The sequence below is a fragment of the Anopheles ziemanni genome, chromosome 2 (assembly GCF_943734765.1).
Source record: "Anopheles ziemanni chromosome 2, idAnoZiCoDA_A2_x.2, whole genome shotgun sequence".
NCBI lineage: Eukaryota > Metazoa > Arthropoda > Insecta > Diptera > Culicidae > Anopheles > Anopheles ziemanni.
Genome location: NC_080705.1, coordinates 76,354,509 through 76,425,425, shown reverse-complemented (window position 1 = coordinate 76,425,425; position 70,917 = coordinate 76,354,509). Strand labels below are relative to the sequence as shown.

Here is a 70,917-nt window from a genome sequence, read left to right as displayed (position 1 = left end):
TAATTTGGGTGGATCAGTTTTTGAAGGGTTGATCATCTGCCTCACATTCCACGCGCTCCGTTGGGAGGTGCCCGGGAATGTCGAGGGTCATCCCGCTACCACCGAAACGTTGTCGCAATGAATTCCACTTCGATCGGTGAAGAAAATGGCACGATAATATCTTAATGATGATTATCGCTTCTGCCTGCGTCCCACACTTAACCCAGTTTGTCCGAACGCCAGACGCCGACGTGTGACGTAAGCGGCGAACCCGCTAAATGAGACCCCTGCCCAACCCGCACCCGGGGGACGAGAAAAGGTGTGCCGATACATCGATTCCCCTGCGACAACAGGTTTGAGTGTCAGTCATCGGTGATAAGTCAGCAATCAATTAAGGGAGCTAGCTGAAGTGTTGTTATTAAAACGTATAATAATTCATTTCCCGCAGTGCCCGAGTGCCTGCTCCGGTGAGGTGTTGACGCGGGAAATGGTTGTGATGGTTTTCTAACTGGCTCACAACGACAACGAAACGAAGCCACGCACGGCCGCTCCGGATTGAGTGGTCCAGTCATCATGATGTCTGGTGGACTCCGGGTTGCAGACTGGAATAAGGAGGAAGTATGAGCCTGCATCCAGAGGTCGGTCAGTGGACTCGAGTGCAGCCGAGTTTTATCAATAGGCGGCGTAACGCCCATATTTAATGCCGGCATTGCGCAAGGGCGACCAGACGCCGCTTTGCTTGCCAGACCGAACCGTACACATTACATGATAACGTGCGCCTAATGATACGTCATTGAGAAGGCATTTAAATCCAGTTATAATCTGCTCGCAGTTAGTCGCAACTTAAGAAATGCCACATCAATTATGCGTGCTGAAGATTGTGTCACTCAAACATCTTGGTTTCAGATGAGAGCTTAAGGAGAGAAATAAGTAGTTGAAGTATTTAACATGTTTGCCATTTTAATCAAAGGAAAAACATTTATATACAACGATAAGAAACGTCCGGAATGGTGCAAATATTGATTTATTTCGAGCCAGTTTTAATTAACTGTCCAAATTAATTTAATACCAGCATATGAACAGCATATACCTTACACAATGTCTTGAGCGGCTTCATTCCTCTTTGCCACACATAAGCCGGCCGACTCAAAATTCCTCCCCTTCGTTGCGCTACATACGATTTCGCCCGGCATTTCCCGGCATTGCATTGGCCATTTGGTTTGCTTTTCCCTTTTTTCGGCATGCGGCAGTTCCATCCATCCGGCCACGCCGGGAAAACCAGCCCGCAAAAGGTGCTTGAAACTTAGTGGAATGCATTACATTACCGCACGCTCCCGCATACGTTGGCCATTAACTCTGGCATCGCATGGAAAAGGGCATATTTAGCTAACCTTTAGGGTAGCTGAAGCAAGCACCGAAAAATCCTAAATTATTTTCCTTCGCGTTTCGATGCATTTGTTGTGCAGCGTGTTTTCGTCTGCATCGACGGAGGTAACACTTTTATTGGTGGTGTATAAAACCGACCGGGTGCCAAAGGAAAGCAGACAGTTGTGAAGACGCAGCCAGTGTAGAGTGTAGTGCATCCAAGACAGGCGAAAACAAAGTGCATCAAAATGAACCAAGTGTGTGGAAATGGTGGTTGAAGTGTACATAAACCCAGTGTTGAATGATCTTGTGTCTCTTGTTCGGTTTCCAGTTCTTGCTGATCTCAAGTCTGCTGGTTGTCACTGTGTTGGCTACCGAGGAGCACGTCGAAGTAGCGGAAGCGTCCGTCGAACATGAACACGTCGTCCCGGAGGTGGCGCAGGACATCGAACATCACGGATACGTGGACGACTACTATGCGTACCCGAAGTACAAGTTCGAGTACGGCGTAAAGGACCCGCACACTGGTGACCAGAAGAGCCACTGGGAGGAACGCGACGGTGACGTCGTCAAGGGTGTCTACTCGCTGCACGAACCGGACGGCACCGAGCGGGTGGTGGTCTACCGGGCCGATAAGCACAACGGCTTCGAGGCCCATGTGAAGCACGTCTCGCACGAAGTCCATCATCCTGCGCCGCTGCACGCCCATCAGGAGTATTCGTATCTGGGCGAACATCACGGCGAGCACGGGTACAGTTACAGCAATCAGCATATCGAGTAGCCGCCGGGGGGACCAGGTTGATGCCAGATCATCGGGAACCTTCCCACAGGCCAGCGTGATCTTCTGATGCGATCTCAAACGAGTGTTTCGTTGTGCTTTATTCTCAATAAATGTTTTCCCCCCGCGGAGCGATTATGCAACGTCTACTGTTCCACTTATGGTCTTGGATGCAAAACATTAGTGAGAGGCGATCTTTACAAAAAACCCAACCACTTCTGATCCTGCACATTGAGGATAGCTAATCTAATTTTAGGGTAACAAACAAAATAAAAGAATACATAATCGCACATCATTAATCGCATGCACGAATATGCAATAACTTTAAAAGAGGGCATGTCAGTGGGCTCGCCTCTGGGGAATTTCACTTTCAACCGAAAATGGCAACGACGCTCACATCTGACCAGCGAAACATGAGCGCCATCAAAACATGGTGTTCTCCCACGCGCTTTAATGTTTGGGAGTGAATTCGAGCTCGCTGGACATTTGGTTCGGTACAACCCGGTCATCTCGACCCCAACATAACTCCCTTGTTTTACATAAGCCTAACCGTGACTGCGTGTCTGCGTGTTTTGCCCACCAAACCCAGACGTCCAGCCCGGGCGTTGGGGCGTGCATGATTGATCCGAGAAAAAGACGATGACACGAAAAGTAATTCTTCAGTGTCTCGAAAGGAATCCGAACCGAGTGAAACTAATAACATAAGTCGCTTACTCGAACGCGGTTCGATATCTGTTTCGGCCGGGAGGAGCCGGGTACGCAGTCCCAAAGCTTCCATGGGAACACGACATGAAGAAATGAGATCTCCCTTTCGGGTGGAAATTGAATGGATTGATTAGTGGATCTTTGATTACGCCGGCCGGGGCGATGCAGGGAGGCCTGTCTGGCTTGCTATTCTCTGTGTTAATAATTCGTATGCAATAGTTCGATGGTCTGGCGAAGGAAAAACGGCAAGACTTCATTTGTCCCACGAGTGGATTAGTTTTCCATCGGTATGCCCGGTACTCGGACGCACAGGTCCTGGAACTGGGTCGCAATAGAAAAGGCAATAAACGGGACAGCTGGAAAGAAAGGTTGATTTTTATCAGCGTACCACAACCTCCGATGGTAATGCGATACACTCGTTGCGTAGGGTCAGCGTGGACGAGCGAAACGCATGCCGGTCGGCGGTCGAAGGAAACAGCATAATATGCGACACGGGCGGTTGCATAAGGGATCAATTAATTTTCCCCGAACGTTGGGAGGCTGAGAAATTGATTTTTGGAAGGTACTGAAGGGACGCGAGAGTGGTTGTGGTGTCGCTCGTGAAAATTAAGGAAACATGCCGATCGGGATGAGGATTTTGACGATAATGATGATGTCTTGCGACGTCGCAAGCTCGGTGAGACTCGATCGGTAGTCGTGCCGGCTTACCGGAGAAAAGCTTTCAAGTAGAACCATGTGCCAATCAACGGACCTACCCCAATGGTTGATAGAAATGGCTTTGTGAAAGTACACACGATCAAATGAAATTCCGTTTTCGATTGGCCTGTTTGATTGGTCTTGGTTGCGTTTTCTTTTTTGTGGGATAATCGGTTCTGCCACCAGGATGGCGATGTGAAAGAAATTGACAGCCTTATTATCTGATGTCCAAAACGCCAACCAACCCAATTGCCTACCACGGGTAAGTGCTCTCGAACGCTATCCACTGGATAATGTGAGGTATGTTGTTTCGTTTACTTTTCGTTAACAACCCCTCATATGGGGTGTTGTTCAAGAGGTTGGCCCAAGAATTCCACCCGTTCCATGGCTGATCCGCTTTTTTTTACAGAAAAGCTTTTCTTGTTAATCTTAAGTGACCGACTTGGAGATTGATGTAAAACGTGTTTCTTACCCGAGTGCAGATTTATCTTTAGCACTTTACTCTTATGAACCGGCACCGCCCTAAATACTTGCTGAAAGGTTAAAGGTACAACACCCGACAGCAATTTTAAGAAGCGGTTCTTTTGACAATTTCCCCAATTTTATTCATTCGATTTAATTGAATTTTAAATGCCCCTGTTTAGTTTTAACAAGACCCATGAAGAAATCACCATTTAAGGCCTACGAAGCATGTAATTGCGATGGGGGTTCAATTTAGCACGTAAGCACGGTCAGTAAATGGGATAATTATTTCATAAGTATGGCGAATGACTTGCCTCCGGGGTTCGGTTTTTCAATTAGCCAATTTACCATTCATTTATACAAACAGCCGGTAAGAGGTCCAGTCCGGTCCGTTTACCCGCACCCTAACTTCTCTCAAACGCGTCTTGCAGAATCTCGATTATTGTTTGCCGGCGTTTACATTGTTGCGCCCGAGTGTCACGTGGTGAAATGCGGTAAATTGTGCACTGACCAACCCTCGGAACAAACACATTCCGCAGCGGTTTGGTGACCGCGTTGTGCCAATTTCTGTCACCTTTCGTTTGACTTAAACCGATCAGCGGAGCAAGGGTGGCATTCGATCAACGCGGATCAACTGGCAATCCAAACACACTACACACACACATGTCAAGTTCAGCAAGGTCCAATAATGGCACTCGAGGACCGTGGAGGTAGAAAAGGGTTGCCTGCTATTTTGCGATGCCGTCATTGGAGATCCTTTTTCAGCCCAATTATGGAGGGGGTTCTCCTCTTTATAAGACGCAACGAGCATCACATAGAAGAATTGAGATTGATTGCAAATTAGAACTACATGGAGTACGAGTTAGGGCTCCACAATCAAGCACCAGTCTGTGTGCACACCATGAGGGATATATTGTTCATTTCGTGTGCAATTAATTAATGCGGCAGTTGGCGTGAGGTCAGCATATTTCGCGAAATAGACAAGGATTGGCTTCTATTAGATTCCGGTGGGACAAGTTTCAATTAACCTACAGATGGCGATGATGTAACAGCTTCTCCAGGTCAGAAAGGTCTTAAATTTAATAAACTCTACTATTTTTCGCAATAACAGCATGAGTATTCACGAGTATAAAATACGTTGAAATATTTTTCCTTTATTTTTCCTACATCTGTAATCGACTTTGGTAATGTCAAGTTGGATCCCATCAAATATTCTTAATACCCTGTGCAAAGTAAAAAGGATCATGACCGGAACACCTACCAGAGCATTCCGCAATGTGCTCCTGTGATCCGCTTTTAGCTCGAAGCGATTGTCATTTTCCGGTCATCGATCATCATGGGGAGGGTCGTGGGGCCAATAAAGCGGTCTCTTTCTCTCGGTCTTATTTTCAACGGGCTCACATTGGGTGGAATGGCCTTAAATAAGCTGCACACATTCACACGCCCTACCGGCTACCGTGGTGCTGTTTTTTTTTATAAAGTGATGTGATTATTGCTTCGTTTGCAGCATAAATCTAAGAGGAGTGCCCTCAAGGGGTGGGATTTGCGGCCGCTACCGCAGCATGAAAGGGGCCGGCAACGAAAACCGCCCAAAGGTCTCCGGACATGATGAATTGGAAGGAACTCGAGGAGAGCTCGGCGTGCGAGTGGCACGCGAGCGCGATCGGTATCGGGAACTTATGTTCAGCATGCCGATAATTGTGACACTGGCAAAATTATAGGTTTTTGCAAACCTTTCAACTGCTTTGCAAGAGTTTGTTCAATAAAAATAAATGTCTTAGGCAGGTGTAGTTTAAAATCGTTTTGTTACCGTTAAAAATCAAACCAGATCAGCTTGATCATTCCCATGGTTGTGTAACAAAATAATCAAAAAGAGTGTCAATCCATGTTTCAGTGGAGGTTTTGTTAAATTAAATTTACTCATAATGTGCGAATACCACTCCACCCATTGAGCCCAACGGCAAGTTATTACATCATCTCTTGCACAGGAGATTATCAATATTTATATGACCTTTCTTGCTGTAAATTCACAACTTGATGGCACGACACACACACACCCACCATATTTTAAAACGTCCTTCCCTGCCTCTATTTCTTGTTCTTTTCACTTGCCTCGAGCGCCTCTATTTCTGCGATCTACCAATCAATCAAATGCCGCCCGTTCGTCGAACGTAGAATCATTACCATAATGAAGCAAACAATTCGTGTCAAACTCACACCTCCCGGTGCATTTAGCCGGAGCGACCAAAACCTCCTTGGTCCTTGCAAACCGGTCGGTCGTAGGGAGCGATACAAGAGTTCAGTCAACCGTACTTAAGTCGATTTAAAGCCTGCTTAATGAAAAAAGCGGCTCTGCAAGGGTATAAATTCTAGCGGTAGCCATTAGAGGCCGCAAAAAAAGGCGATTGGAGTTGGTGCGAGCAACTTTGTTGCACTTATTACTTAATTCTGTTTTCGCTGGCCATCAACAAGTCTTTAAGATTTTTACGATAAGAGCAATAGAAATGCTAATGTAATGGTGCTTTTTGCTATCCACTTTTTTCGTACTTGTGAGTTATGGTTCTAGCTAATGCTCTCGAACGGATAGCAAGATAGACGTTTTTCTGCAAGTGATCACCAATAACGATTGTTATTTCATTATCGACTTCTCGTATACCGTCCAATTATTCTCATGTCATCGGGTGAGCTCGTGCGGCGAGCAACAACATTATTGGAATTGCTCGAACCGCAGAGACGAGTCTTTGTCGAGCGTCAGCTTCACCAGTACGTCACGAGCATCGCGATCGGATCGCGAACATCGTGTTCGCCAGAGTCGCAGTTCATGATCAAGGCCTGCCAAGGTTTCGGCGAGCGCGTGCGCTTTAAATAAATGCTCTTTAAACGATCCGTAAACGTCCGAACGTGGGCTCAATTAGTGCGAACTTCGTCCGGTTGGTGTGTTTTGCTTCTTTTGCCGTTTTTTTCCCTATTTATTTCCTCTTAACTTTACCGGTCTTTTGATTCACCGGCCACACATTTGCCAACTGCTGTGTCGGGTAGTTTCCGGCCAGTTTTCCGGTCCCCGCGTAGAAGATGCGCCGAACGATGCGGAAGAAGAACGAATGATTTATACGAGGACAGAGGTGACGAACCCGTTTGCCGGAGGCTATAGTGGGCAACATCGTAAGCATATTTGACTAGCCGAATGGTGAGATGATACTTTTATGAGTTTGGATAAATACAACCCTAGCACACATGGGGTTTCATTTTTTTCTGATTTATGATTCACCGGGAGGTCAAAACCGGTACCCTTCACCGTAACTATCCGGTTGAGTCGGTCGAGACGGATGCCCGACGCTTTTTGACGCATTCGCAAATGCGGCCGTTAATGAAACAATCGACGCCTAGGTAATCATAGGTGAGAACTTTCAGCGTAGCTTCGTGAAATCGTCGCTTGCAGGCAAACGTAGCGCCTTGTGTGGAATCAATAGAAGCCCATTGGAGCAAAGCCCCGCGGTGTTCGGTTCCGGAATGCTTGACGGTGGGTGGTGATTACGTCGCTGTGCGAATTCGTGTGCGTGCGGATGGGTTGTATGCAGTTCGGTAGCATTACATGACGGCATGACGAACAATTACGTCCCAGGATGGAATTGGATGAATCGATTGGAAGCATTCCGTTAGCAGAGTGCTTTAACATGCAAATCAAACACTTGCGGTTAATTTAGATGAATTGTATAGCTGTGTTCATATAAACACATATTTGTTCTAGGTTTTTTAGTTTCATGTTTGAATCCCAGTAGCATTCATAACTAATTATGTTTTATTAAATTACAACAAAACTTACCAGCCAGACTTTATCGTTCCGCCGCATTTTGACGAACCTAAATTGTTGTTTTAAAATCACTGTTTTGTTTTGATGTTTATTCGATCGGGGAATGATTTACTGTATGAAATCTGTAGTTAAAAATGCTTTTAATATGAGGCACTGATAAATCGTTTCTTCACGTATTTTTCAATTTCTATCAACCGTTCACATTTGATGCTTTGTCAATGGTTCAAAGATTTGTCCATCACTTCGTTCTTCTCTATTCTTGTTTTCATTCACGAACGTTTTGTTCAGTATTGCATAACTTGATCACTGCGTTTTCTCTTCTATCTTCAACTGAAGTTAAGTCTCTCACAGCATGATCACGAAAGAGCAATTTCCCCTCGACGACCGATACCACATCAATCATATTATGAAAGATTGCTATTTTCTTTTCTAGGCGAAATGTTTTCTTTACCCATGTACTTAACCATAACCACTTCAAGCTCACCTTCGATCGTTGACGAACGCTTTCGTGCGAGACATTTTAAAGGCGTTATTTTTGCCAAAAACCGAAGTCAATGGTTTGCAGTTTTGCATGCGTGTTGGATGGAAAGTGGCGCAGCACTGATAGCATAAAAGGAGATTTCGTGCGCGGCCAAATGCGTACCAAACAATTGACGACCCCCAAATGCGGGGATGACAATAACGAACGACCTGGTAGGGCCGTATCCGTGGGCTTGTGGCAAGGTTGGTGTCCGAAATGTGTTGCGTGGATAAACCAACCCGAAGCGGGTGGTTGCGGATACCACTTTTCTGGTGCGGTTAAATGCACGTAATAAATTATGCATGGAAATGGAAAGAAATGGCGCCCGTCCTATGCACGCTTTCTTTCCTTTGCTCCCCCCAAAACCCGCCCTATCAATGCGTTCCTTTGTGTGTTCTTTCCCTTTTGGACCCGGTAAGGAGTGGTTTCACGTAACACAAACATATTCGCACACTCTTCTCATGTGTGACGATCGGTGAATGCTGCTGCCGTTAATGCCGATGGAGCAGAATGCTTTCTTTCACGCCACCCTTTCCTCCTCTGGGGGTCAACGCGGTGTCGGATTGATTCCCTTACAGGCCTATCGCATTGCTCGTACAATTCCGTTGAAGCCTAATACCGGTTTCATTGAAATCGAAAGTCATCTGGGCTAGACGACGCAATATGGTGAAGTAGCTGCGTTAATCCTCCAGCCTTTTAGTCTGCAAGAAGTCTGTTATCTACAGAAAATTATCATAGGCCATGTAATTGGATAGATGTAGACAAGTGTGAAACAAGACTTCAATTTGGTGTTGATAGATAATATTTTAAGTCAACTTTAACTTGTTAGGTGGAGAATAAAACTGCTCATACCACTTTAAACATTTTTCAAATGACACAAACAATTGCGTACATTTAATTCAAACATGCAAGATCTTATCAATCGATTACACCTCAGCCGAAGAAATTCCAGAATCAACCCCATTGCACATGGAAGGTGACGAAGCGACTCGGTGCAACATAAATTGAAAACCCTCCCCGCTTGTGGGGTGGGGTGCATACTTGTGCAATCTACCGCTCGGCTCGACGCCTTGGTTCGGCCACACGGGACCTGCCGCAATGTTTGCTTTTCATTCCGGACAAGTACGGCCCTGGGTTGCCGACCGCCGGCGGAGGACGCGGCTTGTTTGACTGCCCCAACATTGGCCCCGACCCGAACCGACTCAAACCGCCGGAGCCGAAGCGTCAACCTCAAACGAACCGACGATAAAAGTGGTTCCACCCCTTCGGCGTCCGCCCTTTGGGTGGGAAGCGGGAGGCATGCGAAGAAATGGTCCGGTTAACGCAATAAATAGTGAGAAAATCGTTACACACTCGTAAATTATTGACAACGTGAATTCGGTGGTCTGGCGGTAACCCAAGCCAGGGTTTCGGGCGGCTCGCGCATGTTAATTCGATAGCGCGGGCTGCAAATTTGCATTAACGAGAGCCACCTTCGTCGCCATCGGAAAAGTGCGACTGGCGAATCGAAGTATCCTACGCGCATCGCTTGCGTCAGTTAAAAAAGGGGTTACCTCCCAAGGGGTAGAGTAAACTTCACTTGCTTCCCCACCCGAGGGGGATGTGTCGATTTGTAGGGAAAAATCGAGCGACAACGCAAGCGTGCACACGCGCAATTTTTTTACTTCTTTTGCACTGTGCTGCGTAAACGCATGCCGGTTTAGATGAACTTTGGATGGGTCGGGTAGGCGCTACGGGGGCGCCGCCAGTGCAATATTCACCCGTTGCCTACCCGTATGCGCCTTTGTCGGCCCCGTGGGATGTTGTGAAACCAAAAACCGGGGAGGCGAAAACGATCGCCGGGACAACGATAGTGCTGCCAGTCGTTTGAATGATAAACACCCTGGCCCCGAGTCGCCAGTGGAAGCTCACGCTGCAAACCCAGGTCAGTTGGTCAGTTGGCTGATGGGGCTTAAATATGTTCTCTCTCCCTGCAAAATTTTAACCAAAACGTTATTTTTCTAGTTCCAGTTTGATTTCATTTTAGTCTCTTTGCATTTGGAATTTTAGTTTCCGGAAAAAAATCTATCGATTAGATGGAATTCGATACAGTGTGTTCATTTCCACACTGTGCTGGTTACGATCTGTATCAATATTTGGTCATGGTTTATATCAACCCGCTCACATAATTCACGCTTGTATTGAAATTGGCATGAAATCGAATTTCCAACGTAAGGGGAAGATTTACTGGCTGGAATTATTCGCAAATGTTGCATAAGCGATTTTTGGCGAAAACTTTTGCAAGGTAACATTGGGAATTTAAATCGATAAATTTTCAAGCTACCGCGTTTTCATTCTATTAGATTGAAACCATCCAAGATCAAAATAAAGTGTTTTAGAAAAAGTTTCAAACAATGAACCCTAGTTCGATTAAAAAGCATTTAAATTTAAAGGTATTCACTCAAAATAAAAAGTATTTTAGAAAATGTTTCAAAAAACAAATAATAAAATCTAGTTCAAATCGAAAGTATGCAAATTGAAATGAAAAATATTTTGGGAAAAATTTCAATAAAAAAATACAACAAACAAACAAATAAATCCTAATTCGAATAAAAACCATTCATATTTAAACTTATTCATTTTACACTGACCATTGCTTATTGAAATGTAACAACAATCCAGAACACGGCGGTTTTTTTCTATGGCTTTGCATCTGTGCGCTGGGGAGCTTTCAATTTCACGGCATATGCTTTACCCCCCCCCCCCCCACCCCCCCCCCGGTCCGTTTACCCGCACCCTAACTTCTCTCAAACGCGTCTTGCAGAATCTCGATTATTGTTTGCCGGCGTTTACATTGTTGCGCCCGAGTGTCACGTGGTGAAATGCGGTAAATTGTGCACTGACCAACCCTCGGAACAAACACATTCCGCAGCGGTTTGGTGACCGCGTTGTGCCAATTTCTGTCACCTTTCGTTTGACTTAAACCGATCAGCGGAGCAAGGGTGGCATTCGATCAACGCGGATCAACTGGCAATCCAAACACACTACACACACACATGTCAAGTTCAGCAAGGTCCAATAATGGCACTCGAGGACCGTGGAGGTAGAAAAGGGTTGCCTGCTATTTTGCGATGCCGTCATTGGAGATCCTTTTTCAGCCCAATTATGGAGGGGGTTCTCCTCTTTATAAGACGCAACGAGCATCACATAGAAGAATTGAGATTGATTGCAAATTAGAACTACATGGAGTACGAGTTAGGGCTCCACAATCAAGCACCAGTCTGTGTGCACACCATGAGGGATATATTGTTCATTTCGTGTGCAATTAATTAATGCGGCAGTTGGCGTGAGGTCAGCATATTTCGCGAAATAGACAAGGATTGGCTTCTATTAGATTCCGGTGGGACAAGTTTCAATTAACCTACAGATGGCGATGATGTAACAGCTTCTCCAGGTCAGAAAGGTCTTAAATTTAATAAACTCTACTATTTTTCGCAATAACAGCATGAGTATTCACGAGTATAAAATACGTTGAAATATTTTTCCTTTATTTTTCCTACATCTGTAATCGACTTTGGTAATGTCAAGTTGGATCCCATCAAATATTCTTAATACCCTGTGCAAAGTAAAAAGGATCATGACCGGAACACCTACCAGAGCATTCCGCAATGTGCTCCTGTGATCCGCTTTTAGCTCGAAGCGATTGTCATTTTCCGGTCATCGATCATCATGGGGAGGGTCGTGGGGCCAATAAAGCGGTCTCTTTCTCTCGGTCTTATTTTCAACGGGCTCACATTGGGTGGAATGGCCTTAAATAAGCTGCACACATTCACACGCCCTACCGGCTACCGTGGTGCTGTTTTTTTTTATAAAGTGATGTGATTATTGCTTCGTTTGCAGCATAAATCTAAGAGGAGTGCCCTCAAGGGGTGGGATTTGCGGCCGCTACCGCAGCATGAAAGGGGCCGGCAACGAAAACCGCCCAAAGGTCTCCGGACATGATGAATTGGAAGGAACTCGAGGAGAGCTCGGCGTGCGAGTGGCACGCGAGCGCGATCGGTATCGGGAACTTATGTTCAGCATGCCGATAATTGTGACACTGGCAAAATTATAGGTTTTTGCAAACCTTTCAACTGCTTTGCAAGAGTTTGTTCAATAAAAATAAATGTCTTAGGCAGGTGTAGTTTAAAATCGTTTTGTTACCGTTAAAAATCAAACCAGATCAGCTTGATCATTCCCATGGTTGTGTAACAAAATAATCAAAAAGAGTGTCAATCCATGTTTCAGTGGAGGTTTTGTTAAATTAAATTTACTCATAATGTGCGAATACCACTCCACCCATTGAGCCCAACGGCAAGTTATTACATCATCTCTTGCACAGGAGATTATCAATATTTATATGACCTTTCTTGCTGTAAATTCACAACTTGATGGCACGACACACACACACCCACCATATTTTAAAACGTCCTTCCCTGCCTCTATTTCTTGTTCTTTTCACTTGCCTCGAGCGCCTCTATTTCTGCGATCTACCAATCAATCAAATGCCGCCCGTTCGTCGAACGTAGAATCATTACCATAATGAAGCAAACAATTCGTGTCAAACTCACACCTCCCGGTGCATTTAGCCGGAGCGACCAAAACCTCCTTGGTCCTTGCAAACCGGTCGGTCGTAGGGAGCGATACAAGAGTTCAGTCAACCGTACTTAAGTCGATTTAAAGCCTGCTTAATGAAAAAAGCGGCTCTGCAAGGGTATAAATTCTAGCGGTAGCCATTAGAGGCCGCAAAAAAAGGCGATTGGAGTTGGTGCGAGCAACTTTGTTGCACTTATTACTTAATTCTGTTTTCGCTGGCCATCAACAAGTCTTTAAGATTTTTACGATAAGAGCAATAGAAATGCTAATGTAATGGTGCTTTTTGCTATCCACTTTTTTCGTACTTGTGAGTTATGGTTCTAGCTAATGCTCTCGAACGGATAGCAAGATAGACGTTTTTCTGCAAGTGATCACCAATAACGATTGTTATTTCATTATCGACTTCTCGTATACCGTCCAATTATTCTCATGTCATCGGGTGAGCTCGTGCGGCGAGCAACAACATTATTGGAATTGCTCGAACCGCAGAGACGAGTCTTTGTCGAGCGTCAGCTTCACCAGTACGTCACGAGCATCGCGATCGGATCGCGAACATCGTGTTCGCCAGAGTCGCAGTTCATGATCAAGGCCTGCCAAGGTTTCGGCGAGCGCGTGCGCTTTAAATAAATGCTCTTTAAACGATCCGTAAACGTCCGAACGTGGGCTCAATTAGTGCGAACTTCGTCCGGTTGGTGTGTTTTGCTTCTTTTGCCGTTTTTTTCCCTATTTATTTCCTCTTAACTTTACCGGTCTTTTGATTCACCGGCCACACATTTGCCAACTGCTGTGTCGGGTAGTTTCCGGCCAGTTTTCCGGTCCCCGCGTAGAAGATGCGCCGAACGATGCGGAAGAAGAACGAATGATTTATACGAGGACAGAGGTGACGAACCCGTTTGCCGGAGGCTATAGTGGGCAACATCGTAAGCATATTTGACTAGCCGAATGGTGAGATGATACTTTTATGAGTTTGGATAAATACAACCCTAGCACACATGGGGTTTCATTTTTTTCTGATTTATGATTCACCGGGAGGTCAAAACCGGTACCCTTCACCGTAACTATCCGGTTGAGTCGGTCGAGACGGATGCCCGACGCTTTTTGACGCATTCGCAAATGCGGCCGTTAATGAAACAATCGACGCCTAGGTAATCATAGGTGAGAACTTTCAGCGTAGCTTCGTGAAATCGTCGCTTGCAGGCAAACGTAGCGCCTTGTGTGGAATCAATAGAAGCCCATTGGAGCAAAGCCCCGCGGTGTTCGGTTCCGGAATGCTTGACGGTGGGTGGTGATTACGTCGCTGTGCGAATTCGTGTGCGTGCGGATGGGTTGTATGCAGTTCGGTAGCATTACATGACGGCATGACGAACAATTACGTCCCAGGATGGAATTGGATGAATCGATTGGAAGCATTCCGTTAGCAGAGTGCTTTAACATGCAAATCAAACACTTGCGGTTAATTTAGATGAATTGTATAGCTGTGTTCATATAAACACATATTTGTTCTAGGTTTTTTAGTTTCATGTTTGAATCCCAGTAGCATTCATAACTAATTATGTTTTATTAAATTACAACAAAACTTACCAGCCAGACTTTATCGTTCCGCCGCATTTTGACGAACCTAAATTGTTGTTTTAAAATCACTGTTTTGTTTTGATGTTTATTCGATCGGGGAATGATTTACTGTATGAAATCTGTAGTTAAAAATGCTTTTAATATGAGGCACTGATAAATCGTTTCTTCACGTATTTTTCAATTTCTATCAACCGTTCACATTTGATGCTTTGTCAATGGTTCAAAGATTTGTCCATCACTTCGTTCTTCTCTATTCTTGTTTTCATTCACGAACGTTTTGTTCAGTATTGCATAACTTGATCACTGCGTTTTCTCTTCTATCTTCAACTGAAGTTAAGTCTCTCACAGCATGATCACGAAAGAGCAATTTCCCCTCGACGACCGATACCACATCAATCATATTATGAAAGATTGCTATTTTCTTTTCTAGGCGAAATGTTTTCTTTACCCATGTACTTAACCATAACCACTTCAAGCTCACCTTCGATCGTTGACGAACGCTTTCGTGCGAGACATTTTAAAGGCGTTATTTTTGCCAAAAACCGAAGTCAATGGTTTGCAGTTTTGCATGCGTGTTGGATGGAAAGTGGCGCAGCACTGATAGCATAAAAGGAGATTTCGTGCGCGGCCAAATGCGTACCAAACAATTGACGACCCCCAAATGCGGGGATGACAATAACGAACGACCTGGTAGGGCCGTATCCGTGGGCTTGTGGCAAGGTTGGTGTCCGAAATGTGTTGCGTGGATAAACCAACCCGAAGCGGGTGGTTGCGGATACCACTTTTCTGGTGCGGTTAAATGCACGTAATAAATTATGCATGGAAATGGAAAGAAATGGCGCCCGTCCTATGCACGCTTTCTTTCCTTTGCTCCCCCCAAAACCCGCCCTATCAATGCGTTCCTTTGTGTGTTCTTTCCCTTTTGGACCCGGTAAGGAGTGGTTTCACGTAACACAAACATATTCGCACACTCTTCTCATGTGTGACGATCGGTGAATGCTGCTGCCGTTAATGCCGATGGAGCAGAATGCTTTCTTTCACGCCACCCTTTCCTCCTCTGGGGGTCAACGCGGTGTCGGATTGATTCCCTTACAGGCCTATCGCATTGCTCGTACAATTCCGTTGAAGCCTAATACCGGTTTCATTGAAATCGAAAGTCATCTGGGCTAGACGACGCAATATGGTGAAGTAGCTGCGTTAATCCTCCAGCCTTTTAGTCTGCAAGAAGTCTGTTATCTACAGAAAATTATCATAGGCCATGTAATTGGATAGATGTAGACAAGTGTGAAACAAGACTTCAATTTGGTGTTGATAGATAATATTTTAAGTCAACTTTAACTTGTTAGGTGGAGAATAAAACTGCTCATACCACTTTAAACATTTTTCAAATGACACAAACAATTGCGTACATTTAATTCAAACATGCAAGATCTTATCAATCGATTACACCTCAGCCGAAGAAATTCCAGAATCAACCCCATTGCACATGGAAGGTGACGAAGCGACTCGGTGCAACATAAATTGAAAACCCTCCCCGCTTGTGGGGTGGGGTGCATACTTGTGCAATCTACCGCTCGGCTCGACGCCTTGGTTCGGCCACACGGGACCTGCCGCAATGTTTGCTTTTCATTCCGGACAAGTACGGCCCTGGGTTGCCGACCGCCGGCGGAGGACGCGGCTTGTTTGACTGCCCCAACATTGGCCCCGACCCGAACCGACTCAAACCGCCGGAGCCGAAGCGTCAACCTCAAACGAACCGACGATAAAAGTGGTTCCACCCCTTCGGCGTCCGCCCTTTGGGTGGGAAGCGGGAGGCATGCGAAGAAATGGTCCGGTTAACGCAATAAATAGTGAGAAAATCGTTACACACTCGTAAATTATTGACAACGTGAATTCGGTGGTCTGGCGGTAACCCAAGCCAGGGTTTCGGGCGGCTCGCGCATGTTAATTCGATAGCGCGGGCTGCAAATTTGCATTAACGAGAGCCACCTTCGTCGCCATCGGAAAAGTGCGACTGGCGAATCGAAGTATCCTACGCGCATCGCTTGCGTCAGTTAAAAAAGGGGTTACCTCCCAAGGGGTAGAGTAAACTTCACTTGCTTCCCCACCCGAGGGGGATGTGTCGATTTGTAGGGAAAAATCGAGCGACAACGCAAGCGTGCACACGCGCAATTTTTTTACTTCTTTTGCACTGTGCTGCGTAAACGCATGCCGGTTTAGATGAACTTTGGATGGGTCGGGTAGGCGCTACGGGGGCGCCGCCAGTGCAATATTCACCCGTTGCCTACCCGTATGCGCCTTTGTCGGCCCCGTGGGATGTTGTGAAACCAAAAACCGGGGAGGCGAAAACGATCGCCGGGACAACGATAGTGCTGCCAGTCGTTTGAATGATAAACACCCTGGCCCCGAGTCGCCAGTGGAAGCTCACGCTGCAAACCCAGGTCAGTTGGTCAGTTGGCTGATGGGGCTTAAATATGTTCTCTCTCCCTGCAAAATTTTAACCAAAACGTTATTTTTCTAGTTCCAGTTTGATTTCATTTTAGTCTCTTTGCATTTGGAATTTTAGTTTCCGGAAAAAATCTATCGATTAGATGGGATTCGATACAGTGTGTTCATTTCCACACTGTGCTGGTTACGATCTGTATCAATATTTGGTCATGGTTTATATCAACCCGCTCACATAATTCACGCTTGTATTGAAATTGGCATGAAATCGAATTTCCAACGTAAGGGGAAGATTTACTGGCTGGAATTATTCGCAAATGTTGCATAAGCGATTTTTGGCGAAAACTTTTGCAAGGTAACATTGGGAATTTAAATCGATAAATTTTCAAGCTACCGCGTTTTCATTCTATTAGATTGAAACCATCCAAGATCAAAATAAAGTGTTTTAGAAAAAGTTTCAAACAATGAACCCTAGTTCGATTAAAAAGCATTTAAATTTAAAGGTATTCACTCAAAATAAAAAGTATTTTAGAAAATGTTTCAAAAAACAAATAATAAAACCTAGTTCGAATCGAAAGTATGCAAATTGAAATGAAAAATATTTTGGGAAAAATTTCAATAAAAAAATACAACAAACAAACAAATAAATCCTAATTCGAATAAAAAGCATTCATATTTAAACTTATTCATTTTACACTGACCATTGCTTATTGAAATGTAACAACAATCCAGAACACGGCGGTTTTTTTCTATGGCTTTGCATCTGTGCGCTGGGGAGCTTTCAATTTCACGGCATATGCTTCACCCCCCCTCACAATTTACGTAATCGGAGCCTGTGGGGCAAACTCATTTCCATTTCACAAGCCGATATTATTATCGAAGCGGCCGGTTTGAGAAAAACTGACCAGAAGCTTGCAAAAGCAACGCACGATCAGCTAGAACCGGCTCCGGGAGATCTTCCGCATCGATCGCATCATCGCGGTGTTCTAGATTCCTTTGTCCGAGCGCTTCACTTTTCAACTCTCGCTGTCGGTTTCTGTGTTGGACGAGTTTCAAACCGAACCCCAACCGGGGAAGAAAAAGGGGAACGAAGATCGGGGATGGTCACAGGCACGTTTCTCGTCTCGGTCATTATTTCGTTTCAAGGCCAGTCCGGGCCCGCGTTTCGCAAAACATGCTGCACATCCTCGGGCTCGAAAGGAGCGTTTCCGTATAAGAAGTCGGGAAAGGCGGGCGAGCCGTCTGATCGGACGAGACGTCGTCCATGGACTTCGAATGTCGCCGTAGGATTCTCCGCCAACGATTAGGCCCCGACCGGGTAACCGGTTTCAGGCCGAACCGGGAAGATCATCGCAGAGTGGGAAAAGGGGGAGGAGGAGGAGAATGTATAATTTATCGCAATCACCTCGACCGCCACATCTTCCTGGTTCTTAGTGGCCGTCCTCGAATACTAGAGCAACTGGGTGCGCAATTGTCGGGGGCAGTTTATTATCATGCTTATAGATTGGATTTCACGAAACGACTCTTCAGCATGAGTTTGTTTTTTTAAGGAGACTTGTTTATTTGTTTGACCCTTGTCAGTCAGCCCACCGCAAATGTCGCCATCGTATATGGAAGTTATGATGTCTTATTGAGTAGTGAACTTTGTAACGCGGTGGGAATTGTCGGAAGCTGTTGATACTCATCCACACAATCACGAAGCACACACACACACACGCACGCGTTGAGTTCGAGCGAACCATTGTCATTTTTATGATTTTTCCACCTAACGTACAGAACAACACCAGGCATTGTTTCACGTTATCCCGCATGTCTCGCTCAACCACACGAACCGATGATAAATGATATGCTCTTGACTTCCGCTGCTTTGCCTACAATCGTCATCGCCATTTTGTTCTTGATCACTTCACGCGTCGCCGGATGCACAACGACGGATAGTGGAGAGGTTTCTTGCGAAACGCTACAATCGTTCTGAATGCCGTGTATATTTTGCACACACATGCTATTATCGCACGCTTCGAGACGGTATTGTACAGCCGGTTTGTCACTGCACAGATGTATGCACGATCATCAAAGGTGGCCGACCATTAGGCACATGGTCACAAATATACGCATTATACATCTCGTGAAAAGTCGTGGCACACTTTGCACAATTCGCACATTAGAGGACAAAAAGTGATGCTTGCTTTGTTGGTGATTAAATTTGTTTATCCGATTCACTTGGCTTTGCTCGCAAACGAAAACATTTTCCTATGCACCAAACGGTTGACAAATAAATAGCTGCACTTATTTCCAACACCGATCGAACAACCGTTGACAATACAGGCAGAATCCGCAGCACTTACAAACTCTGGCGCCCGCTTCGCAGAGGCGCGCGCACGTTCCGAGGAGGACGCCGGAATTCCGAATGCGCGTGATAAACCCGGTGACGACGAAAATCGTACTAAAAGTTTCAAAAGCAAGCGAAAACGTATTAAAGTTTTGTTGTCGCCGAGCCGTTCATTCACTCTCGGACGCGATCCCCCCCACCGCTCACTGGAAAAGCTCACCGGGGCGCGCGCGCGCGTGAGATGAGATCGCGGATCGCGTGAGCCGTCGGAGAGCTTTCGCGAGATTGAGCTGCTGCGAGCCGGTGGAGGAGAGCTTTTCGTTGTCTTTCTCTTTCTTGCTCTCTCGCGGTTGTTCGATCGTTTGTTGCAGTCGCTTTGCATTGCATAAAATATAAATTTAATACATTTTCATCTCTTCTTTTGCGTTCTATTAGACATATATTTGGATAAGGTACAGCCAAAAACTAAACAAGGTTTAATAGTACCAACTAACTTAAATTTTAGCTTTTTCTAGATGAAGTACATCTTTGGCTGATATTGTTGTTGCAATAAACGGACAAACCACAAGTGATCATGAACAACCCCTATCGTTCTGAAAACTAGCTCATGGTCTCTAACGTTATTAAAAGAGTTAGACATTTGAATAACAGTGACACAAAGGTTATCATTCACCGAAGGTTGGTAGTTTGTTTATTTAAATAGGTTCTCTCCATGCAGGCAGCAGCATTGAAAATAAAAACAATTTTAAGGGTATTTGATTGTTATAATTCAACCCTCGAGAGGATTTGGAACTGTTTTTAAAGCCGGGGTTTCCCAATATATTGTTGGTGACATGTCTATTTCTATTTCAAACGCGCGATAAACAGCGGGTGACACTTTTTTTCAAAATGGTCCGAAATAGGAATGACGTTCTTCTTTGATTGCCCAAAAACAAGCTGAACGCAAGGGTAATGGATGATATATGCAAAACATAATTGCATCCACTATATCTTCAGTTCTGCAAAATGTTGGCGCCTCAATTTAAGAACGTTCCGCCAAAAGTGCCAATGGTCCGATCACGTACCGCCATCTTGCTGGGCAGGAAACCTGCACGATGCTGTCGCAATCGGAGTGTTCTTCCACACGCGACTCACGCGGCTCTTCTTCAGCCGTTGTAAAATCAGCTGTTCAAACACTTGACGAATGTCAAGAGGCCCTCGCCGGAACGCCTCGCTTGACGATGGCGATTGATCTATGAAGTCTCCAACACCTTTTCAGCGGGTAATCTTCCACGCGGAGATGGGAAAATGAATGGGCGAGTGTGTGAGTGTGAGTGTATGAGGTTATGATAGTACTCGCCGCTGGTTGGTGGCGGCATTTGAAAGCCGTTTTGGTGCGATCCATACGGCCACATTCGGACGGTGGTAGCTCTGAAACCGGTATCGGTAGGTAAGACTAAAGAGTTAGTTATGCCACAATGCTTGGAGGCACAATTTCTGGGTCAACGGCAGAGACCTTCCGATCGGTACGGGTTGAGGACGTTTTTCCAAGCTCCGAATTGGCCAATCTTTGGCTTCTGGGGATACGAGAACTTAAAGAGTCCCCGCCAGCGAGGACTGCGCTCCCGGACTTTAGAAAACTCTAACTACGCAAAGCTCGACAATGAAAGCCAAACGTGGTCAGCCGCTTAAACAATCCTGTCCCGAGGGCTCGGCAGGCTACGTCCGACCAGCTGTCCGGTTTCATTAATCAGCCTAATTGCATGCCGATACCTTGGGCCGTCGTTCTAGTCACACTGTCATCGCACCCGACGGCATCATATTTTGCGGTCAGGCGTCGCATTGCGCCGTCCTCCCGGGCACAATGAGTGCATGGTTCTGGCGATCGATGCTGGCTGGAGCTTGTCGGATTAGCTCCGATGTGGCTGGCTTCAAAACGAAGACGCCGGTCGCCGTCATGACGAGTGGTAGTGCTAATTATATGCCGCACTCTCCACGCTAGCGCTACATGGCCATCGTCCCCGGGTGAGCCTTGATCGAACCATCGACATCGTTAGCATCGTCGTTGTCGTCGGCGTCGTCGTTACTGGCGTCAAGTTCGTGGCCAAATGCTTTGTAACTGCACCAACAAAGACTCGCGGAATGGAGCCTGTCCTGCCAAATGGTTTCCAACACATCGTGCTAAATCGATCGATGCGACGCGACAAGTTGCTTCTCTGATCACTGCCGAACCATCCTCGGAACCCCGGTGACACTGAGGATTGACCTGGAAAAACAATCATTCATTTTCTCCAGCACTTAAACAAACACACATACGGAACTCCAGTTTCCTTGACACGGTAGGGCACTAACGATGGGCTTTGAAGGAGGAAGAGGAGCTCGCTCCGGTTTCAAGGGTAGAACGGCTGACACTGGCTAGGTTACGCGCATCCAAACACAATCCAGTTAAGGGCCAACCTCGGTTCAGGTTGATCGGCGATACCGGTTGGTTCATGTCAAGTGGTTGGCCGATGCTGAGTCAGGCAAGTCGACGCTTGGTGCGGAGTTTCCAAGTCGATTTATTCATCCCGCAGGCCCATGCTGCCATTCCATCTTGCTTGATTTACTTGTTCGTGAGCGATGGATTACGGAGGCATTTGCTTAATTTTGTTCGATGTTTGACAGCATGATGAATTCCGGAATCTACGTAAACATCTCGTTAAAGGTCATGGTGACAATCTGAAGGAGTTCGTGGAAACAAACAATAAATGTTATTCATTCATTCGAACATTTGAGTCAATTTCCGTTATCTACCTTCTCCTACTTTAAAATGTTCTAAAATTTGTCCCCCATTTTCCTAGGTGCCACTGCTGAGTGAGCTGGCAAACGAATTTTCTACCATTAACACCACTCGGTATTTGCGTCCACCAAATTGGATGAACCAAGTGCGTCTAGACGTCACGGATGGACGGACGTTAATGTTTTTGAACACCTTCCCTTGTCTATCATCGGTACCACACCGAAAAGGAACGCCAGGTAGTGGCCACTACAGTGTATGCAGTTAGTTGAAGTAATCACGCAACATATTACTCCATGCACACACAAACCTGGGGGGATCTGAAGACATTACCCAGCTCTAGACGTTTTTCCTAGGGGGTGGAAAGAAAAGTGCTGAATAGTGAAGGAACTACAAAGCCTATGTTAGCTTGTAACCTATCCAACGCACAGTAGGAGTTAGATGATCAAAAGTTAGAAATCTGGTATACTTCAATGTTCAATTTATGTGATCTTTATTCTCCTCAACTATTCCAATCTTTAGTGTACCAGCATCTGCATGATTCTGTTTCGACTTCCTTAATTTATCTTTTAAAATGGGAAAAGCTGCTCTATTATTGATTTGATCTATACAATCCAAAGTACAAATATTAATTAATAGATTGTTTATGTGCGCTACATTTACATATTTCTCTGTATGATAAGCTATTCTTGATACGATCCAGCAGGACATTAATTGAAGACATATAAAAAAAGATATTTGAAGAAAGTCGCTAATATTCATAGGAATATTGATACATCCAATCCCTACTGTGCAGGGCTTGTTGATATTGCCAGCTACATTCGTCGACGGTGGAAAGAATTAAACTCTGTTTATGTTTCTATGTGTTGCTGCCAATCACCCACCGAGCCTTCTGCTACCGAAGCTTCATAAGTCGAGGTGAATGAAAGTAGTAATAAAAAAATCCAACTCGAGCCTGTTTGGTGTAGTGCATATTTCCTGCTTGCTGTACAATTCGATTACGCACCGGTTCGATGCGTCACCGGGCTCGATTCGCCGTGCAACCCTTTTGATTGTGCAGAACGCATAATGCACATGCATAAGGCGCACCCCTACCCGGTCCCCGGGGGTGGCTGAAACCAAAATTTGAAGCTTATAAAAAGCTCCTGCAAGGGCGAAGAAAGTGGTCAGTCCACTGATAGCCACTTAACGCCGCAGTAGTCGCAGTTTTGAGGGGGAAAGCGGGCGCGTAGTTAGCTTTGTGTGTTTGGGGTTTGGCCACCCAGGCAAAAGACAGAGACGACAGTGACCCAGTGCCTCTTTTCGTGTTGAGACCCGCTCGCAATGTTTAAGGTGAGTTTCAGTGGCTTGCGAGAGCGCGACGTCGTCAGTGATCTGAAGAAATCTCTTTTCTGTATCTGGTTCCAGCTGGTGGTGATCATACTGTGCTTCGCCACGCTGCTGGTTTCCACCGGGAGTGCACTGAAGAAAGACGAGTATGAGATCAGTATCAAGCACGGTTCGTTCGCCGTCCACCAGCGGCACGTGAACGCGGACCAGGGGACGGCGGTGGGCACGTCGCCCTCGGTGCCACAAGCGCCCACGGTTGCCCCCGCGCCAGGAAGTGCGAGAAGTGGTGACGAGAATGGCCAACGAAACGAACAGTTCTTTGGTGATGGTGAAAACGGAAACGGTGAGAGGATTTCCACCACGCTAGCAGTTCCGAGGCCAACCACTCAAAGTGCGGCCGATGTAGTGTCATCGGGTGCGGATCGTAAGACATCACAGACAGCCGGATCCAGCATAAATAGTATCGAATTCGGTGCCGTGTCGCCGGGACTCGAGGAAGTCCCGCTGCAGGAGACCGTATTCCAAAGCGGTAAAGGCTCCAGCTCGTCCTATCAGTCGTTGGAGCAAGACTTCCGCCGCAATCCTGCGCCAGAGCGGAATGCGATCGTGAAGTCGATCAGTGCGCAGGATTTCTACAACACGCCACAACTTCGTGATCGTGGTCCAGTGTTGTTCGCGACCGAACCTACGACCACCACGTCAACGAGCACCACAACAGCAAAACCTCCCGGTAAGCGGTTGAAGTCGATCCCCAAAAGTGCCGTCGACGAAAACGAAGAGATCTACCTTCTGTTGAAATATGAAAATCCGCGCAAAAACTCAGAAGATAGTGAACAGCCGTCGGGAGTAGAACGAAGTGCATCGAAAGACAATACCAAGGGTAACATTCCGCGTGAACGCCAAGGAGTTTCTGAGACAGGACGAAAGGAAACCAAAAACGATCGAGCTCGTGCTTCTGGAACGCGAGGCCGTCCTCAGGCAGAGGTGACAACGAATGACGACTTCCTGCAGGAAGGAATCCGAGCCGGTGGAAGCTTCACAACCGTGGGATACTTCGTGAATGACGTCCAAACGACAACGCCTATGACTCCTGTGTCTACTTCCACTAAAACACCCGTCGCATCGACGAACAAACTTCGCAACAGTTACGGAGACTTTCTGAGTGAAGATTTCAAAGACTTTGAAGACTCCATTCGCCCGATCGAGGAAAATGTCGATGAGAACGTCGAGGATTCGGATGACGTGGAAGAGGCTGCTGGTGATGGTAGTGAAGACGCCGACGGTAGCCCTCCGGAAGACATCGACGCCAATCTGGATATCATCGAGATGACACGAATCCTTGCTGGACGCCAGGGTGGTCTCACAATTGCTGAGTTCAATCGGCTGTTCAAGGACTACCTCAAGAAGGAGATAACCGCGGACGACCTGGAGGAGTTCACCAAGCTCGAGGGAGTCACGGACAATGAGGCTCCAAAGGCGGCCGCCTCGACCGACACGGATCCCACAAAGTCGTTCGATATTCGGGCGGAGAATGGGAAAAAGTCCCAGAAAACGGGAACTTTGGCTGGACCGACCGCAGCTCAGAAGCAGCAGCTCGAGAAGCTGAAGGTGTTGATCAACAAACCACCGGGCAAGGCTGGCGGACGCAAGGAGAAGCTGGTCAAGATCGGCTACGGTGGCTCGAAGTCGTTCCAAGGGGTGTACAAGTCGCAAAAGTTCCTAGAGAAGGTCAAATCGGAGCGGACTCCGCTGCCGTCCGATGGACCGTGGAGTGGACTAGGCTATAGGCAACAACTACCGGCGCGCGAGATAGGACCGATGGCGTACGTGGACAATCCCGTGTTTGGCTTTGTGCCGGGAGCGGCGAGACCTCGCGTTGGAAGCAGCGGTGCCGAGTCAAACGTGGCTACCAATGGCGGTCAGAGCTATGTTAAGTTCCAGAAAATCAGCTAAACACGGTATGACTAGAACCACCGTGAAAAATCAGACTGAAAAGGCTGAATCGTTTATCGGATTCCTAAGAGCACATGTTGTTGTTACCTCTGTTTAAGTGTAGCGTATAGCGATACAATAAATAGTAACCGTTGTTGTTGATATACAGGAGAACTTTTACGCCATTGTTTTATAGTTGACCATTGATGACACAACTAGAATTATTTTGAAAAATGATGACAGGCTGAGGCTTTTCAATGGAAAAGTGGGGAAAACGGCATATTTGATGTTTCATTAACTGTGCAAGCGATTGAGGCGTATGTTAGAGCAAGGTTACACGTGAGGAAGACTATCGCACCAGTATAATTTCGTCAGGATCCATATCACACGATATCCCATACCGAAAAGGAATTTCAACTACTGCAATATCCGCTTAGTCCTGGATCACAACTAGAACACATAAACTTCTAACCTAACCTTGTTAACCGATCTTGCTCTTAAGCTTTCAACTTGCGTTCAAGAAGTGCATCAACTTACCAGGAATATTTCTTCGATCTACAAATATCAATTGTCCACTATCTTTGTTAATTTCTTTTTCGACGCTTGTTTCTTTCTTTGCGAACACTAAAGAAGAACATTTTGTGAATTTAAGGAAAACCATTTTGCACTATTCAAAAAGTCAAATCATTGATTATAATGGTTCGAAATAAATGGTCCACTCGCCATTGACCGTGAAAAGGACTGGCTCATTGGAGATACTAGCAGTAACTGTGCCGAACAATTCTAGTTCTTGCTTACACTTGAACTACTTGTTCTGATCGGTGCGAAAGCCAGAGCCTACTCCGTTCGGATACGTTTACCGCGCACAAAGCACTACATTTCGAAGGCTGACCGAGGGATGTCTGCGGCGGCATTCTTGGCCAGGAAACATCCTCTAGTCACGCATATGCATTGGCAGTATAAAAGACTAAGAATGCACCACGAACGGTATCATTCGACAGCCACATTTTCAGCTAACTTCAGCTTAAGCAGCAACACAACACAAACCAATGGCTAAGGTAGTTTTCGAACTAATACGTGATTTAGATAAACATTGCTACTGAACGTTGATTGCCTTTTGAAATGGTTTTCCAGCAGGGATTTGTGATCTTATCCGCACTGCTCGTGCTGGCAGCGGCGGCCCCTCAGAACCGTCCACCGAGTGCTGGATCGCAACTGACTTCGAAGGAATGGGAGCAGCTGGGAAACGCGATCTCGGACATTTTCGGAGTCGATCCAGATGGAGTTCCAATCGAACAGGGCGAACAGCAGGAGGATGGTAGCACGGAGCAGGACTCCGGTCGCTCGGAAAGGATGCGGGAGTTTATGGAACGTCAGCGAACCAACCCGTCCGAAGCCGGCCGGTTGGAAAATAGTGAGGAACGGGAGCGTGAGGCGATCGGCCGGGCTGAGGGTCGTCTTCCGGAGCGAGAGGCTCGCCGACAGATGAACCGTGGGGCTCGCCGCGGAGGTCGACAGAACGATCGCCAGCAGCTGGAAGAGCTCAGCCAGCAGAAGGATTGCCAGTGGACGAAGGAAAATGGGCAGAAAAAAGCGAAGGGAGAGTCGAAGGATAAGAACTACAATAATTTCCCACTGTACGAGTTCTCCTACGGAGTGCACGATCCGGAGACGGGTGACAAGAAGGAGCAGTGGGAAAAGCGAGTCGGTGATCACGTGAAGGGAAAGTACTCGTTGGACCAGCCGGATGGGAAAACACGGATCGTGGAGTACGTCGCCGACGATAAGAATGGGTTCGAGGCGGTGGTGAAGCAGGTGGATCAAAGCAAGCGAGGAAACGTGAAGTGGGGACACTCCGAGCTTAATGTTGCCCAAAGTTATAGTAAATTGAAGAAGGTAGACTAAAGGAAACAGGATAATGTAGCAATGGATCTCAAGTTCCAGTGTGTCACTTATACTCGCCATTTATGCAAACCATCTTCTTGAGCTGTCTCTATCTTCTAATCATCTTCTCATCTTCCAAAATTCATTGACTGAAAGTTTTCATATAAATCACATATTCTTCATATTTCTTTCATGTTCTTTCTTGTGTAATTCATACCAAGTACACATTCAGCTAATCTATATATTAACAATACATTTACTAATAAATGATGAAGAGCTTAGTTGAAAAAAAGTTTAAAAAATTGCTTGGTTTATTGTTCACACCTGCAAATCAAATGAAATTTTGGCTAACGGTTTCGAAAACGTATATGATGATAATGTACCAAATTTAATTATAAATAACACCGAAAAATCGTGCAACAGTTATTAACTTCTCATTCAATTACGATCCACGGTCAATGATCCTCAAAAATAAATTCACGATCGCCACAACATTGTGTTTGTACTCATTCGAAACTAATCGTTATAAACCACCAGAAGCAATGATTATGGAGCCGGTCAGCATTTGAGATAATAGGGTTAATAGAAAATTATACCTTCACAACTCACGATCCTTCTAGTGGTCATAATAAACTTGAGGAGTAGCTGTTGATTTGGTTTATTTCGATTGTTTTTATGTTGGCCAATTTCTTCATCAAAATCGCCGAGTTGTTCTTGAAGCACTCCACTAAGCCATCGTTCAACAATTCGATACTGAGTGTTAGTGGCCTGTTCTCTTGAGGTAACTGTAACTATGCGCCACCTTGCCCTTCTTGAAACCGCCCGATTTTTCCTCCGTCACCACTGCCTCCTCCTCTGTTTCCTCTTGCTCTTCTTTCTTCTCCTCCTTGAGTTCTAAGTTCTTCACCGTCGCCTCGAAGCCACGCTTACCGTCCGCTTTGTACTCAACCACCCGCTGCGTTCCATCAGACTCGTGGAACCGGTAGCCACCCTTTACCCGATCTCCGTGCCGTTTCTCCCACTGATCCTTGTGATCCCCGCTGATCGGATCCTTCACACCGTATCCGAACTCGTAGCTGGGATGCGATGACTTTTCCTCGCCCTTTTCTTCTCGCTTTTCCTCAATTTTTTCTTCGATCTTTTCCTCGGTCTTTTCATCCATCTGTTCCTCGATCTTTTCCTCAGCCACCTCCTCCGCCTTCTCATCCACCTTCTCCTCCAACTTCTCCTCAGCCTTTGTCTCGAGAATGATGGTTGTCTTTCGTCCGCTCAATTTCTCTTCGTAGATAGTGTATTCGGGAATTTTGTGGAATATTTCCGTGTCGTACGCAATCAAGCGCCGTTTTTCTTCTTTTGCCAACTTGTGTCCATGGCCCAGGCGTATGGATTCAAGCAGCACTAAGAGCAGAATGATCTATAAGAAGAAACAAATTGATAAACTGGCCCATTGTCAAGAAACGTTTGAAGAAAATAAACTTACTTTCATTATTAAGAGGATAAACCTTTGCTGTGTGTTGTGATAAGGTGCGAGAACGAAGTGAAACTGTTGGGAAGAAGGGAGTTCGTACGGGGTTTATATACCTAGAACCTCAGCCATCGAAGAATCTGCCGTGTCGATAATGAATTATGATAGAATTTCGGTGTAACAACCCATCTAGTGGAAAATAAAATGGTACTAACTTTATCCCACGGTACTCATCTGCGTTGGAAACATTCATCAACAACATGCAACAGAGCCGGCGCCCTACTTTTCTTGCCTCTCCGATCGGCACTTCAACTTCAAACCAAGGCTGAACATCGTTGCTATTTTCTTCGCGCTGTTTACAAAGACGCCGTGGTTGTGGAAACAAGCGAACAATGTATTCCATACTCTTTAATGCTCCCCACACTGGAGATCAGCTAACGGTTGGTTATTAGACGAAAGGTTTTCCACTTTTGTAGACATTTGTTACCAAACAAGAAAGAAACAACGTCCAAATGATTTGGTTCCGATCGGAAAATCGAAACGGAAACGATCATTTTCGATGTGCTCCGGTGGAGGAACACGCTCTGTCTGCTCAATATTGACCGGAAGCCCCGACGAAAGGGAAACTTTTCTTGGGCAAGCTTCAAACCGAACCAACCGATCGGCTACTTGTAAACCGACCCATGGGGGTGATGGTGCGCGGGGGAAGGAGGCTCACTGGTGGATCGCAATATGGCTCGAACAATGGCGCCAAACACCGAATGGGTGTTTGGTGAACCGATCGCGGTGCTCCAGTTTGTAGGTCAGTGTCGAAATTTGCACCTCAAAGAGCTTTGCCTACAATGCAAGGTAACGGTAGTGCGGGCGGGGGAGGTGGTCTTTACTACCGATTTTGGAAGCATGAGAAAAGTGAACCTTCAAAATTCCCTTTTCAGGGCATAATTTTCCTACGGAGGTTTCAATGTTGAAGGTCGAACCCCACTTTTTTGGAATCGGATGAAAGCAACAATAAAATGTCAATGTTGTTTTGGGAGTAAAGATACTGTTTAGCATTTGAATGAATTGAGAGCCAGTTCTAAAGTTGTATTAAGTAGTATACCATTTATTACTTTTTTTATGTTTCAACTGATCAAGTAGGAGATAATTGGTTTTGTCTGAAAATTATCAAAAATTAGCTACCTATCTAAAACAACTCATCAAAAACAAGGAGGAAATAGAAAAACTGTTAGAAACAAGGTACATAGTGAACTTCGAGATGCAAATTATTGATGAAAAATCCACTTGTAATCTCCTCTGTTCTCTGAAGTCTGTGTTCTGAACTTGTATTAAGTAGTATACCATTTATTAATTTGTTTATGTTTCAACTCATAAAGTAGTTGATAATTGCTTTTGCCAGAAAATTATCAAAAAATTAGCTACCTATCTAAAGAAACTCATCGAAAACAAGGAGGAAATAGGAAAACTGTTAGAAACAAGGTACTCGGGGAACTTCGAGATGCAAATCATTGATGAAAAATCCACTTGTAATCTTCTCCTCTGTTCTCTCGTTGCATCTGCCCGCTTGTTGATATGTTCGATCTTCATCTAAATCTGCCCGATCTTGAGCTTCCGCTTGCCCTCTTCAACCTTCTCCACCACACTTTGGCTGGCCTCAGCGACCGCATCGAGCTGCCCACTTTCGAGCACGAACTGCTGGCCTTCTTCGGTGTCTAAATCGATCAGTCTCAGATTGCCGTTCGCTTCCTCGATCAGCAGCAGATTGCGCACGCGCTGTATCGCCTCGGAGTCAACGGCACGGGTCAGCTCTTCCTCTCCGACAGCGGACGTGTCCCCGATTTCGTTCTCCTCCTGAGGCGTCTCCTCGGCCAGCTGCTCCAGCCGAGCGCGGTTGTATCGCTCCCGTTCGCGCACCGGAAGTCGACCGACGCGTCGGGCCTCCATTTCCTGCCGACGTGCTTCACGCAGGGCTTCGGCGTCCTTCAGCGCCTCCTGACGCCGAAGTTCGTACTCCCTTTTGCGATCACTGAGTGATTCCAGGGATTGGAGGATTTGCTCCCGTCGTTCCTGAAGTCGCTGCTGTTGCTGCTGTTGCCGTTCAGTTCGACGCCGAGCGAGTTCCGCCCGCAGTGCGTCCAGAACACGGGTTGCGTTGGCACGCTCTGTCACTTCTTCCGACGGGGGGATTACCGTCGTTTGCTGCTCGTTGAGTGGCGTTTCTTTCGACGAATCGTTTGTTTCGTTGGACTGACCCGAGGCACCGTTAAGTCCGACCAGCATCAGCAGGGCAACACACAGAATCACCTAGAACAAATCACGCGTCGTTAGAAACCGAACAGACGCTAGACAAGCGTAGGCGTGGGTGATGTCCACTTGTACAATCATTTATTTCACTTACCTTTCCTCCGGCCATCTTGTTTCCTCCGGGGCAATCCACAAAAAAATACAACTGGACACGTCCAACGGCTCGTGAGGATTAATTAATCTTCTTAAAGCTCACTCACACCGCTGACTCAACCCGAAGCAACCACAACACGGCAACGCGATTCAGACAGTACGAACAACGACGGGGAACTGATGCAGCAGTCGGGGGTTGCGCAAACTTATATATACAGACATGAACGAATTATTCAAATTTCCAACTAAGCCGGGTCTCGAAACAAACACCTTCGACCGGCTGGTAAGCTCGCCGGATGAGCTGTTGATGTTTTCGTACCGGGCCGGCCGCTCTCCAATTCGATCACTCTTTTTTCTCGGCCTAGATTCACTTCCGATCCGGTGCGCTCGGCGGCCGGCACTGTTCCGGCCGGGCACGGACACGTTTGCGCACAGCGAACGCACTTTTTGGCCACCTTTCCACCAGCGGATCTCCCGACCGCCGGGCCGACGTTCTAGGCTGCATCGAAAGGAAAAATCTAATGCTATACCGGCAAGGCTTGTTGTACACGGATATGCTCGATCGAGCGCCGATGCGGTACGGTTCGGAAACGGGGCCGGCTGTGGGTCCGTGGTGAGGCGAAGGATTAATCGACTGTGCTAGACAACGTTGATGTTTCGTTTGCGGCTCTCTGCGTATAGCCTCGCGAGTGCTCGATCATTGGCGAAAACCGCAACCTGGGTCAATCGAATCGGTTTTCGCACTCAATCGACCGTTGTTCAGGGTGTAAAGTGTAGTTTGTTATTGTAAAGGTTCTCGAAAGAAACAAATTCTATATAGAGTGACTTTTTAATGTAAATTTTTGGCAGTGTATGAATATATTTTCAGTAAAAAATGTATATTACTTAAACATTAGGTATCATTTCATAAGGCAGTGTTGACGGAACGTGTTGAAGGGTTTTATTGGTTGTTTTTATTGGTCAGTTTCTAACACTTTTGTATTGTTTATGTTTCGTGTTTTCTTCCAACTGTTTTGGTCAAGCAAATAAATAAATAGCACCATTCTATGGTTGAACGTTTAATTTCTGAAACCGATTTTAGAAAGGCAACAGGAATACGTTCAACCACACTTTCAAGGCCTTTAAAAAGTTTTGAAGTCCCATTTTTTTAACAACAAGCACAACAATACTGCTTGAAAACATTTTCGCATGATTAGCTGAAAAACTACATATTGGTTCTTAAAATTGCTTGCTGTATGAAGTACGGTGCTGGAGAATGAACAGGACAACAATTGGTAGAATATTTTAAATATTTTGCGATGCTTCACTATTTCAATCAGCGCTGTTTATGATTTTTAGATATTCTTCGTTTTCTTATAGACTTGAGGATAATTAAAGAAACAATTCTTTTTAAAAGCGGATCAATCCTCGCTTTACTGAAAATTAAAAATAAACCTTTTGTTTGGTTATGTTTCATACCAGAGCTGGTAACTTAAATAGATTAAATTAGTTATCCAATGGTAAGATTGAACATAGTTCAATAGAACATAGTTCAATTTTTCAATAGTTGAAAAAGTCAAGCGGAGCTGAAACAATACCATACTTAAATAGTTTTACGTAAGAGAGCAATTTGAAACCAGACCTCCATAAAATGCCCCGAAGCGTGGATCGGAATTTCCACAACTTTGTAGCACTAACCGCCATCCTTCAATAATTACCGCCTCACCGAGATGTTCTAAATAGTTCTCCTTTATGTATTTAGTCATCACCACCAACACCTCCTAGTTAATTATTCGATCCATCGACTAGCACCGGTAGCGACCACCGTTTAGAAACTACTTTGCGAACCAAATCCACCGACGAACAGATGTGGCGAGATGAAATGTGGCCTTTACCATCTTGAGGGAAAACCCTTTTCGAGCTCACACATTCCCTCACACAGGGGCATTTGCTGGGGGTAGGATAGCTTTCTTTCGGCCGTTGGGAAATGGTTTTTGCCACCGCAGTGACGTATTAGGGGTAATTAAGTAAACATGACGATTGATGCCGGTTCGAGCCGATTGAGGGAAGGGTTGCGGTCCAGCAACGGGTATGGGAACAACTTCAAGAGTGACGCGAACCTTTGCCATTTCATGGTGTGATGTCCGACTCCACATGTGACACTCCGTTCGTTGGTGGTCGACTTTGAAGCCGCGCAAGCACTTGCTACTGTAACGAAACGGATTTCGAAAAGGCCTTTTCTAAGCCATACCCGATCGGGGTTGGTCCGCATTCGGGTGGACTTGGGGGACGTGAATGAGGTCAGCATTTTCCTGTCGCATTGGGAGGCTCGTTTTGGATTAGTTAAAGAAAAGGTTAGTATCGACAAGGGCATGAAATGTGAACCAGGTTGATTTGAAGACGAATGCTTCGCTAATGATGCGGTGCGAAGAGTATTGCCTACTTTACGGGGCTTCAATGAGGAGAATGTTGTTTTGGTTGTGGGGTTCTTATTGAGGATAAATTTGATTTGTTTGGTGGAAATGAAGCATCACGCACCGGGATACTAATTGAATCGCACCGTGAGTGCGATCGAAAGCCATTTATTCGCCTCTAATTGCACCAGTAATGAAGGAGGAAATTAGTTGATTTCAATTTGCTTCGCCAGAACGAGGGACGATCGATTCGGTTTGGTAGCATGGTCGTTTTCTAAGGTTACTCCCGGGGTGTAGCCTCAGGAACTCGCTGCTCGCAGCATGTTGTAGCTGTGCGCGGCCATGTCGGGCTGTCCATCACGCTGTGGCGAGCCTTTCCGCAACTTCACATTCGTAACGACCGCCCGGAAGCCTCGCTCACCGTCTGCCTCGTACTCGACGATGCGCTGCGTTCCGTCGGCCTCCTCGAGCATGTACACACCCTTCACAACGTCTCCGGTGCGCCGCTCCCACTGGTCTTTGTGGTCACCGGTCACCGGATCCCGCACGCCGTACGCAAACTCGTACTCCGGCCCGTGACCGGATGGTTCCTCCTGCGCGCTTCCCAGTTTGGCAGCCTGCGGCGAACGTTGATCGATGTCGTTGAGTGAGGTGGACTCCCGCACACCGATCGATGGAAGGGCCGCCACGATCGATAGAACCACCAGCATCGGGATCAATTGCTGCAGAACACTTTGCTGGAAGTGGGCTGGCATTTTTTCGTTCTAAAGTTTCACAGCTCGAAATGGAATGTAGCAACGACTCCGCCGCACCACGATTGGCCGCAACTAAGCTGCCGAACAAGTCCGAGCCCCGTTTATAAGTATCCTTAGGTGGCGGAACCTTCGCGAGAACTTCCTTAGCCTACTTCCAAGCTTCGTGCTCCAGCTCGGGGGCACCGCGATGTTATAATTATCGAATCGATCGACGGTAAATCATATGCAAATGGTGCGCACGTCCATTATGCATCGGGCCGGCGAGCTTCGGATGCACTGGATGGTGCCAAATGCACCAAAGCCCATCGTTAAGCGTGGGCCGTTGGGTTTGATTGCAGACGATCGAATGCAGTCGCGTGTGCAAGGCGAAGACGCGCTATCGAACGCAATGCGGTACAAGGCATGAACATTCAATTTTGATTGCGCGTTCTCATTTTTGGCCGTTGTAAACATCGGTTCCACCTTGTAGAACAATTCATTTCCTCAAAGAACAGTTTACTTTACATGTTGGAATTTCCTGCCGAATTGGTTGCGGTGGAGAAACGCACGAACACAGACTGCTTTGATAACGATTTGAATAAAACAATTTAATAAAAAGTGGATTGTTTTTCATTAAAATCAAAGTCAATCAACAGACAGGTCGCAGCATACCATGTAACGAGCCGAAAACCGTGGGAAAATTGTTGACAGTTGGTTAAAATTTTTTTTACCTCTCACGAACAGCGAAGAAAGTGGGGTAAAACTGCAAATTTGGTATGTTTCATCAACAGAACAAAGAGTTGAGGCGTTCGAAATATGTTCTAGAGGAAGGCTCCGTATAAGGCAGACCAACACACTTAATTTCGGCAATCACGGCGAGCAAAAGGATCCATATCCCATGATTTCACACAGAAGAGCAGTTTCTATTAGCAAGACCATGGATACTGTGATCTAGAATTACCAACTACCTATTTCGCGAAGATTTTAGTGGAGAATCTCCCACAAGTATGCTGGAAATTTTTGTAAACACTTTTTTAACCAACTGTCACAACAATGGCGGAGCAAAAAAAAGCTTTGACCCGACCTGTCTGTTGATTGTCTTTGATTAAAATGAAGATTTTAAAATCAACATCAATCAACATTTGGGGGTTGGTTTAAAACAGCGCATCCCTATTTTACAACTTTCATATTTTTATTTTAGTCTTCATAATGATTTGATAATCTGTACATTTACTTTTTCTCTCTGTTTACTTCTTTTTGATACCAATGGGTTTACAGTATTTTTCTAAAACTTATGTCCAATCGTAAAAATTCAGCTTCTTTGCTGTGTTATTTCATTTAGCACTTTCGCCGCTTAAGGATCATAATCAGCATTATTTTGGCAGATGGGTCTCTTTATAACTGCCAACTCGTTAAAGTGCGGCCCCGTTTTGTTCGACTGTGTAAGCGGTGCATTAGAGAGACAATTTCCCACGATCATTTTCTCCATTCAATCATTTTATGTTACTGTTCACAAGCTTCACCCGCGGCCCATCAAGATCAATTTGGCAACACGAACCACAACATTGCAAAAAAACCCGACGCCTCCACGTGCGATCACGATCCGCGGGATGTAATTATCGGGCGCCCAAAAAACAAAAAAATGCATTTACCGCGGGGGGTTTTCAGCGAACCGAAACGAATTTTATGACCACTGATTAAACCGCTCGCTTTTGTCTCCGAAAAGGAAACCGGTCGGATGGGGCGGTCACTGTTTCGCACATAATTTCGCACCGGACCCAGCCCGCGCGCAATGAGTTCGAACCGGCGATGCAACGGTGACCTTAGCGGCCACCTGGCCAGCCGTTCACCCGGCGGCTCATTTCCAATCGGGCGTCATGGGAAAAATGTGATGCTCGCGCCGGTTGCCAAAAAAGCTTTCCCCCCCGCTGCCATCGATGCGCGGCGTCGTTGTTTTTCCCCCCCGAAAGCCGTTACAATTAGTTTCAAATAAACATTTCAACACGTCGGACACCTTTTAAAACACCGTGCATTCCACCAATTCCACTCCGTGACTCAACGCGTGGAAGAGACCGTTGCGGACGGATTTCCACGAGCGATCACGTTGATGCGGCTTTTAAAATCGCTAGAAGCGTGTGAGAATGTCATCGGGTGCGTGAACCTCAAGCCGGTCGACAACGGCGTTCTTGTGAAATGCATCCACTGGTCGTGATGGAGAAAATTGCATTAGGCAACGCGAGGCGGACGCAACCGGGAACATGTTTCCGAAGAAGTCCTCATCATGCTGGTAGTGGCGCCACGCGAATTTTCCGCATACACTACCGACTTGATCGATCGATCGATTGGCAAGCACAATCAATCAAGGGTTCGGTGTTCGAACGGATACAAACGCAAAGATTCTCTCGTCTCGTCTTACATCCAATTCGGGACCGATCTCGCTGACGTTGGGCGTGTTTTTCCCATCGAACCCATCGATTCACCAGCACTTACTCGTTTGACGAATTGCATCAATCTTACTTCACGAACGTGAGTGTGTGTCTGATGAACTGTGACTGTGTAGGGTTATCTTTTTTCATTTTACACGATGTAACTAACCCGGTGACATACCTGACCTCCGTTTATGATCGCGTGCGCCTGCTCTGTGCGTACGTATGGTTCATATTTATGCTTCGCAAACGTAATAACAGTAATAGTCGGTCGAGAACCATGAATCATGTCAAATCGACGCCACGGGGGCTCGGGGAAGGGAGGTCAGCTGGCCAGCTGATCGTTTGTCCGAAACGGAACTGCCCAAAGGGACGGGAGGCCTTTTGCGGGAGATTTCTTGCCGCTCCCACATCCCACCTCCCGCCGAGCGTATATTAAGCAAAAATAAAACGGTATTTAGCTCCGAGGGTGATTAGCTAAAATCGCGAGCCACCCTTCGGGTTGTCCGGTGTTTTCTTGCTGCTGCTGCTGCTGCTGCGTACGCGAAAAGAAACGTTCACACGCAGACGGACGCGTATGGCACTCTGCCATTCTGTGACCCGCATCGGTCAGTGCAATTGGTCATAGTATCAACAAATTGGTTTGGGTCTTTTACAGCTTGGAGGCGATCAGAAGTATCGATTTGTGAGAAGAAGGTTTCGTTGCGGAACTCTGCAGCGGGCTACGTTGTCGTTGCAAAATTGTCCACCATTTTCAAACTGAAGTAACTGAAGTAATCGTCAATTCCACCGCTGAAGAACGTCGGCAATTAAAGGCACTTTGGGTTGGAATTCCTAAAATGTCTTTTCGCACAGTATTTTCTACATTTTACAGCCAACAAGCATATGGGTGGTTTAAATATTGCAGGTGTTACAGCAGTTAATGTCATCAGATGTCAATATTAAAATGAGACACACATGTGGTCTGTAGCGATCTACGTGAAGCAATTTCTGGAATGGGTCATAATATTCGCTGCTTGATTGCAATGTGCTCTTCACCATTGGTGTACATGAGATCGAACCGTCTGTCTAAAGCATGTTGATAGAGATATTAATGTACAGTACGATCGTTCTTAAACATCTAGTTTCATGGTCCAGCGTTTTGACTTGGAATGATCTGCAATTGCTGGTTGCATCCAAAGCTTAAAAAGCTTCTTTTCCTAGGTGTACTACATAGTATACATTTAGGCGTTTTCTGGTGATTGTTACTAACATACATAGTTAGTATAACAGTTTCAAAATAGCAAACTTCATTGCATGAATTATGGACCCAAAAATAAAAAGAATCATACATCAGCAAACATTTGAGCCAACGAAGAATAAAAAGTTTGATAAATTTTTGTGACACTGGTTGAACATAAAGTAATCATGGTTTCACATTAGCAATTTTTAGTTCTTTTTCTTTTGATATGATTGTTATTCCAACGGTTTCGATAACAGTTTCAGAAATTGAGGAATGGATTGAATGGATATAAGATAACAGTGTAATACAAAAACTGTCAATTTGTAAAGTTTTTCTAAAGTTTATTAACGCCATTGACGTTTAACAACTGGACGAGCAAATCCGAAGTAGAAGTAATGATTAAACACACTGTAGAACAATCGATATCGGCGACACAAAGTTCGTGAATGTTCGAATAATTCAAAAGGATAGTAACTAATCGCAAATAAACATGAAGTTAGTATATGTAAGTGGTACACTTAAACTTGCTAGAGTACTGTCAAATCCTGAAGATTACGTTATATCATTCTGTGCACTGATATTTATTCAATGTTTAACTTCAATTTCCTAATCATTCTTCTACATTCGTAATAATAAATCATTATCAGATGAGAATTTTCAAACATAACGTTTCTGTATCGTGATCAGATTGATCTCCAGAATCAGACCAAAAGACATCGAATTATAATCATGATGCATGCCTCATTAGAGGTTTGGAGAAAACGTGTATTCTGAAATGAATTGTTGAGTATGTTCTGTTAATGATGTTTAGTTTTTAATTATTTTTATACAAAATTATAAGTAGTGAACAAAAAGCAGCAATGAACATCTAATGTTTAATGTAGTTTGCAGTAACCGCAATTAAATTTTCTAAGTAGGTTCGGAATGGCATGATCAAACAATAGCCTTGTGCGTTATCTTCGATGGATGCCCATCGTGTGCTTGTTTTATAAGCCGGGTAGGGCTGATTAGGGCAATTATATGGTTAAGTCACTGCATAATTATCTTTTATCTTGTGAACGATTCTTCGGTGTGCTATGAGTATTCATTGTTGAGGTTGAAAAGTGATGCTTAAGGCGAAAGATACATTGTAGCAATTATTATATTTACAATCACAGTTAAATTTTCTTCAATTGCAGCACACTGTCTAAAACCAAATCAAAACAATGCAATGAAATCAAAATCTGTGAGCAAACCTAGTGAAAGAAAGTTGTGAAAGAACTATTACTAAGCCTTGGTCCAGAAAGAAAATAAAATAAACGAAAACATATTTCTCGAGTGAAGGAAACATCAACATTGGAGAGTTCGGCATGGAAATCAATAACTGTACAAGGGATTTAAGGAGACAGGTAACAACATCATAATCAGTGTCATTCTTATTATTTACATGCAACAGTAATTGTCTTTCTTCTTGCTCGCTCCGTTCATCTTACGCATCTAACTTCATACAAACTAATGCTATTACGCAATACTGGTGTGAACGCGTTAACGAGAGGTGTATGATATGGTTTTGGAGCGTCGCTGAGTAGCCACCGAGGGCGATCCTCTTCCTGGGACTGTCCCGGACGCAACGAGAGCACCGTCACATCCAGCCTTACGAGCTAACGAGGCTTTACTGGCGATGGTTCCGCCGGCTTCAGTTAGTAGTAGTGGCTGTCATCGTAGTGGCCATAGTATCCGTCGTGGTAGTCACCGTAGTGCACGGCCGGGGCATGCTCCGTGTAGTGGCCAGTCTTGGCAACGTGTACTGAAAATGGGAAGAAAAATTAATCGAAATAAGTTCATCTGGAAATGATAAATGACAACGAACAAGTAGAAGAAAAAAGAGCAAAGTCACCAATCGGCCAAAGGTCAGGACAATTTGCTCCTCTGCCCTTTTGATTAAATGGATCCGGTCTGTAACTAGCCGCTATCCTACTCATACGTGAAATTATGCTTCACTGATGCGTTTTGACATTTGACGAATCGATCAGATCGCTATGTTTCACAAACCGATGCAGCTACATCGCAATAGATCGTGGCCATCAAGTGAAACTTCTCGCTCGTGATCCAAATTGAACGAACACGACCGCCGGCAACCGACGCTGCCGCTAGGATCGTGATGTCACGAACCATTTTCCTCCGGCAGAAGAGGACGCAATCGCGGGACCGACTGTCCGACAACCTGCTCAATTTTTCCCGATGTTCCACCATCGACCTGTGGACGGGCGCCATTCAAAAGCCGATTACGGTGATGCAAATGCAAAGACACGAAACCCGTAAAACAAACTCGTTTGTCACAAAGGCAAACAAAATGTCAGTGGGGATGCATTCAATCTTCGCGCCCGAGTGGACCACGATTGATGGCGACGTGCTGTTCGCTTCTGCTAGTAATTATTTTGTTATGCAAAATAACATAACTGAATTGTTTGTGTCGACAAGAAAAAATCAGCGATTATGATTGCTCTTTATGCGATTAAAATCGCGTAGATTCCCTGAGAAAGCGATGGAACGAGGGTTCGTCGCTTAAGTTTCGATAGCATCTCCGTTGAAGTCTTTTGATCGTTAAGCGCTCAGTACATGGCTCAATTTCCGTCAAATGGCATATTAATTATTTTCCGTAATCGATTCCAAAGCAGACCAGTACGGGGCAAAGGCAACCTCGTCACGTCAGCCGTTCTAAAATTGAATGCTGCAGAACGATCGTGCGATCGATCTCATTTACATCGACAAGCGGTGAAGTGACCCTTGCGGCGATCACGACACTGGACGTGCGGAAAAGCATAGAAAAGGACAGAGAGTGCTTCGTCGCATCGAGCCACCGAGGAGTGCATTATGATGGAATGTTTCGGAAAAAGGTGTACAAAGGGCAAATGATTTCCGCGCAACGGTCGAGCAATGGTGGGAGACAACTTAAAGAAACATACACACATTCTTGAGCTCATTATGTTCGTCCGGCGGTGGGTAGGTGTGTAATTAACCTTTAAACAGAACCGTCCGGCCTGTTTACATGCCGGTTACATGCAAATTAAGAAAAGGCCCCGAACGAGCCAGTGTGGACTGTGTGGTAGTGACAGTAGAACGAGCTGTTAAAGAATATAGACCTTCGGCCGTGCCACTGGCACAATGTTGCATTGTTTCCGTCGCGGCGAAGATTCGCATCTCAAGAACGGTGGTGAAAAAATGTGTGGCGGTTTTTCCTCCCCCCCCAACAAGCGGATGGGAACTAAAAAGGTTTAGAAGTGCGGTGCGTTTGTCGCCCCGACTGGCATGCACGTGACTTAGACATCGGTGTGGCGTCTCTTCACACGGTCTCTTTGGCATTGACCTGATTATTGCAAATCTATTTTCGACCGGAGCCTCCACTAACAACGTTCGTTGCGTGTCGTTTACACTTCAGGGTGCGAACGGGGTACGTACGAAAATATTCAAATTATAGAGGCTCCTGCAGGGCTTGAGCGATTGGCCTCATTTCGGCCCAGCAGCGGATGCGCTTGATGAAAGGCCAATTCGGTCGTTCGAAAGATTTACGATAGAACCAAACGACCGAGAAAGCCTTCTGAGGAGGGCTTAGTGATGAGCGTTAATACTGACTAATTGGTTTATATGGATCCTGCAGATTGATTTAATAAGGAATAGTAAAAGTGGTATATTTCTCATTGAAGTAAAAACTACCCTTGGGTGTAGTCTAGAGAAGAGTGAGAGTATCAACATCATTATTTTAATTTACCAAAACTCGATCTGGGAATTGGAGAACTGTTTTAGTCGGCCTTTAAAACAATCGAATGCAAATGGTGTAACTCGAAACGATTTTAGTTTAAAATATGATTTGTTTCGCAACCTACTCCTCTACTTTCTTTCCCCGAGAGGTAAAATATCCTGAGGTGAAAATCATTAAACAGCACCACTAGGAAGTCCGGAAGCAAATCCGTAAAAGTGAAAGGATTCGTGCCGGGCACCGATCGGGCATGAAACGGAATTATATCATTCCCCCCGAATCCTCCAAAAATCCATTCGTTGGCACAATCCCACAGGTTGACACATAATTGCCCCGTTAAACATGAAACCAGTATAACTGGCCGACAGTATCGCAAAACCCCGGCGGAAAGGGGTGGGAAGAGGTGGGAAAAAACAACTCACACCTCGCGCGGGAAAGCATCTCGTTTTTCGTGGAAGATTACCGCCAAGACGCCGAAAGTATCAGAGGGGTTTTATTTGGGAGAGTTTTGGCAACAACAGAAAAAAAACAGAGGCACACAATTATCAAATGAGATCGGTTTGTGAAAAGTTTTAACTGCCTCGTCGGAAGGTTCAATAAAGACTTCCGAACCGGTCCCAAAGTGTTCGAAGGTGATGGGAGATGTTCCGCTTACGTAAAGTGAAGCGAACGTGGATTTTCAAGTTATCAAATAAAGGACTTCGTGCGTCATCACTCTTTAAACATAACAATGGAAGCTAAAATATGATCAAGTTCACAACTGAATAACCGCTTGTTACATATCGTCAAGCCTTAGTTGGCCTAGTTTTGTCTCGGAGGAGCCGCGTTTGTAGGATGCTCCAAATAAAAGTGATCCGATGATCTTTCGATCGTCCAACAGTGAATGTCATGCAAGCGCAATGCCTTTTTCGGAATGGAACATGACCATCGAACATAAGTGTGTACCGTGCCTCTGCACCCATTATGCTCGGCATAAGTGTTTTCCGTAGGTTTTTCCGAAGTGCTCGCGCGAGTTGGTGAAGTTCAGCGCCACCACCGTATTTACTTACCGACGGGCTCGTGAGCGTAGACGACCTTCTGCAGGACCGGGGCAGGTTGCACATGATGGACGGCCTTCACCGCCGGGACGACGTGCTTGACGACGGGGGCGTGGTGGTGGACGAGCGGGGCCGTCTTCGACACTACCGCGTTGAATCCGTTGATCGGATCGGCGGTGTAGTCGACGGTGCGCACGGAACCGTCCGGCTCGACCAGAGAGTACTGGCCTGTGAAGGGGAGGGGTGGAAAGAAAAGTGCATTGCAATTAAAAGATTCAACAACAAATTAGTTTTCTTCGATCATACGCATTGCACCACTGCTCTCTGCGATTCGTTACCGAGTTTTTGATTTCCTTTTCAAAAATATCTTCATGTTTAAACCTCCTTTAAACTTGACTATTGTTAAACATTGTTATCGCTTTTCTAAATTATATCATGTTTCATCAATATGAATAACAATCTTCAATCTTTAACCAATTGTTTATAACAATGTCGATGATAAATCAACGGAAAAAGATGTAAACCGAAAAACAATTTCTTTCTGTGCTCACTAGAGTTGTGAAAATTTGATTCAGATTCATGAATCGCTGCGTTTTAAGGGATTCATAAATCTATCGTCGAGAGATTCATGAATCCTAAAGAAACACTAACTGATACTAACCTGCCTTGCCCACACCTATGAAAGGCTATGATTCATGAATCCATCGGAATGAATCTTAGGTAAAAGATTCATATGAATGAATCTCGGCAAAAGATTCATTAAGCACAACACTAGTGCTCGCCATGAAAACAATACTCGACAATGTTACGTCCCGTGGTGCGTGAAAAAATCATGATACTATCAAACAAATACCCCCTGCTTGATCGTGTACGTGATGAATCGGGAGGATAAATTCGTTAGCTTCGTTTTTTTCGATAAGATAGTCCATAGCAGCTCGCTAGGAGGCCACCACAATGAGGCGGCTAATTTAGCATACGCACGCCGCGTTTATGCTGCGCCAATCATCAGCGAAACATCGGCAACGAAAAGGGGCGGCAAATAATTTGGGCCTCCCAACGCTCCCTCTCCCCTCGGGCACGTGCCCCAAGCGATGAGCAAAAGATGCCCCCGGAGATGAGATGTGGAGAGTTTGCAAATTAATTTTCAGTATTGTGTTTCCCACCCGTTCTTCTCCTTCGGCCCGAGCCGTTTTCACGCCTCCCAACCAACCGCCGATCAAATAATGGTTATGCAATGAGGCATGTCGGTTGTTTCGCGGCTTTGCACAATTTTCTCTTGCTCTTCCCACCCGCTTTGGGTGAAATTATGGTTCATTAGCGGCTTAAATGTGTGAACCGGTCAGTGCAGCGCCGAGCGAAGATGAGTTAATTTTCGCTGCAGTTCTCGCGTTGCAGCGGAGTAAATCACCTTCGATTGACGCTGAACCGGAGCCAAACGGTCGCCATTGGTTTTTGAGAGTTGCCTCTGTTGAAGTGTTTGAGGATCGAACCTGGCAGTACTTCGAGGGAGGTATTTTCGAACGGCTTCAGGAAAAATAAGGTGCTAATCGGGTGCCTCAATCGGATGAATGGACGTGCGAATGGGTGAATGAATAAAGAGATTCACCACACCCCGTACTTTGTATTGTGTGGCTGTGTTGACGCCCTGCCCGAAAGTATGATGCTGAGGTGGTACCAATCGCTGTTGGTTTGTTGATTTAGGGGGCAGACTGTTTGCTTGAACCTGTTAAGGTGCTGTTTGCGCTTATGCTTTGCAACCTACGCCAACCAAGGTGGGCAGAAAATGGTGCAATCGTGCGAAAAACTGCAGCCACATTATGCGAAGCAGATCGGCGGCTAAATAATGTGACGGAATGTGTGAAATATGGAACTGGAACACAATGACAATGGTGTTTTTCATCAACCGTTGCAACTATTTTTCCAGGGTTAAAGGCGTTCTGCTGAACTCCGTCTTGTTTTCAGAGACACCCGGCGAGCTTGTTCCATGTCACCATGGCCACACCGATACTACAAAAGAGCATGAAAGTGTGTTGTGAATCCACAACATGCTGCCAGAGATCCGCAGGCAGATGTACTATACGGCGCTGAGATCTAGTTCTGCCATTTTGCAATTGCATCGAGGGTGACTTATGGCCGCACTTACCTTTGACGACGTCTCCGTCACGAGTTTCGTGTTGCGACTTCACGTCACCGGTGCTGTGATCGGCCACACCGTAGTTGAAAGCGTACTTGGGATGGTCCTGAAAAGTGGAGCAGACGCGGATGGATACGGATTATTCAAACAATTCTTGAGTGCATCATTCGAAAATAGTCGGTTTAAATGTCAAAACTAGATAATTCTTTTCGATACAAGAAAAGATCCTTTAAGTTATAGTAAGGAATAAGTTACAACTTGATTCATTCATCAAACGTTGATCGAACTATGAAATTCTTATAAACATTTTTGTAGTTGTGTTATTTTACAGCTTTTTACAAATTCGTATCATGACTCAGCAATTTTTCTAAGTTTTATCTTTTAAAACTTATGGTCGTTTGCTAGCAAATTAAGTCCTCAAAAGGAACGTTAGAGAAACAAGTTTGAAACAATTAATGCAGAATATTTTGAATAACCTAACTCTTTTCATGTGATCATGTTGATCAGTCTTCATTTTTCTAACACAAAATTATTACTTTCAAAGCACGTATCTCGACGTGCTTCATGATTCATAACTTTTATGTCATCTTGTACAAACAACCAACTTGTTACAACAAAATCTCCTTGTTTTTTCACACCAAACCGTCACATATCTTCCACATTTCGACACTTGCACCTTTCCATCCCCGGGGGCGTCCCATGGAGTGGAGCGATTTTTCAGAAGTTGCGACGGAGGAGCAAAAGTAAGAAGTTCTAATCGGTGTTGTTTGTCTTAACGTGACGCGTTGGAGTGCGTAGAACGATTCTCACATAGTAATCGACGGCGTAACCCGGGCGTGCCAGGGCGCAGCTTCCGAACATGGCCAACGCCAGCAGCAGAGTAGCGCAGGTGCGGGAAACCATTTTGCAAAACGTAGTTTGTGTTGGCTTTCGTGTTAACTTTTCACTAAACGAACGAACTGAACTGAAACACTTTGCTTTTCCGGATCGGTTGTTCTTCGGGATCGATGCGATGCTACTCGAGCGACGGCTATTCCTGACCTATCCTGCGCGTTGCTTGACGAGACACTGTACGGTTGTTGGCTGGTAATTTTGGTTTTATATAGTTTTGCCGTGCACTGCAACGGCGACCACAGCGGTGGCCGACCACGACGGCGATGGGCTTCAAAACCCCCTCTCTTTCACGGCTTTTCGTTAGCGTGAGCCAGCGTCACAGTCCACCATCACCACCTCCACCGCTAGCCTCGATAGCCATTGTGCCCCGGCCGATGGAATTGCGCGGGATTTCAGTCGCGCTCGACGCGAGAGGAGTGCTTTCTTGCGCGGGGAAGCTTATTCCCAGCGGCTCGGACGGCCTTTCGGTCGGTCGGTTCCGAGTTGGAGGTTATGGTCGGATCGGTGTTTGTCATCGATGGTCGATGGTTGACACATCAGTGTGTTGTTTTTTTTCCCCTTATGCCAATGGACCGCAGCAAGAATTTGGATGCGGTTAGTAATTAGCTTTAATTTCAGGGAATATAATCGTCATTCAGCTATTACGCTTTGATTTCCTAATCAAACGAGTGGCGGCGAGAAATTTGCAACGGTGTTCATAGCCAAGAGTTTCGCTAAATTAATCATCTAAATGTAAATTGTGTAAATTAGAGTTAGGGAATTGCATTTTTCATGAACCGTACGATCGTTTGGCAGCAATTATGCTAAATACATCTGTGTCGAGCTGAATTGACTGAGTTCGACATTTCTCTTCTCTGGCAGTTTCTTGAAATCTTTCAACAATGGTTCAATTTTCAAAGTGTTTTGAACTGCGTGAAATATTTTTATAAATTTATTTTACTTTTTCTACACTTTACTTTTTGAAAAACTGTGTTATTTTGAGTTGCTATCCGGTAATCCTTTATTAACAACTGGTTGAAGTTTTATAGTTTCTCTTTGCTCGGAATTATGAATTCCTCATATTTTCTGGAATATGTATTTGTTAAAACATCGTTCTTGAAGAAAGTAAAGAAACATTTCACAATTAAAATATATTTAACGGACCAGTTTTGAGATAGTTAAAGAAAATAATAATCATGATTCAGAAATGATTTCACCATGCTTGTTCAATAATTTTATCTCTCATTCTTCAACAACCCCAAGACGCAGTTGAGCTAATCTCTATAATAAGTTACACGTTTGTTCTTTGCTCTTAACGCTACTCTTTTTCCAGGCCGACCACTGTTTAATCAAGCAACCAGATTGAGTGGGCGGAGGACTGCAATCTCACGGTGGCACTGTCGACGTGCAGACGGGTTCAACACCGGTGGAGGTCGCGTCAGTCCCATAACGCGGTGTCCCATTCGGACACCGTCACCCGGGAGATGCATTAGGTCACCGCAAGGAGGTCGCTCGATCGACCCGTCGGTTACTTTTTCGGCCAAGCGTTGTCGAAATTCGCCCGTTAGATGCTCAGTGCTCTGGGTTGATTAATTGCCGGCGAATTGTGGCCACCATCAGCGGAGTCGTGACGGATCTCTTACTTCTGGCGTTTTTACATCGCGGACTCGGACCGAGTCGAGTTTGATCTCCCTGCACTGATGGGTTCGGTGGGTGATGATTTACATTGTAAGTTCAAGACCGTCACCGGACGCGCCGATGCCGCAACCGGTCGACATTCCCAACCGGATCGGATGAGAACTTCTGTCCATCTCGACCGAATCAAACACGACCTCTCGCCGACATTTGCCTAGCCGTCCGGTGAACCTCGGGTGCGACTAAATATGAAGCGGTAAGGGACCACAAGGCCACGCCGGCAATCCGGTTAGCATGCCTTTAATCTGTCTGATCTGGATTCCACACGATCGAACCATGGTTCCCTCTAAAATGCGGCATTAAAAGGGGGAAAAATGGGTCCCTCCGAGAAACAAACAAAACCACCAAAGCAGGCGTTGGTGGATTGTTTTGAAACAATCAAACAATCGCTCCCAAATTAGCGGTTGATGAAAATTGAATCCCAAGCGAAACACAGAGGTGTGTACCGGCCAACACCTTCGTTGTGGCGGGAATTTGGGCTACCGTCCGACAGCTGGGCCCCATTATTATTATTGCTACCATTCCGAGCAACCCAACAAGGGATGATATAATAACACGCCACCGATTGGTTTTGTTGTGGGCGTTGATAATGTCATCCAGGGACGGCTACTGGAACCGATTTACTCGAACCTTAGAAGCCCCACATCGAGTTTCAAGGACTTTGCTAATTTGCTTTGTCGAGCAATTGGTCTAGCAAAATAAAGTAGTTCAAACCCGAAGTGTTGCCATTTTTTAACGCTTTTTTAATTGAAGGTTTAACCCTTCGGTTCATGCAAAGAGAGATTCAAAAAGGGAGAAAACTCCCTCCACCGTTTGAAGAAACCAAAGAAGAATTGCTTGCATGTCCGTACCTATCCCGTCAAGGTACTCCGATGGCCGACACCGTGCAGGGGGAAGACAACAAAAAACAACAACACCCCATCAAAAGACAAACCTTTCTCAGCCTCCGAGTGCTGGGCTTGGTGCGAAAAATTCGCCCAAAGACGCTGGCCGAGCCGGGAAAACGGACGGCCAGACAATGGGTGACGGTGAGTAAACAAAATGGTCCTCCACGGGCACATTTTCCGCCCCGTTCACTCGCCCCATCGCGTCGTTTCGTGGGTTTACGGATTGTTTCTTTGGCGCACCGCTTCGGATTGCAATCGTGGCTAGGTTGCATGCTAATTAACACTCTCAGGAGCTGCACGTTGGGCGTTTCGGGCGGGGAGTTTTCAAGGCCCGATTCTGGGGTCGCAGCGGGTAAAAAGGTGCGGGCAGAACATGTTTTTTTTCGGACGAGTTTCCACAGAAGGCCCGGCTCCGTGGCGTGGTACAAAGGCAAAGACACCCCGGTCCGATGGGAGAGTTTCGAGCGATATAAAACCACCCCTCCCTCGGTTGGGGCGGATGCCTACAATTATCGCGTGCACACAACGACAGCTGTAAGCTTTAGAAGATTTTTCTCCCCCTCCCCTTCAGCTCCTCCCAAGGTTCTGTGAGTCGCGAGTGCCTTCGAACCGCCATTTTCTTCTGGCCGGAAACGCTCTACAATCGGCTGCGAGGAGTGGTGCCGGGTAGGAATGCATGCTTCATGGAAGGCTTTTTGTAGTTGCAGCTCGCGAGACAAACCGTTTTAACGCGCCACCGAAAAAAAGGCATACAAGACCGACACACCACTAACAATGTTCCCCTGGTATTCCGGATCCGACCAGGGACGAACTCCTGCATTCGTCGTCCCGCCAACCAAAAGCGGATGGAAACGGTTAAAGGTTATTTGCTAAGGGTAATGCGAGCAATTTGTTGCAGATCGCGAGGCGCGAATTGATTTTCTATTTCGTAGACAAGGTACAAGATCATTAGGTGACTTGAGCTAGGTTGGCGTATTTCGCAATTGGACGGTTTCGATCTGATAGAATCAGTGCAAATTTTGCTTTTTCTTTCGCTTCAATCCTTGACCGTTTGGTATAAATTCGTCAAGATTGTATTTTTCACTCAAAGTATCATCATGAAGGAAAATCAAAATTTTAAATTAAAATGGCGTCAGAATTTGTTACGACTTTATGCCTCTTATTCAAATAACATCTCTTGCTCTAAACTAGCTATCTTGCTTTATGATGTTGCTTAGTTCGATCTGCAACGAAACCGCCAGCGGCAAGGCCAAAACAATCATGTTTATAGCATGCCTGGCACCGATGCACGTTTTCGAAATGCCACCGACCGGTGGCAGCCTCAAATGTGGCTAATTTCACCCGTGGCCGAGTAATGCCTCGGATCATGATTTCATCCATTGCTCCTTCGCGATGGGCCAAACAAAGACACACCATTGTTATCAGAATGGGATTGCGGCAGAGATGCAGTTTTCCATCCCACCTCGGGGCCCGACATTGCTCATAATTTCCGCGCCATTGACAAACTCGGCCCAAGAGTGTCTCGTGGTTTGATGTTTCTTTCTTCTCGTGCCTGTTCAAAAGGGTAGCCTTTGTCGTCTCCAGCTGCTCCAAAATTCGCTCTCCGGGGCGGCGAAGTGTTGACGAAGTACTCCCATCGGTTCCAGCCCGATTTAAACCGAAGCATTCCCAGGTCGCCGAAGGGCCAAGATGCACCGATTTAGGAGTCACTTGTCGGCACGGGGTCACCGGCGCAGCAGCGCGTTGCTCAATCGGTCGGAGGTGCAGGAAATTGGTGGTTCAAATTGGACGCCGCATGGTACCAATTAAAAGGCCCTCCAATTCCACCCACAACGGCACGGTGTCTCTCCCGGGTAATAAGGGGGGACTTTTTACGACACCCTGAGTGTGACGGGGTAGGAGGAGGGGGAGGGAGGGGCGTTTTTCAGTGCCGCGCATTATGCAACGGCGGCTGCATGCAGCTTGCACGTACGACAAACATTGCTCTCGGTCCGGGTCGGAAGGCGGCGTGGCGGTGGCGATCGTAAAAAAGGACCACTTAATTTCAAGAGCATCGACGCGCGGACTGTGTCGTCCTGCTAACGCGCCGGACCCGGAGGTCGGTCGGAAAATGGTTCAACCTTCCGTCTGGCACGAAAACGGTCAACACCGCATTGGATGCTGAAGCTTGATTATTTGCTTCGACACGTGATTAAGCCGCTAACGATCACTAAACTTGGTCGTTTTTCCTTCATCTTTCAGCCAAGTTGAAGTTTTAAAAGCAGACAAAGGCCAATGGCATGTTTTATGACTTCGAATATTCAATTTTCTAACACCAAGTGGTTCTGGAGTTCGAAGGCATCGTATCGTATTAAAACAGCAAGTTTGTTTTTACCCAAATTCCTAGAGAAAGACGTCCATTTGATAAAAAATTGTAAAGGTCCGATGATTAATTCATAGTCAGCTCTATAAAATTACAATCAAATCAAACATACCAAACCATACTAATCAAGATCAATGAAAAAAGAGGTCGCAGCATACGCTGTAACGATCCAGAAAACGGGAATATTTTTGACAGTTGGTTGGAATTTTGTTTACCTTTTACGAGTAATGGGGTAAAACTGCAAATTTGGTTTGTTTCATCAACTGATCAAGCAATTGAGTAGTTCGGTATCCGATGACTTCACACATAAGAGCAGTTTCTATCACCAGTACATTTAGACTGTGATCTAGAAATCTCAATTACCTATTTATGCGAAGATCTCCCACATACTGCAAGTATGTTTGTAAACACTATTCAAACCAACTATCACAATAATGGCAGAGCAGAAAATAGCTTTGACCCAACCTTTCTTGGTACTGATGTTTTCTTTGCGTCCAAAGCCTACTGCGTCCAACTCAGCTTCTCTGTAAGAAAGACTTAATTGAATACAAGCTACAAAAGGTATGTGCGATCGAACAACAACACGCGCGAAGAGAAGCTAATTCCTTCCAATGTCATCGTATTCGCTTTCGGCCGATTATTGCTCCAGTAACATTTGCTCTTGGGTAGAAAAACGTAACATTCTTCAAGACACGATCCGCGGGATGACGGCTCCGTGCCTAAGCTGGGCCAGCTACCGTGAAGATCTACTTCACCACGCGACACTCCACTCGTGGCCACACGTAGGAATGTTCATTCGCTACGTCAAGGTGTTTTTTCCAGCTGCTAGTTTCATATTCCTCTTGCACGGCGTTTCAATTCGAGTCAAATTTGGAGCAAACAAGTCGCAAAGTTCATGAACACGTGTCTTCGGGACGGAAGAGGTGATGCTTCGGAGACTGAAGTGCTGTTACCCTTTGGGAACTTGCTGGACATGATGTGACGGACGAATGGATTTTTGCAACACTCCCAACGCGCTGGTTCATGGAGTGTCGCGGGAGCGCGCACACGCGTTACTTTTATTACAGCACATTAGTGGCGCCCGAGTAATTGCAACGGTAGATAAAAGTGGTAGGTTGCCCCCGTTTGGAAGCGGTACGAGTCCATCTGCATGCACCCATTTGGTGGGATGCATTTTTGAGGGAGATTTCACCGCCGCGAACAAGGAAGGATGACATGTGGTGAAACATTAAAACTCTAATGGTGTCAGCGCATCACCAAATAGTTGTCCGTTTGGTTTGCGTAATGCATCATACTGGGAAGAAGGGTAACATCTTTCAACGCGGACTTATGTATAAAGTTATGATTAACAGTTGCGATTAATGTGTAGGTGATAAAACCGAATGCTTTAAATGAATGAAGGGATATTTTTTACCTCGTATTTGAGTTTTAAAAAAAATTATTGGGACAAACCTTTTGGAAATTTGTATCAAACAGGAAGACGTACATTAAAACGGACAAACTTTCAACGATCACGACTCAATAAAAAAAAAATTGTAACATTTAATCCACTTGACATTCCTCAAACGCGCGTGATTTTTCTCTCACGTTCTCATTCATAATTGAACTAATAGCCACTATTTTAGTCGCTGGCGTCGATGTTAGAATTGCGTAAACTCTAGCGCTCCGCACTGCACACACAAAAGTGTGCCCATGAGAGATGTATCGACAATTCAATTAATGCCCTTCAATTGTTAATCCAACGAAGCAGAATGCATTAGCAAAAAAAAAGAAGCAAGCTGAGGAGTAGGAAAAATCTTGAAACCACGTCCCGGGTGAGCTTCAGTTCCATGCGTTGACAAACCTTACCGGTGGGTTTTCGGTTTCGGTTTGCAACCATGATAATTATGAGCTACGCAGCGGAGCGCAAAACGATGCCCGTTCACCTTGTGTCTGTATGTGCGGCTTATTCTTCGGTTGGTTTTGAAGGTTTTCAATGCCAATTAAGAGTTTTCCCGATGAAGGGTTTTTTTTCTTTTGCACATTGAATGAAGATGCTGTGCTTTTGTAAAGAAGATCAAGGTACATATTTTTATATATCTTGTTCATTCAAAATAAATTACTTACACTGCTTTACCAAAGCCTCATCGTTTTATGATCTGATTTAATGCTGTTTCAAAACCTTCTAATAATCACGTATTATGAGTGAGATTAATAGGAGATTAATTCCGCTAAATTAGGTACATATTATCGAACCTTACGGAAAATTGCACCCTCGTCTTTAATTGCCTTACCACCATCGATACTAAAACCAACTCCTCTCACATGCCCTGAAAACATGGTCACCCACTGCCCTAAAGGCCGGAGAAAAAAAATACAGATCTCCACCATCCAAACCCGAGATGCAAACGAAGATGATGAGTGGCCATAAGTGGATGACCGGCCGTCGGTCTGCGAGTGACATAAGCCACATACACAAGCCACCATCGCCAGCTGGTCGCGCGCGGGGCCCGTAATCTATTTATCGTCGGAGGGCCACCCCGTTACAATCTGCGTTCGTTCGATTGCTGCTCGTTTTGTTCGATTTGTTCCCGGTATCGGTGGGTGCTTTGCAACATCACGGTTTTCACCCATTTTCCACCTGCTTCGTTGAATGGCTTCTCGATCGTAATAGATCCATCAACCTCATTCCGGGGCACCCGTACAAGCGAGGGAAAAGCTGAAAACTCACCCGTGGACGCCGTCCGGCTCGGATGACTTTTGTTGTTGGGTCCAGTTATTATTTAATCAGCCAGCTAGACGCCGCCCCGACGGTGTCTTCCCGGCCGACGAAGATTCGCCTGACGGCTGACGAAAGATGGCAGTTGTGGTTGTGTGTGATTTTGTTTTTTCTAGCGACAACAAACATAAATCTTCCCGAAGCGGGAAATTTTGCATATCTAGCTGTGGTGAGGTGCAACAATTTGCGGTTTTTATTTCTGGTTGGCTTTGGGTGCCATATGCAAAAGTCGTTTCTTCCGAAGAGGGCCCGCTCATAATAGTCGCTTGACGAAGCTCGAGCACGATAATAAAGTCGCACTTTGCGGCCATTTCGGCAAATGAGAACGATCAATTAGGAAAGCGAAGCAAAGCCGGTTGGGTTAATAATACACGTGTTTAAGTTGCTCCCCGCCGAGTGGCCGAAGTCGAGTGGATTTTGTTAAGTTTTCACCTCGAAAGCGAGATGCCACCCGTTATGGAGAGAGGCTCGTTCACAGAAGCTTCACTTGCATAAAATGGTTTTTGGCGAGGCTCCGATTACAATCAACAACCTCCCAGTTAACAGATGCAGCACAAAACCAGCTGAAGATCAGATCGTTGTCAACTCTTGAGAAAATGCTACATAATGTACACTCGAACCCGGTGAACGTTCCTAGGTCGGAACGCGGTGAAACAAAAAGCTGCCACCTTTTTGCAAATCCGCAACCGTTTGTTTAGTAATGAGAACCGAAAGTATAAATGCAGCGATACTAGTGGCGAGATAAGCGGCGGCTAACGTGCTTTCAACTTGCGCAAAACGTTCCTCTCGACAGGTGATTAGCCTGATTTGCATTATTTGCAACGATGCCGTGCATCATGCGATTGGAGCAAAGATTGTGACAATTTTTCTCACCACAAAATAAGTATTGTAACAGAATAGTCAGAAGCAAACTTCATGGAACGAAGTAGGAAATAATAACGAGCCAAAAATGTTCCATGTACCATCCCAAGTCTTTTTAGCACACGACCTTGTCTATGTCTTCCGACATCAAATGTAGTTGTTAACGCCACAAGACAGTGAGACGAATTAGCAAATTTGCTGCAGAAGTGGTTAGTAAATGGAATGCAACTGGAATGTGCAACCCATCAGTGCCGCCAACCAGAGTTGTCAAATCGTCAAACGTCCGCTCGTTTGTCGGACTGTTCGATCAAGCGAAACGAAAGTGATGGGATAGTAACGGCTTTCAACAACCATGTTTCAACAGCCATTGTACGGTGAGTTGCGGCTTAGTTGTTAATTTGTTCTGGACGATGCAACAAAAGGTTTTGCAAACACTTTAAGGAGTAATTTAACACGAATATTATTTTAAAATGTATATCTTGAATGACAGTGGCTTTGTAGATTAATAATTAATGCGTATATTGGTTGGTATCTTCAAAATCTCGAATAAATTATTCCAAGTCGAAAATATTGGGCTTCAATACATTCCAATTTTGTACGATTTCAATTTCATTCAAAGAAAAACATTGCGCCTAGATGTAGGCAACCTACATGGCAGCTACTACATTCCGCATGACGGACGTGATCTGATTGTGAATACATTTCGATTATCATAAATAATTGTTTCAGTACTGAAATATGCTGTACTTTCGTTTTTCTCAAGTTTTAAAGTTTAACTCAAACTACTGCAGATGAGAATCTCATCGCTATTTTAGTCTGTTTTTGGTATGCAATTGCAATTCACAAAACATTGTAAATTATCTTCAACTGATCAACAACATCTTCCTTCGGTATTTAGTCCAGAGCGTTTTTGTTTGGCTGTTATCAAATCTTTTCACAATTTATTTTTCTAATTGAATCTCTACATTTATCAAATTTTTCAAATTGACTACAAGTATTAGCTATCGAACGTTGTAATTAAAACTATTTTTCATAAATATAAAAATCATCAAAAAAGCGATAGTTCGAATTTGCTAATCAAATTGAAATGAATCAAAACAATGTGAGTATTTTTTCGCACATTTGAGTTTTATTCTTCGCATTAAATTAATATCATCATCGGTATTCATCAGGTTTCTGTACAAAGTTGGCTTCCTCCCCGGGTCGCCATGCTGCGCGGGGGCAGTAGGCAAGTCGTGAGAAGAGCCGAGAAGAGAAGAGAACCGGAAGCACGCCCAGCTCGTCCGCCGTGAGTTTTTTTTTCGTTTGTTTTTGCTCGGTGTACATACTGAGTATTGCGATTATGAAATCAAGCCCCAAACGCAACCGGAAAGGGGGGAACGGAACGCGGGTGCAAAGCAAAGCGGCTATAACGTTGAAAATCGTCGAGAACAGTGGAGCACAGCGAACCGAGCGCCATCGATCGTCCCGAGTAGCAGTTCACAAAACCGTCCGTCCGTCGTTCGCGTGCCGCCCGTGATGCGTCCTTACATATATACAAGCAACTGGTTGCACCGGAGAGCGTTACCCAGGTGCTCCGAGAACTCTTCCCTCTATGGGATAGCGTTGGCCGTTGTGGGTGGATGGGGAGAATGAAGCTGCTGCTCATCGTCGCCACCGACGGCGCCAAAGAACTCGTAAGGGAGGCAAGAAAGAGCTGAAGGGGATGAAATAAATATCCGCACACGTTTGGCAGTGAGGTTTTGGGCAGGTTCCGAGGGGCAGCTAGCGGAGTTTGGATGCGGAAGAGGGCGGGATGCATTGGGATAGGATGCGTGGCTTAGTGGTAGTAGGCCAGCGGGGCGGCGGCCTTGCCGTGGTACTCGACGGTTCCGTGGGCCGGGGCGTAGGCGTGCGAGGCGTAGACCGGGGCGGCGTGGTGCGCGGCGTACACAGCCTGGGCCGGGGCGGACACGACGGTCTTCAGGACCGGGGCGGCGTGGCTGGCATAGACGGCCGGGGCGGCGTGGCTGGCGTAGACGGCCGGGGCGGCGTGGCTAGCGTAGACGGCCGGGGCGGCATGGGTGGCGTAGACGGCCGGGGCGGCGGCGTGGTGGGCAACGACGGCCGGGGCGGCATGGGCGACGACGGTCTTGGCGTGGACGGACGGGGCCGACTTGCTGACGACGGCGTTGAATCCGTTCACATCATCGGCGGTGTAGTCGACGGTGCGCACGGAACCGTCCGGCTCGACGAGGGAGTACTGGCCCTTCACGACATCTCCGTCGCGGCTCTCGACCTGCGACTTGACATCTCCGGTCAAACTATCGTGGACACCATAGTTGTAGGAGTATTTGGGGTGAGCCTAGGGAGGGAGGAAACCAGAACAGGAAGCGGGCGGTTAATAGCGTGCGTGAACACGAATCCGGTGACCTTCACCCAAGGGTGGGTGGGCCCAGCCTACATTCGGAAGGCAAGACAATCGCTTGCTACCGTTCCGGGCCGAGAGGGTGCGTCCACTGAATGGATTCACTCGTTATCACATTTTCCTTATCTTGCATTCGAGATGAGAACGGCTTCGCTTTTCGGTAGCCGATTTTTCATTCGCCTTTTTAACGATCCCATCCGCCAGGCGTGAATCGTTTCAAGAAACATCGCTTCAACAAGCAATAAAAAAAGGCCATCAAATTCGAAGCGATCGAAGCGTAACGCCGACGATACCACTAATTAAATCACGATATTACAATCCAATCAAGCCGAAATGGTTTAAAGCACACACTCTTCAATCTCCGGTCGTGAACGGGAGTGATTCGTTGGATGATCGAAAGCATTGTCAGTCACCTTCGATAGAGCACATCCATAAAATATAAAGGAAATTGACTCTGATCAGTTGAAAAACGCTATCAAGGGCAGGCGTAACGCGTTTGTAACGCAATATTGCAGTTACAGTTACGTTCACGATCATCAACATTAGGGGTTGAGAAATATTAAAACGCTGCTTGATTGTCTCAAAAGCATTCAAAATTCATTACACAAAGTTTTTAGTTCGAGAAGGGATCTAAGAATATTGTCTGAGAAGGGATCTAAGAATATTGCAATAAGAACCATGATTTTTTTTTTAAGGTAAAGGAGACGAACCCGAATTGTTGTACATAACAGAGTTTACAAATTTCATCAAGCAAATTAATTTTGCAGAAATTCGTTTATGTAAATTGAATGTATTAAATTACAATTATGCTTAAGACTTGCCAAAATCGCACAACAGACATGTATTTTCATCCAAAAGTTATTGGATCGCATGAAATTAAAACAAAATACTTAAAGTGACGAACCTCAACGAAATAGTTAAACTACAAATTTTATCCGTTCATGTGAATCATTCCTTGGCAAACCAAAAAGATCAGAATGTACTGCCACAAAATACCATTCTTGAGTAGGAAAACACAATTGAGAGCACTTTTCGTTTTGGTTACTTACGTAGTAGTCTCCATCGTGGGAGTACTCATGGGCGAGCGGGACCAGGCCAGCGGCGGCGACTCCGAGGACGGCCAGGCACACAAACGACTGCGAAAGAGTCAGATGATGAAGATTGGATTAGAACACTGCACTAGCTTTAACACTTTTCTTCCTCGAGAACCGTTCTCCGGAACGATCCTGAGCCGGTTCGCCGATCGGATGGGAAACTCACTTTGATGAAAGCCATTGTAGTAGGTTTGAGGGTTTTTTAAAACAAGCGTTTGCTTTGCTTTGCACTAGGACGAGTTCTGAACTGCGAATGATATCTGACCGATTTGTGCTGACCGCTTTTATAGTCAACTCCACCCGTGGCCGCGTACTGGCCGTGTTTGGAGCGAAGCCGGTAGCGTCTCGGGTGGATTTCGTTGTTCCTCATCTCCCTCTCGTCCGGGGGCCGCCTCGTGGCCTCCAGCATCACCGCCATGACGGTACGGCTTGCTTCATTCCGTTTCCCTTTCACTCTCAACTGGCGGTTCGCGCCGTTTCTGTTTCGTGTGTGCCTTCTGAATCGTTCGCTCCTTACGCCCGAGCGGCCAGGCAGCGGTGACGTCTCATGAGATTCTTTAGACCCGTCGCCGACTGCGGGGATGTGGAGGAAAAGAGACGCTTGGCGATCGACGCACAATACGAGCAACAGAGCCAGCGAGCGAGTGCGAGATTGATCGTGTACTAATCGTAATAGTGTCCGGCGTTAAGCTTGAGGGGTTGCAAAATGTTGGCCGGCAGGGGGTGTTGAGTGGACAATTGGGAGTGGACGGTGGTGTATCATGCGAGGTACCGTTCCGTCAAGTGACGTCAGGACCGGTTGAAAGCGTAAGGGAGGGAAACTGTAGCAGTCGATCATTATTTTACCACTCAATCGATCATTACAAGACCGATCTCGTGGCCAACAGGGTTCTAGGGGCAGACGAAAGGGTGTGGAAGAACAAGACAAGGTATATTTGATGTGACCAACACGATGCTGTTTTGGGGCGGATGTCTTTGGCCACACTACCGGATGCGTTTTGCGGTGCTCGTTTGTAAAACGTCACGAAGCCACCCTTTATTCAAGAAGGATAGACCACGAGGGAGAAAAAAAGCGCCAACAAAGAACTTCGGAGAATGAAGCATGAAATGAGATGTAAACCTCAACCGGATGGCTTGATCCGGCTGTGATCATATGCATAGTCCAAATACCGATCTATATTCATGCCTGATGTTGATCACTTCGGGGAGTGATTCGAGTTTTGTGGGTTTCTTGAGCTTCGTAAAACGGGCCTTTGTAGACACTTGGCTTCTAGTGATTCCGGTAATGGAATACGATCTGATGGCTAGCTGAAGGTCAAGCTGTGAACCCTTTATAATAGTGCGAAAAGATATGCTTGGTCATAAGGTTACGATGGCTATTGGTTGTGTTACATTTTTAATTTATATCGGTAGTTGTAATAATAACTTATGTTTCAGTACTATTTTTAGGTAAACTTATTAGATAAACAAGTCAGTGCACTTTCCCTAAAATAAGTTCAAATGTAATACATTTAATAAAAGTGCACCAACTTCGTTAAACAATTTCGTCTTGATCCCTAAATATTGCGATTAACTTATTTGAAAGATTTAAACAAAAGACTTAAAGCGACGAACCCGACGAAGGCAGCAATTAGACAATTAAAACAGTAACAGTTTTGGTTTTGAGCTGAAAGATAATACATCAATTTATTCGTATTTGCAAGCCCCTGACATGTTGCCAAATATTAGCTCAACCCATTGGTGAACCACAATTTGAAAGTAGGAAGCTAAAATTTGGTTTACGTATTCAAACTCATTTGTTGAAAACAAACATTCCCATTAGCTTCAATCTGATACTTTTTATAACCGTTATAATCATCGGTTTCAACGTGCATTGTGTTCGTTTATGTCGCTTCCAGAACCCAGTGTCCCTCTAATGCGTTTTTAAAGCCAACTCCGTTCTTAGCGTTCTCGCTTAAAGAAACCATAAAATTTACTGTACTGACGGGTGGAACAAAAAATAAAAATACTAATGCACACCCCTGGCACCAACCACCCACGGAAGAGGTACGTCAGAGGTGTGATTGACCACCGGTACGGTTGGAAGCGGCGAAACGGGTGCGGTACAGAAGTTCAAACTTCACTTCCCGAAACAACCGCTCGGCGATCCGGTTGGCAGCCTGAGACGCCCCGAGACGCAGCCCATCAAAGCCGCGAGACAAGACAAATGAACGACAACGCGCGCGCCGGTGAACACGGAGACGCCCAAGTCCCACACCCCGAGGGCAGAAACATAAAAGATCGCGTTCGATCGTATGCGCCACGAGCTGAACGGCCCCTCACACGGCCCGGTTGAGGCTTTCGGAGCGAGCATTCGACATAAAGCATCGTTTCGAAATGGCTATGCGTGTTTCGCGAGTGCGTAAAGCTACGGTCGGCACGGAGAACGGCACGGAGGGAAGGGTGCCCGGGCCGCGGGACGCCTCGAGTTCAATGTCAATGGTAAAGTTCTCGGGCAAGGAAAAAGTCACCCTGCGGGCTCGCTCCGAACCGTTGCTTTGACTTGCCATTTTTCTTGTTACTGTATTTTTGCTACACTTGCAAAACCTGCAAGAAACCGGCGAACACCAACAAGCCGCGATCATTGATCCGTCGGTAAAAGTCGTGCCGGGTCGCGGGTCAACAATCGGCGAAGAGCTCGTAAATCCCTTTTCCCGCTCAAGTGGCGCGTCTCTGATTGATTCGCCAAGAGAGCGCACTTCAATTAAAAGGCCGACGCTAACGGTGCACTAAAGATGCACTGGGATGCCTTTGCTGTGTGCACCCTCGATCGGGTTGCAATTGCATCGGTTTGCCGGGAATGGGGTGGAACACTTCCCGTGCCTTCGATCGGGTCGAAGCGCTGATTTATAGCGATAGAATCATACCAACATCGTCGATACTCTGTTCCAAACCGCAACCAAGCTTTCGAGTGCGCAATGGTAGGAAAATTATGAGCTCAGTTCTTCCGGGGCAAGAGCACTATTTCACGGTACTGTTATCTTTTCTCTTGTCAAGACAAACTCCATTTTATGGACTGTGTCAGTTCGGTTCCATTTGCTCTATTTTATGTGTACCACTTCTATTTGGTATCAAATATGTTCATCCCAGTAGGCATTTCCCATGCGAAAGGTTTCCGTTACATCTGGATCTGTTTTCGTTCGGTTTACATTTTAGCTTCCATTGGAAGTCTCTTGTCGTAGCAACGCTATTGAAATTTGCGTAGGGAGCTTAGCAGGCCATGTTCTGTTTGTTTCTGCATTGACAGCATCGAATAATTCAATGTACAATCAACTGTGCTAAGGATTGGTAGGTACAACACACTTTTCTACCATTTCAAATGCTCATGCTGCCTCATTCCCAACCGTTTTCCCCTCTGCAGCAACCTCCTGAACACCAGGCGTGCCGGATGATCTTGAACTTTGTGCACAAGCGCCCTCACGAAGCATTCTGCCCGTGGAAGGAATAATCCCACTGCAAGGTAAGTACCGTCCGCTCCCGAAGCAGACGACAAGCTCGGAGCGCGTGATCGGGCGCCAAAAATGGAATCCCCGTGGTTGTTGGCTGCCGTAGAACAGCTGCAGTGCATGGGTCGATCCAGATACAGGTTTTGTCGTGGGCACATTCTGCAACAGCATGGCGAACGTTCGGTTCCACGCAGCCAGCGGAAACGGTGTAGATCCAATTCGGATGATTGATACATCGGCCGGGCGAGGGTGTTCGAAAGGTGGGGGTGGGTGACAATTCGGTACACCCTTGCCACCCTTAAGTAGCAAAATCCAAAACATCTTGTTTACCGAGCCTGTGTTGGAGCGGCCCACGTCAACCAGCGAACCGAGTTCTTTACTCGGCATGAGCGACGTTTCTGTCACAAAACACTTACCCCGAAAAAGTTGGTTCCGATCGTCGGCCCCAAAAACGTGGGGTGCGTCGGGAGATAGTGCGCTGGCCTCGACCCGGCCAGCAAAAACTGCGCCACTATCCCGCGATATTCGAACGACGATTGTAAGTGAGATTATTCTCCAAGCTGGATGTTCATTGACCCGGATCTGCAAAGGTGCCGAGCGTGATCTGGGGCCAAACCGATTCTAGACACGGGTTTCGGACGATAATTTACCGCCCCGCTGATCTGTTTTAATGGCGCGCCGGTTGAGATTCGTTTCGATTCGTTCGGTTTCGTTCGCGCACGAAGGGATTTATCATCCACGTGAAAAACGGACTCTTGCAAACCTGCTCCGGACAAATGTCACTGCAGTGTATTTTTGGCCTCCCCTCCTGGATCATTAAGCATAATGCCATTCCCAGTGCCTTTATCTCACGCAGTAAAGCTGCGTGACATTTCGATCTTTTCTTTTGCTACGCAGCATTGGTTTTACGGGTGAGAAATGAATAGAATCCATTTTCAAATTTCTAGCGTTTTTGTGAGGTTATTTTACCCGCAAACAAATCGTCCGATTGGTTTGACTCATTTGAATCCTTTTCTTCCCGCGGTTCGGTTTATCTACACGATGTTTACTGTCGTTGGAAGTTTGTTTCGTGTAACTAAATTCATTTTAACTTATCATGGACATTTCCGGTCAAATAAATCCCTAATTAAAGTGTTCCGTGTGTCTAGACAACAAACGAACTTTTATTTCGTTAGTTCTCGTGTTGATTTATATCTCATTTCGATTTTCTCAAACCTCAACACATCTGCTTAGTTGAAAAGGTTAAACTATTTCTGGATCGTGATGTCGTATTAAAAAGTAAAACAAGCCTAAAGAAAACTATAACTTTAGCTCGATACGCTTTGGTAGTAACCATTGTGCAATAAAGTTTATTGGAGGCCAACGATTTCTAAATAGGAAAAACTGGTTTATTCTACGACTTCTTACGATTACGGTTTCTGAAATCATTACAACCGCCTCCCCACACTTCCGTCCTATAAGGAACGCCTAATGGGGGAAGGTGAGTGGGCGCCGACTTCTTGGCTATTGTCTCCATTTAATGGATACGAATACACGCTCGGAATCGGTCAATCGAACGGGACTTAGCGTGAAGTTGTACACCATTCTGCACACTCCCGGGATCGATCGAACGAAATGCGTTCATTAGCATCCGGCCGAAGATCATTATTTTGCAATTGGTGCTTTGCAGCCGTTGGCGGTGGAAGCACCCGGTCAACTTCGGCCAGTTACACCTCGTGACTCATCGACAATAGAGTTTCTAGGAGCTCGTGGATCCCCCGTAGGGTTTTAGATTAAGATCTCCTCCAGTGCTTACCGCATAGGTCCGCATCCTTGACTTGCACGAGCCGATCGGTGATCGATAGTGGAGTCGGCTTCCCCGAAGGAACAATTTTCAATACCTCTGAGGTACTGTGGTTCGTTCTCGCCTCGTTCCATTTTTCTGCAGGCTGCCATTTGCTGTCGGTCGATTACGTAATACGTTCTAGTTTCCTCGGTTCTGGCTAGCAGCTGTTGATGCTGATTGTCTTTTACGTGGGAACAATTAAACGGTAATTGTGGTATTTGTTTGTACAAAGTCTGTAAGTGTTTCAAGTCTCCACTCGACCCGGATCCGAATGAATGATATTTTGAGTTAAATATCATTATTGAACAAATTTTAGTACTAACTTATACAGAGGATGCTAAAATTAATATTTATTACAAATCTTTATTTTTAAAATCTTAGTTTTATAACTTTAATAATGAATACTTATTCCTTCCAGCTTCTTTCCCCTTAAGCATTGATCCTTTCTCCAACATTGCTTTCTTAGTAGACAGAACGTTTAAATAAGAACCGATCCGTGGGAGAGATCGCTTGTAGCCAGCAAAGATTGTTTGATTGAAATTTTTATTAACATATCAATTCTCCTACTCATGCCATTCCACTAGACACCATGGGTTCAGTGGGAAAAAGAACGCCCCTTCATCGAGACAGTTCTGTCAAGGGAGTTTTCTCAACCAGCATGCCGGTCAATAGCTCCGGGGAACGGACAACTCATGCTGCCAGATGTGGACGGGATTGCGCGTTGGGCGCGTTTGTCGATTGATTTTCATGGTTCGATAATACCGATTTTTACGACCTGCTTAAATTATGAGAAACTGATAATTTCCAGTCCCAAATTGCCGCGAAGGCGACGGTGCAAAAGCTGGCCACCCGGCGAAACGAGCCGTAGCCAGCTGTTGGTTTTCTTTTTTCGCGCGCGTCGTTTTTCGCGAGCTTGGAACGGGGAAGTATGTCCGTCGGCCGTTGAAGGCAATCGCTTTCGTAATACGCTCCGCAAAAGACCTTGTCGAGGTCGGGCACGGGTACAACGTTGGCCGGCACGGTTGTCCGGGTTTTCCCAGCTCAACCCCACGATCGGCTCGCCAGTGGAAACGGTTAGGTTCTGGTTAAATTGCTTTCTGGCCAGCGAGTGCCAACGGTCAGTGAACGGATCGTATTTGATCGCATTATTTGAGTCGTTGGAAATCCCGAATCGAAAAGGGCATGGCATGAGTTGTCGTGCTACTTTGATGTTTGATTAACGGCACGCTTTCGTAGTGGAAAAACAAACCCAATAGTGTACGTTCTAATTTTCATGGGTTGGTTCCAATTTCACAAAAGGGGCGTAATAGTTATTTGTGTATACATATGTTCAAAACTACAAATAGAAATAGAATAATTGTTTTATTGTTTTGCGTAAACTTCAGTTAAATTTTTCTGTTTCTACTTCAAAATATATATTAAGCTTAGTGCTCCTATAGTGGTGCTAGTACCAACAGTGGATGTAGTGGAATAAAATTCTAGCTCTACGACGAAATAAATACAATGGAGATATTTGTTCTTCTATGAAATGTTCTTTGATCTTCTGTGATGTGTTTAAACGATAAACCTTCTCATTCCGTAATAAATTAGGGCTCCAAAATTAATATTTTCCAAACAGGTTGTACTAATATGCTTGATTTCTTTAGAATTCATCAGGTATGCCATGATTTCCTTCAGGGCTAAAAATCACTGAAAAATGAATTGGTTTATGAGATTTCTATGAGGCCAATGCATTGGTCTATGACCAAGACAATGCATTGGCTTATGAGTATTTGGCCATTCTGTTTTAAATATGCTTCAAAAATAAGTCACAGTCAAAATATATTCAGTCATTTCCAAGTACTACCACCACTATAGGAACACGATATCACCATTATAGGAGCAACCAAATCGGAAGAAATATACGCTTTTTTCGTGTATAATAGATGTTTTCCAGAAGAAAAGTCGTGTTTCGATCATAATTAATTCAAATATGAAAAATATTCTGTTCTTAACACTTATAACTTACCGCATATTGTTAGTTACATTACTAATTGCACAACTATTGGTACCGTTACCCTAGTAGCTTGATAAAAAGAAAAAGTATTTATATTTTCTCGTATGCTTAAAAAAATTATGTATTACCGAAGGACTTTGCAATCGACCAGCAATGAAAGAACTTTTAATAGAACGGTGAAATACAAAATCTTAACGTTTGAAACAGTTAGACAACCTGCTGTGGATAGCTTTCATCGATCTGCCACATGCAGCCACATGAAACGGTATACGACTACGAGCAAAATCCTTTCCACTGATGACAAATGATCTGAGCAGCATTAGATCAGCCCAGTAACGATTTTCTGCCCTGGCAGAACTGTTCTGAACAGTAATAGCTTCGAATGCCGCGAGACGTAAACTCCAACTTCAAAGGCCAGGAGCAAAGATATGGAGACACACCGATGGGAAGCGGTCATCGGAAGCGGGGTATAATGAGTTGAATGTTTCAATTACTCAGCCGGTTCGCTCACACACCGCCCGGGAATCCGTCCCGACTCGGGACAGAATGCTCCGAAGATCATTTACTTATGGATGTCTGCCAATCTGCACTTTGATCTTGAGCATTATCTAGCATACGCCCTGGTCAGCTCTAGGTCCAGCCCGTTCTTGTCGTTCTATCTTCAGCGAAGCAACGAGTGTACACTTGCCATATAACAGCATCGTCGATCGTTGAGAGCGACGTAAATTAAATGCACCCCATGCACTGTGGAACACTGATTGGCGACGGAGGGCTCCTGAGAATACCGCGTTCCATTCAGACAGCTTTATTAGCAGTCATTAGGGAAATGGGCTTATGACAACTTAGCCGATGCACGCGGGCTTTTCGTACGATCACACGGTCCGTTCCATAGGGCTTCGAGGTCGTTCGGAGCGAGAAATCGTTACAAATGGATCAATTTTTGTACGCTACATCAGCTGAGTAAACGATTGATCGATCCCGTTTCTACCGTCACGGTCTTAGGGCAAACGACGTGTTAGACAAATTGGGACAATTATCGCAGCAGTGAATTCAATTCCTGATCCACCGTTCCCTTTGCCGACCGATTGACACAATCTCGGCCGTTTGGAATCGAAAAAAAACCACCCAAAGTAGACGCCTTGCCGCTTTTATTGCACAATTTTCTCACCTCTCCCCTCCACGTCCCTCGATCGGCTCGACCACCTGCTGGCCACCGCCCGCGCTGCCCGCCCGCGAAGTAATGTCAAGGACTGCGCCGGTCAGCGTAGAATTTATTGATCGTTATAAAATAACTGCCTCCAAGTGATCCAATACAATTCCGCCCGATCGCTCGAAAGCTGCTAATGATTGTGAACCCCGATGAAGCCGACGCACCGCACCGCTGGTGCAATATCTGTCCGGCGAAATCGGTCGTTTTTCCGCCGACACCCGCTGGAAATCGATCGTCGATGGACAATGTTTAATTTAAGCGTTCCGTACCATTCGTGGCTCCGTTCGGGTGTGCTATCATCATTAAGCTTTAATTATCGCTGAAATGTGACCCATTGTCGTATTTCTCCCGATTTTATGTCCCGAAAAACAGCTTTTCTAGCTCACGTTTAGACTGATTTGATGGTATATTATATGGAAATGTTATTGTATTGACAGCTTTGGTTATTACCATATTTTTAATTGTTCATAAAGTCATGAGAACTCGTTCAACATTATTGCGGATGTTAATTTATCATGCGTGGACGAGGTTGTACTATTTAAATAAACCCGAATGGAATCACTGCTTCGCGTGACCTAGGGCCCATAATCCCTCGTCCGGAAGCGGTTCGCTTTCGATCGGTTCAACGAATTCCCTCGAGGATAAACGCTTGGAACCGAACCGATCCGCCTCCAAAATTCCAACAATTCGTCAACGGTTGACGATCATGTTCTAAGCTTTCATTCGTTGGCGCCTTAAGCTGGCGTTGTTCGCTCCTTAATCTGGGCCACCAGGTGTTGTGCATGTGAAGTTCCTGTTGCAACCGTTTTGATTGATCTATTTCTGCTACCAGCTGGACATGTGTTTTCGTCGACCTCTTTCGAACCGGCCCGGAGGATTGATGGAGATGGCCTTGTAAGGCCGTGTAGAGAAGAAGGTGGATGGATGATGGATAATGTGGGATGGGATCGACAAGGAGTTACATCAACTTTATTGTTGCAATTGCAAATGGAACTAGTGGATTTATTTTCTGTCTCTTTTTGGACTGTTTTTAAAATATTAATCTTTAATGTGCTGCTTTTCCTTAATTTTGAAAGTCTTCTGTTTAACGTAGAAGAATAAATAAAAACTGAATATTTTATCCATCTAATTGTTTTCCATTCTAAAATCGTTCTCGTTAAACTAATTTATTAGGTATGTTAAAACAACAATTCGCAGATCGAACCGTTTACGGACGTGTCCGAGGTGGAATACGAAAAAGTACGATTTCGAGGGGTTCGTGCCGCACGCTGGCGTTGATGTCTTTCAACCCCGAGACCTTGGATGGCCTTGACGGTCAATTGCTCCTTGCCGCTCCTCCGTCGGCCGTTAGCAACGGTTGACCGCGTAAAGCCGTCTGACCGTTTGGGCCAAGCTCGAGATTTCGAGTTTTTTCTCCCCTTCCACTCCTCCACCTCGTGCCAGCCAGATGGCTTTCCGTTCGATGTTGATACGGTTCATGTAAAACCAAATGGTTTCCCGAACCCGTGGTCAACATTCATTACGCTTGTTTGAAACTCGTTTCAGCGAGACTATTTTCGAACCAAGAAGTGCCGGCTCCCGTTCCCTTCCTCTCCCTTCCCCCTCCCCCTTGCAGTCCTCCTTTTTTGGGGGAGACTCTGGTGAAGTGGAACTGTTTTTGTGTGTCACCGATAGTTTTTCCCGTCATGATAGTATGGGCAAGATATGATCGTGATCACCGGTAGATGCTGGTTGTGTTACTTTTTCTGTGTTTTTTTTTGTCCTCTAGCTCTTTCTATTTTTTCGTATAATTAATCTCATAGAATTTGTTGGCAGGTCGCAACCGAAACTAAACGTATGATATAAAAAAGAAGAAAAAAATCCTACAGAACTACAAACCGGCAGCAATCAAAAACGACAATCGAAAAAGGGCTCACCGAACCGCTGGGCCCCATTTCGGTTACGTTGCATAAGATCATAAGGTGACCCCAGCCGCACTAAAAAAAAAGTGTAGGGCCCCCGTTTGCCGTCCGAGGTCCTGTCTTTCTTTATTTTATTTCACCACCGAGATTGTCAAATTGAAGGCACGAGAGTGGAATGGAGTTGTTTTTATTTTATTTTTAGCTTTCCTGCTATCCTCCACCGAGTGTGTGTGTTATTGTGCGGCCAGCAATGGTACACCGGTGGCACGTTCGACAGGTCTGCAACCTAATCGGTGTGGCGGTATCAAATAAACGGAACGGTAACCGAATCGCAACGCATCCAACCACCGCGTCGAATGCAATTATGAAGGGCCGAGCGGAGGCCGCCTCAACAATCGCTTGGCGTGTTGGGTGATTTTTATGCTCGTTTCATCACCACACCTTCGCACCGGAGGCTACCGAAGGGTCCTTGTCGGGGCGGTAAGTGTCAAACCGGCGCCCGGCGCAATGTAATGCACAAACACAGGCACGCACACGACACGCAACTTCGGGCCGACAAAATATTGGGCAATTCGATTTGAGGATGCATTGAATTCGTATCGATTCGATTCCGAAGGGTCTAGGAGCTTTGTTTTCGACAAGGTCGCTCTGAAGGAAATCAATTCTTATTACATTGAAGTACAACTGGGAGTGTTATTAAGATCAAATGTAAGGGATAAGAAAGACAATGGTAGAAAATGATACACTTAATAGGAGTTATATGCTTTTGAATCTTGAGCCCTTCAAAGTATGAAGTTTTTGATAAGAAAACAGGGTTAAAATATTTCCTTCAAAAGCAATACACAGGAACAATTGAACACGTGTTTGGATGAAGGTTTCCACTATGAGGAATAAGAATCGTAAATTAATTGCTACCGATTGCCTTTGCTAAATCAATGTCAAACAAGTTGTTAGTTAAAATATAGACAAATCGACTCTTTTCTTTAACTACCACACACACTGACGGGCCGGGGTCACAATTGACTACAATTTCTGAGTACTCTCCCCGCCATTTACCCCACGTCTGGCGCGAAGGACGTTACCTCGAATTTTTAACCCTTCCCGTACCTACCGGCATCAAGCATCTCGTCCAATCGTGATCTAATCACTGTACGTATGGTATCAATTTGCATACCTCGTGGTTTGATTCAGCTATGATTGTGACTCGTTTATAATAAAAAAAATACAGTCAAACGTGTTACAGAATTAGAAGCAGACATTTTCTCATGGTCCTCAACGCTGCAGAGTTGGGCACGAGAAACGGTATAATTACATTAACCACACCATCGGCACCGCAAGCCGTTGACGACGTTGGTTTCTGGCCTGGGACACGTCACCGAAGTTGCAGCAGGCTAAAGTGAAGCCTCGGACCAGAAGCGGAAAAAGGAACACGGGGGTCGAACCGGCACCCAGAACTAGTGTCTTAAGTCACACCAGGTAGTGATACAGTTCACTGCCGGACCGGCGGAGACTGCAATTATCCGACTGCGGGACGGCACACACATTTGTTGCTTGCATCGATCGCCAACCGGTTGTGGCGTCAAGTTCTAGGTGAATCACGCAGCGAATCACCAGCTTTGTCCCAGGAAAGGAAATCGTGATTTGGAGTACGTTTGCACGAAACTCCCACCGTCGTTGGAGGTGTGTGCTCATTGTGACCTTCTCCCACCGCGCACTCGGTATCGAATAGACGTGCCGCTTTAATTTTCTACCAGCGAACTAGGTTACAACTGATCGAAGTCAGCTGGATCCGGTTTCCCTTTCATTGAATGAAATCCCCGGCGAGGGACTATCGAACGCTGGTCAGCACGTTCCCACTTGGGGTTCGTGGGTGGCATGAGAACCTGCCTGCTCGCTTGATATATGATTGACTTCCCTTGGTGACAACCGACTATGTAAGCGCACTCTTATGTCATAAGCTAACTGGCCTTAGCGGAGCGTTCTTGCAGATCATCAACAAATCATCAAAACCTTAACTTTTGCCGATAAAGAGGCTCGTTTGGAACGCATATAAATTACCTTTAATTAATTTGTCTTCAAATGTTGTACCTCATCAAGCAACTTCCTGGCGATGGTCGGTCGTAAAGGATAAAAAAACCAAATAACATCCATCCAAACCGTACGCAAGAACAACTTATCTTCCACATTGAAATATAAACAAAAACTGGAAGCTTACAGTTGGGTTTACGATCAATTTAGAACGAAACGACTCGTCCAGTGCATCACCGTTGGCCCCACCGGGGGTTAGTCAAATATTTCGGCAATTAGCTGCCACCTTTTGAATACCGCGGATCAGTAGCGCTCGTTGGCGTGTGGCATAAAAATTAATTAAATCTTCATTCTTCCCCCCCAAGCAAACCACCGTCGGGTTCACAGGCCCCCCCTCGCAATCATTTTCCTTCTCTTTTTTCCCCCGTTCCAAACCTTTCACAACAGTGATTCGCAACGCTCGTTGAAGCATTCGGTTCGCTTGTCGAGCGTTACACGATTTTGGCGGCAAAACTAACCTTTCCAAACCAGCCAACCCATCCAACGTTAAGCCTAAAGCCATTAGGTGGGCCTGCCTTTGTTTGTTGGGGGATTTTAATTTTGCAGCTACATTGTGACTTCCGTCTTGCAAACACACACACACAAAATAGCACGCGTCTAGACATTCTTCATTTTCAGCGGGTTCGTCGCTTGTTTCGAGGGGTTTAAATCTTTCGTCTTGAAGAGAAGTATCAATCAAAAACAAACGATGCTTACGCTTTTGTAGCGATAACTCATTGTTCTAAGCCACCCCCCCTCGGGAAAGGATTTCATGCCAG

The 70,917-nt window shown here is 45.6% G+C and overlaps 8 protein-coding genes across 8 annotated transcripts in view; 3 read left to right on the top strand and 5 right to left on the bottom strand.

Annotated features, from left to right (window-relative positions):
• LOC131294385 (uncharacterized) overlaps positions 1–1,096 on the bottom strand; it is a 5,347-nt gene extending 4,251 nt beyond the window's left edge. The window contains exon 1 of the mRNA XM_058322433.1: positions 1,070–1,096. Coding sequence (XP_058178416.1) covers positions 1,070–1,096 — 27 coding nt within the window. The remainder of the gene's footprint in view (positions 1–1,069) is intronic.
• Positions 1,097–1,592: 496 nt separating this feature from the next.
• On the top strand, positions 1,593–2,125 carry LOC131294384 (cuticle protein 19-like). Its single transcript, XM_058322432.1, has 2 exons — positions 1,593–1,601; positions 1,676–2,125. The coding sequence occupies exons 1-2, from the start codon at positions 1,593–1,595 to the stop codon at positions 2,123–2,125; spliced, it is 459 nt and encodes a 152-aa protein (XP_058178415.1).
• Positions 2,126–23,354: 21,229 nt separating this feature from the next.
• On the top strand, positions 23,355–25,313 carry LOC131282896 (uncharacterized). Its single transcript, XM_058312442.1, has one exon. The coding sequence runs from the start codon at positions 23,355–23,357 to the stop codon at positions 25,311–25,313; it is 1,959 nt and encodes a 652-aa protein (XP_058168425.1).
• Positions 25,314–26,414: 1,101 nt separating this feature from the next.
• LOC131294383 (uncharacterized) lies at positions 26,415–27,197 on the top strand. The gene has a single exon (XM_058322431.1). The coding sequence runs from the start codon at positions 26,415–26,417 to the stop codon at positions 27,195–27,197; it is 783 nt and encodes a 260-aa protein (XP_058178414.1).
• Positions 27,198–27,936: 739 nt separating this feature from the next.
• LOC131294381 (uncharacterized) lies at positions 27,937–28,662 on the bottom strand. Its single transcript, XM_058322430.1, has 3 exons — positions 28,657–28,662; positions 28,387–28,590; positions 27,937–28,272 (listed from the first exon to the last, which is right to left on the bottom strand). The coding sequence occupies exons 1-3, from the start codon at positions 28,660–28,662 to the stop codon at positions 27,937–27,939; spliced, it is 546 nt and encodes a 181-aa protein (XP_058178413.1).
• Positions 28,663–30,225: 1,563 nt separating this feature from the next.
• On the bottom strand, positions 30,226–32,078 carry LOC131294380 (trichohyalin-like). The gene is made up of 2 exons (XM_058322429.1): positions 32,010–32,078; positions 30,226–30,942 (listed from the first exon to the last, which is right to left on the bottom strand). Exons 1-2 carry the CDS (start codon positions 32,076–32,078, stop codon positions 30,226–30,228), a joined length of 786 nt encoding a protein of 261 aa, XP_058178412.1.
• A 1,649-nt stretch (positions 32,079–33,727) lies between these two features.
• On the bottom strand, positions 33,728–34,183 carry LOC131294379 (pupal cuticle protein Edg-84A-like). Its single transcript, XM_058322428.1, has one exon. The coding sequence runs from the start codon at positions 34,181–34,183 to the stop codon at positions 33,728–33,730; it is 456 nt and encodes a 151-aa protein (XP_058178411.1).
• A 5,306-nt stretch (positions 34,184–39,489) lies between these two features.
• On the bottom strand, positions 39,490–57,835 carry LOC131294378 (cuticle protein 19.8-like). The gene is made up of 7 exons (XM_058322427.1): positions 57,821–57,835; positions 57,610–57,696; positions 55,988–56,497; positions 45,528–45,644; positions 44,727–44,823; positions 42,596–42,811; positions 39,490–39,596 (listed from the first exon to the last, which is right to left on the bottom strand). Exons 1-7 carry the CDS (start codon positions 57,833–57,835, stop codon positions 39,490–39,492), a joined length of 1,149 nt encoding a protein of 382 aa, XP_058178410.1.
• Positions 57,836–70,917: the final 13,082 nt, after the last annotated feature.

Excerpts from the sequence above, each read along its gene's own strand:
- LOC131294379 (XM_058322428.1), bottom strand. The coding sequence starts at position 34,183 with ATGCCAGCCCACTTCCAGCAAAGTGTTCTGCAGCAATTGATCCCGATG.
- LOC131294378 (XM_058322427.1), bottom strand. Across the intron at positions 42,812-44,726 it reads TGACGGAGACGTCGTCAAAG|GCCAGTACTCTCTGGTCGAG; the intron begins GTAAGTGCGGCC and ends TCCCCTTCACAG. Across the intron at positions 39,597-42,595 it reads CTACGCTCACGAGCCCGTCG|TACACGTTGCCAAGACTGGC; the intron begins GTAAGTAAATAC and ends TCCCATTTTCAG.
- LOC131282896 (XM_058312442.1), top strand. The coding sequence starts at position 23,355 with ATGTTTAAGGTGAGTTTCAGTGGCTTGCGAGAGCGCGACGTCGTCAGT.
- LOC131294383 (XM_058322431.1), top strand. The coding sequence starts at position 26,415 with ATGGTTTTCCAGCAGGGATTTGTGATCTTATCCGCACTGCTCGTGCTG.
- LOC131294380 (XM_058322429.1), bottom strand. The coding sequence starts at position 32,078 with ATGGTGCTATTTATTTATTTGCTTGACCAAAACAGTTGGAAGAAAACA. Across the intron at positions 30,943-32,009 it reads GAAACATAAACAATACAAAA|GTGATTCTGTGTGTTGCCCT; the intron begins GTGTTAGAAACT and ends GATTTGTTCTAG.
- LOC131294381 (XM_058322430.1), bottom strand. Across the intron at positions 28,273-28,386 it reads AGGAGAAGTTGGAGGAGAAG|GAAAAGTCATCGCATCCCAG; the intron begins GTGGATGAGAAG and ends GAAAAGGGCGAG.